Genomic DNA, 71,534 nt, shown 5'->3' with positions numbered 1-71,534 from the left:
GGAATGTGGAGGGGGCCGGTATTTATAATGAATGAGCAAAGGCTTGGAAGTCACTAAATAACTACTAGCAAGAACTCACTATGCAAATTATTGTGATCGGCGGCATCTTGGTTATTTAGGTGGTCCATTCTACTTTTCAAATACGTAGTTGTTTGAAGAGCATCCAATGGGGGTAAACATGAAAAATCATGGATGTAAATGAATTTAATTTTGCTTCAGGGCCGGCAGCCTCCTTAGCCTTCCAGCCGCAAATCAAATCAAATTTGATATGTGATTTCCTTCGTCCGACACATCCTACCAATGGTCCACTACTAATAAATCGGAAAGGCCAACGCTCTATACGTACAGACGGCTGTCACAGCTCCTGCGTCTGACATGACTTGCGCGTTGTCCTCTCATAAATCCTTGTACTTTCTTTCGCAATAATGTCGCGCTACAGCCTACATGACAAAGATCTGAAAATAACATGGGAAGATGGAAACCATAATACTCAACTTGTTTATCAATTTTTTGGCCCATGGATTTATCATTTTTGGGCCTAATGGAGATTCAAAGGCTATGGATTTATCATGAGTTGCACATGGTGCTGTCATAAATGGATTTATCAAGAACCTCGTCGTCACTTCATACACTGTTTCTACCGGTTATGTGCCGGACAATCTTGGAGACTACGACTTGGGATTTTATGTGCCGGACAATCTTCAATATTGAAGTCAAGCAGCTAGACTAACAATGACGAGCAACTTTCAAATCCTCGTAATATTAATGTGGCTTCCCAAAAAAATCCGTCAAATATGCCTATGTGTAAGTCGTGTATTAAAGTATGCTAGTCACGCCATATAGGCGCGATAGGCAATGGAGATTTTTTTTTTTTTTTCCTTTTTAAAGGCAAAGGGCCATCGCGCCTACTCGATACTATTGTTCCCCACGACACTTTGTGAGAAGGCTAAGGACGAGGATAAAAGTAAGAAACCCCTGAGGTGTTGATATTATCCTATCTTCTACTCAAATTTAAATCTCATCCGTTCAATGCATTGCACATCATCTTGACATTTAATCGTTTTAAAGTTTAATAACGTTTTTCAAAATACAAAAGTACAAATTATTTGATGAAATCCTACAATTTGATAAAAGGATCCATTAATTTATTAAATATAGAGGTATAAGTAAATCTACAACCACTTTAATTGATTTAATCGTTTAGTATAAATATCAAGTATCATCGTATACCAAATAACGACCTATAAGAGTTCTTTTACTGTGTGCATTCTATAAACAACTATTAATTTTTTTATATATTATTAATTTTTTTACATTATTGCATTTTATATAAATTCTAAAATACAAAAACCGTGATTCATGTACTAATTTTTTTTCTTTAATACAATTACGTTTAATTTAATTTTTAAGTAAGTTATCAACTATATTAACAAACTTAATAAATTCTTTATTAACTACAATGGCTATATCCAAACCCTTTTATCAACAAACTTAACAAATCCTAAACCCTAAACCCTTTAATAATAAACTGTAAATCGTAAACATGCTAAACTTAATAAACCAAAACCCCCTTAACAAGAAAAAAAAAAAAAACTTACCGGAACCTACATATTTTTTTACAAAAAATTAAAAAAAAAGGCTGGAGCGCAGCTGCCAGGTTCGTTGCGCCACGTTGGTGCGACAGTGTGGTCAAAAAACAACCAGGGCACGACGGCCCTTTGCCACATTTTTTAAAAAAAATTTGGACCTCCTGTCGCGCCTACATGGCCGACAGAGCCATATTTGACAGATTTTTTTGGAAACAATAATATTATGAGGATTTGGCCCAGCTAAAGTCGCAAAAACATTTCCTTGCAAAAACGAAAGGCAACACAAAATAGCTCGTGGAATACTAGAATACATCTGGCTCCGTTTGGATTAGCTGTTTTTGGAGATATTTTTTAAAAACTTTACTGTAGCTGTGTATATGAAAAACATTTACTGTAGATGTTTTTAGGATTGTTTTTAGAGGTACTTTTAAAATATATTTTTGAGTATTTTTATAATTTATAATTTTTTTAAATATATACTGGCTCTGTTTCTATATATTAATATTTATTTATTTATATATTTTTTATTTTTTATTTCAATTTTGTTTTATAATATGTATATTAATATATATTAATAGGTATATTTCAATTATGTATATTATATTATATATAAATTATATTAATATTAACATATTCAGACCGTTTAATAATCAAAAATTAAATATAATATATTTGAGTGCATATCACATTCAATGATAAGTGAATAACTTATCACTTAATTTTGGAAGCAAGTTTTGCTTAGAAAATTCAGTGCCACTTAATTAATTCGGATGTTTAATTTTGATTATCAAATGGTCTGAATATATTAAGATTTGAATCCATTAAATTTAAGTGCTGAACTAAATTATCAAACAGGAGTCTTTATATTTATCCTAGTTCTTGGTCCCTTTCTTCAATCTAATCGACGTTTGTCAATTTTCCCGTTACTTAAAGCATAATAGAGAGATGAAGAGATAAGATCAAATAATGCTAAAACATAATAGAGAGACGAAGAGGATTGATCAAGTAATGCTAATTGATCGTGCTTTACAGTACTTAGTAATTGATCGCGCTTTAGAGTATTTACTAATTGATCGCATTGGGATGATCGTCACGAAATGGACTAACTAATGAGTGCTTAATGTCACCACCGTCAAGTATTTGGGATTGATCACAATGGGATGATCGTCATAGAATGGAGTAACTAGTGAGTGCTTGATGTCACTATTGTCAGGTATTTTGGATAGATTAAATAATGAGTACTCGATGTACTAAATTTATTTCCTACCATTTGTAAATCTAAACCAAAATCCTGCTCTCTCTCTCTCTGTCTAAGTATCTAACAACAAACACTTTCACAATCTTTTTTTTTTTTTAACAAGCGAACCCACAACTGCTACCCGATAGTGCGCACTGGATGAACAAGCCTTGCACTCAAACATAGGAGCAAGCATTTTGAGCTATTGAGTGCTTTGGAGTGCTCCCCACTTGTATTTCATCCTTTGGTGCACTCTGTGATATTTGTGCGAGCTGGACAGTTGAAGAGCAATTCTCCGTTTCTTTGCTTTGCTCTTTAATCTTGCCCCATAGTACACAGTGCAACCCCATAACCAGCAATACTGCTCCCACAACACTGGAAAATACAGGAAAATTTCAGCATGAATAAATACAAATCTTTTGTGATACTCAATTTTTTGTCATGTAAATTGATTTTGAGAATTGGATGTTTCTTAGACTTGATCAATTTTTTCTTTCATTTGTATCTGAGAAGCCTTTTCCTTTACGATGTTAATGCTCAACACTGGATTCTATCAAAAGAGAACTAGCATATGGTGAGAAATTAAAGTCGAAAATGCAAAAGAAAAATAAATCAAGTAAATTACCTTCCTAAGCTAATTATCTCCCCAAGAAAGACAGCTGAAAAACAAGTTGTGAATAGCAGCACAAGTGGAACCCAGATGGCTTGAAATAAGGGCCCTTTCTTCCTAAGAACCCAAGCTATCAAGTTAAATCCAACACCATTGACCATGATTCCCTGTCCATTTCTGTTTGTAAGTTGCTAATCATGTAGATAATTGTTTGGGGACTTGACAAATGTTTCTGGACAAATATATAGACTTACACAGTAAGCAGCAGATAGAAGTTTAACGTTCCATCCAAGCTTCCATTCATCAAAATCTCTTTCCAAATAGATGGCAATAATAAACGAGAAAATTCCGCCGAAGAAGTTTTGAAGATTTATGCTAATAAGTGTTGAAGGATAGCTTTTCGATAGGCAGCCCTGTGGTCATTCAAATGTCAGTACTTAGCCATTTACTTTCTTTATTTAGAAGGTCAAGGAATTAGGGGCACTTTGCATAATTTATTTCTGTTTAGTTTGAGCACGTGCTTCAATCGTCTGCACTTAGTGTATTTGAATAGGAGATTATTTGGATTAGTATTTTATAAAGTAAAAATGACTTGTTTTATCCCTTACATGTCAAAATAATATTATTTTCATCCCTCACTTTTAAAATGAAGCAAATTCATCCCCGATATTTAAATTTTGAAGCTATTACATACCCGTGAACCCAACTTTTAATATGAATCAAACCATCCAATAACCTAATAACAAATTTCAAAAATAAAGTTGATGGATCACTCGGTCAATTCCATCACATTCATATGACATTTGTTGAACAAAAAAAAGAAAAATATAAAAAATTATAACATAAAAAGGCCGTTTCTTTGTCTTGGAATAGTAGATTTCTTTTATGGATAAATTTTTTCATGCATCATGAGTTTATACACTCATAAGTCTAGATGTATACCATTTATACAAGTTTGGTATTTAAATTTAAATTGAAATTATGTGGTAGATATCTAGACCCGTCAACATATACAATAATAATATAGAAAAGATTAATCCCTTTTTATGTTATAATATTTTATTTTTCCTTTGTGGGTTCATTAACTTTCATGTGAATATCAAGTTTAGTTGATCAAGTGATCAACCAATTATACTTCTGAAATTTGTAATTGGGTTGCTAGGTGGTTGGATTCAAATTGAAAGTTGAATTCAGGAATGTAATAATTTCAATTTTTAAATGTCAAGGACGAATTCGCTTCGTTTTAAAGTGAGGGATAAAAAGAATATTTTTGTGAAATGTGAGAAATGAACTAGTCATTTTCCCTTTAAAAAAATTATTGCCTTTTTTTTCTTTTAATATGATTAATATAAGATAAAAAGGTGATTCGAAAGATAAAAGAGTTGTCAAAAAATATATTTGTAACGTAAGTAAGTAAAGTTTGGCCAATAAACCACTATCGAAACACACTCACTCTTTTCTTTCATAAACATCACATGCATCAAAAAGGTAAATCTGCCACTATATGTACGACAAACTGGAATTGGGCTAGGACAATACGACTGGTAGGAACCACTGAGTTTGGCTCAGTGGCTATCAAAGAGAGACTTAAATCCCTCCTTGGATTGTAAATGAGGATTTAAATCCCACTTGCAGCAAAAGAAAATTCAAGGGTGACACCAAACAATTCAAGGGTGTTATCGTTGTCGGGAAAAAAAAAAATGACGGATAGGGTAGGGTCTGGCATATGAAAGGGTATGATATGGCTCTCAACTCAAAACTCCAATTTTTAACACATTTTTCTGGGAAGAGCAAAAGACCTAAATGGTCCTTCAAATATTTGACTAATGTTAAAACAGTTTTTCAACTTTATTTATAGCCAATTTAGTCTTTGTACCTTTTTTTGTTTTTTTGGTAGCCGATTAGGTCCTTATTTCTTATTTGACTGAGCTATCCAAATAGGAAGATTTTTCCCGTAATAACTAGTCAAATGGGCGACAAGATAAGAAATCCACCTACAGCCCTTCTTAAATTTTTTTTTTAAAAAAAAACAAGTTTAGTTAGGAAAATTACAAAGGAATTGGACCTGATGGAGAGTAAAATTTGTGGCATTTTTTTTTTTTTTTTGGCAAACTCCAATACTATTATCAAACAATAGCTGAAAAAAGACCCAACTATTTGCTCTTGATGGAATCAATTTCTTTGCAATTGCCTGATTTGATCGAATCCACCAACAGCTCTTCTTAAAATTGAAAAAACAGATTTAGTCGAGAAAATTCCAAACAAATTAGACCAGATTGAGAGTAAAAAATTGTAGCTTTTTTCATCATTCCTCGATTGTATTATCAAAAAAATTGCCAAAAAAAAAGCCCGACCTTTTTGCTCTTGATCAAATCCAATTTCTTTGCAATTGCCTGACTTAATCTGGTTTTCTCAATTTAATGAAAGTTTGCGGGTGGTTTTCTAATTTTTAACTTGATTTAATTAGTTATTATTGGTGGAGAACTCTTACAATTTGGGTGGCTCAGACCTGATTAGCTGCAATAAAAGAAATGGTTGAAGAATGAAATCAGCTAAAAATAATAAAGTTGATGGACTATTTTACTGTAAAGTAATTGACAGACTGTTTATGCCATTTGCTCTTTTTTAGAATTTGGTTTACTAATTTTTTTTTACTCAATCTGTTGTAAAATTTTCTGCCATAACATATTGGTTACGTAGAGTAAGGCATGGATACGATGGGATTCAAAACAAGCTATAAATATGTATCACAATGTGGCATGTCCTAAATTGAATAATTGACTGATGGCAGCGAAATCAAAGAGCATAATTTTTTAGTGCTTAACCAAAGCAATGGATTATACATATATATATATATATATATATATATATATATATATATGAAAATATAAGAGTTTGATAATCAAGGAGAAAAATAACTTTTCATCCTTAATTTTGGGGTATGGACCAACTTTATTTCTAAAATTTCACCAAAAATACATTTCATCCTCATAATTTCATAATTTCAACTAATTAAGAAAAATCGAAGGATTGCAAACCAATTTAGATAGAATATAATCAAATGACCAGTCTGTTAGTAAATGCATTATTAGCACTTTATTCAGCCATTGATTGAGTTACAGAAACAATACTATAATTTGGAGTAACCTATTGTTAAACTCTTTTTTCATATTGGCATTTTTCTTCAATTGGCTATAACGGAATCATTTCTTTTCCATGGCTTCAGTCCTTCTGGAGCTTCTTATTAAGTTCTGGACTGAGGAGAGAGTTATGGTGGCTAAAGTTTGTTAAGACTGTTTAGAGCTGAAAAAGGGAAAGTAAACTAAGATGGGGCTTTCAATATTTTTGTCAACCCAATGCAATATTTTACCAACAAGACGTGTTCGTTATGTTAAGATATAACATCAAAATTGATTGGCAATCCGTAAATTATCCTCACTCTATTGAAATTATGAAACTATCAACGCAAAATGTGTTTTGACTGGAAATTTGAGGGTGAAATTGATCCACACCCAAAACATTGAGATGAAAAGTGCATTTTTCCCATCAATAGATGATTTCTTACTCTTTGGTTTTCTTTTGCATTGGCCAGAAAAACCCACCCAAAAAAAAAAAGCTTTATCAAGAGTCATTAATTTTACCTGCAATGCAAGCCAGGAACTCCATAATATGTAGGCAAGAAACATTAGAAGTACACCCTTGACCCATGTGGTGCTAGAAGGAGCATGACCCGGATTTTGTGGGCTGTGAATTTTCAACAGGTGATGATGAACCAATAGTTTCAGATAAGGGGCACCATGATAGAAGGCAATAGTTGCAGATCCTCCTAAGCATAGTGCTATTCCGGCAAATTTTGAAATCCCAGGGACAGTCTTCAAATTGAAATTTTCCATTCTGTAAGCAGTCAAAGCATGTTGGCTAATTTCTTTTTTTTTTTTTTAAATTTTTATTGAGCACCCAAGTTAAAATTTGAAGAATTTATTCATACAATTGAAGCCATAATTTAGAGTACTAGAAAATAGTTGAAAGAGTTTGCAGGTACAGAAATCTTAGATTTGTAACATGTATGTCTTACCTGAATAGAACTGCGAGGAAGAAAGTACTGACTGGAATTGTATTATTGATTGCTGCAGCTAACGGGGCAGATGTGTACCTAAGAGCCATATTATTGAGATTCCAGGTCAATGTGAACCTGAAATAGACAAGTGGATATGAACTTCAACTGTGAGGAAAACAATAATTCAATTAACACCTTCAAGAAAAAAGAAACATACACGATCAGTTCATTAGAAAAAATTCAAGACAACTGAAATACAACAATGATTTTCACTAGAAAATTTTTTGCTAACATCTTACCCAAGGAGAGAAAGTATACACATCTTGACAAATGTCATTACCGTCAGAGGTGGTGCACTTTTCCTGTAAATTCGATAAAAGTATACTATGTGTTAGATCGAGCAAGCAAGAGCAGAAAAATAAAGATTAATATGCTAAATTTGAGCTGAACGATACCACTCAAGAAAGATAGTTATGGGAGCTAAGAAGACTGTTGCAATGGCTTGTCTGTAGAAGACGAGTATATATGTCTTGAAACCATCATCAATTGCAGCCTTGGAAACTATGTGCATGATAGAATGGAATACTTGTACCGATACAGCAGCTAAATAAAGTTTGTAGCCCTCCATTTTTTCAATTGGGTATGACTTCTATTGAGCTTCACTCGTTTCTTTTTGTCGATTTGAGCTCAACGTTAATAGCTTTGGTCTTTGTTGTTGTTTTACAATCCAATTCTGTAGAAATGAGATGTTTATGTAGAAGTTGGAGGAAGTAAGACTACATGTGTGATTTCACACGTCCGTAATACCAGAAACGTCTATAAAATTAGGGTAGGTCCCGGATGGAATGGTTGAGTAGCTTTCTTAAATAATACATTAGTTTGCATGGAAATGAGGCAACTATGATTAACTTTGGTCCGCTTCTGTCCAGTTGTTATACTTGTTATGACGTTTAATGTATACTTGCATTACATTGTTATACCCAATATACGTGAAATATTTGTTTTAGTAAACTTTTTTTTTTGGCAACTAACAACAATTTTATATCTTTAATGTAACAAATACAACAACAGCTTGAAAACAACACGAAAATACAATAATCCAGTGACAAGTAGCGCTGGCCACAATAGCTCTCATTTTATGAGTACATGAAATAAGATGCTGACTGATCAAGAATGCCCAAACCCCTGTTTGCATTGAAAACATATATAGAGTTGCATGGTCAATACGACACTGCCACTGTAGATTGTGTCCAGATTATCAAGAGTATTAACGGATCATGTGACTTAAGAATTGGGAAAGCTGCAACAGGATCGCTAACTTATGACAATGAAGGCTCAGGTTTTCATCAAACTCCCGCATCTTGGCCACACAAATGTAGGCTTTAGTGAAGTCTGGCTTCTTAGTTTTCATCAGAATCCAGACCTGTAGAAATATAAACCAAGCTAGATTATTGCTGAGTCTTGGGTTAATGGCCATATGTCTTTGTGTGAGTGGTCAACATCATTGTTTAGCTTGTGGCGCGGTTGCATGGGATTATTCCCATTGATTAGTAGTAGTAGTAGAGTCAAAATAGGAGCCGTATAAAGGGAATTTGTAGCCTCGGGTGTCAAGCAGGGTAACAAGAGCAAAAAGCCATTGCGGTTTTAGTTTTTTTGTTCTTTTGTAGCCGCAACCTCCTTTGAGTAATGGAAGAGAATTTCTTTTCCTTTGCCTCAGATATTAAATTCTTGAGATTGTTTCTATGGGTTTATGTATGTTTATTTGTTTGAGTCCTACAAAGTGGTACCAAAGCTATGGTAGATTGAAATATAGCAAATCCTAACTCCAATATTATTTATTATGTCCAAAGACTCAAAGCAAAAACGGAGTTTAATTTTTAGCATAAACAAATGATAGCCCATCTCAAGGCATCTAAATTGCATCGATATATTGAATCTGCACTTGCTTAAGATGCTAGTGTGAATGATAAGGCGAAAGATAGCTTGACTTTGTCATAAATTTATCAGGCAATTGACATGTTAGTTTTTGAAAAAATTGCTATGCTATGGCTGATGCGACAAAGAATGTTTGGGATATATTGGAGAAAACATACAAAGGGATTAACATGATCCAGCAAAATAATTTGATGATGTTGAAGAGAAAATTTGAACTTATGACGATGAATAAGTCAGAATCTATTGAGTCATATTTTTCTTGTTTATTAGATATTAAAAACGAGATGAAATTCAATCAATATAACCTTCCTGACAGAACATTTGTTAAGAAAATTCTCAATACCCTACCCATGAAATTTGATCATGTGCTAGCTGTAATCCAAAAAATGAAAGATTTGGAGGATTTGAGTATTGAAAATTTGTATAGATCATTAATTCTACATGAACAAAGAATTAATGGAAAATTGGTGGATACCCCAGAGAAGGATACAATAGAGAAGGCGTTATTTGAGAGGCACTAATGATGTCAGGGAGCAAGACAACTCCAGTCAGAAGAGCAGAGGTGATTACAATAACAGAAGTGGTCATGACAAGAATAATAGAGGCCGAGGAGGTACATCAAATCCTGGACACAATAGAGGTAATAATTTCAATTTTAGAGGTGCTCTTGATAGAGGCAGAGATGGTAATTTTGACAGAGGAAATAATTTTAATCAGAATAATTTTGGACAAAGAGTTCAATGTTATAATTGTGGAAAATTGAGCCATAGACAATTTAAATGTAGATATGGAGAAAATGTAGACAGAAATTTTCAGGCTAATGTTCCTGACAATCAGGTGCAAGATAATAATAAAAAATCTGAAACTTTATTATGAGCCTGTAATACTGTTGATGTGGTTGATAAAAATAAATGGTACTTGAATACGGATTGTAGTAACCATATGTTTGTCAAAAAGAATTATTTGTTGAATTTGATGAATCTCTCCATGGTGAAATTAAATTTGAGAATAACATTGTTTTACTAGTGATTGGCAAGAAAAAAATTTTCTATTAGCCTGAAAAATGGGTCTACAGATTTTATTTCTGATATTTTCTATGTTCTTGGATTACATCAAAATTTGTTGAGTATGGGCCAGTTGTCTAAGAAAAAATAGGATATTCGTATTACGAACGGTACTTGTACTATTTTGATAAAAATATTGGAATGATTGCTAGTGTACCAATGACTTCAAATCGCTTATTTCTACTGAATTTGAGTTCTGCCAATTTTTTTCTATTTGAGTACGGGGATAGATGACAGTAATTGATTATGTTATATGAGTTTGGTTATTTGAATTTTGACAGTTTGAAATTTTTGCCCAAAAGAAGAATGGTTGGTGGGTTGTCTAGTATTAGAAATTCTGATAGAATCTATGATATGTGCATTTTGGGAAAGCAACATAGGGATGCTTTTCAGACTGGCAAATCATAGAGGGCCAGAAGACAATTAGAAATTATCCATTCAGATTTATGCACTGCGGAAATTCTTTCTAATGGTGGTTGCAGGTATTTTGTTACCTATATTGATGATTTTAGTAGAAAAACTTCAATGTATTTTTTGAAACAAAAATCTGATGCCTGTAACACTTTTAAAATTTTTAAGACTTTTGTTGAGAAACAAAGTGGGTGATAGATTAAAATTTTGAGAATAGATAGGGGTCAGGAATATTTGGTGTGTAATGATTTTCTTGAGAAACATGGAATGCAATATCAGTTGACTATCAGGTACACTTTCCAACAAAATAGAGTGACAGAGAGGAAAAATATGAAATTATGGATATGGTGAGATGTATATTAAAAGTGAAAAATATGCCAAATGTTATGAAACAATTAAAAATGTGGATGTCCCTTTGTATTCCCAAGAGAATTAATTCATGATTTATGGCTACATTATGTATAGCAGTTACAATCCATAAATCTATTCATGTAGTGGAGAAACCGTTTCATAAGTTTGTTCATATTCTTGTAGTAGTGGGTGTTTAATAAGATTGATGTACCTTTAATCTTGTAGTACTTATATATAGAGGTACATTGACACCTTTTGAGATGACTTTTGGATTAGTTGGAATAATAAGAAAATCATTCTCTATTTCTCTACTTCTTCAATTCCTATTGCAGTATTTCATTTTATTAGTTTTATAGCACGTTATCAGTACGAGTCTTTACTTTTGAGCAAAAGGTGAAAACGGAGGCTCTACCTTGAACAAAAGTGAAGCATAAGATTTTGCCGAAATTCTGCCCATATTTCTTCAAGTGACTTCTGAGGTAAATTTCTAACCCAAAATTTATTTTAATTTCTTATGGCTAATCTTACAAAACAAAAGTTCGTGTCTTTTGATATTTCTAGAAAAAATTATTTATCATGGGTGTTGGATGTTGAAATTCATCTTGAGGTAATGGGTCTTGGTAACACTATTGTTGAAAAAAATGAATCTTCAAACCAAGACCGTGCCAAAGTTATGATTTTCCTTTGTCATCATTTAGATGAAGGATTAAAAATAGAGTATTTTACTGTTAAAAATCCTCTTGTTCTTTGGCAAGGTTTGAAAGAAAGATTCGACCATCTGAAGTTGGTCGTTCTTCCAAAAACCCGATATGATTGGTTTCACTTACGGCTGCAAGATTGTAAATCTGTCAACGAATATAATTCAGTCATGTTCAGAATCACTTCTCAATTATCATTAAGTGGCGAAAAAGTCACTGATGAAGATATGTTAGAGAAGACATTTTCTACTTTTCACATGTCTAACATGCTCTTGCAGCAGCAATATCGAGAGAAGGGATTTAAAAAATATTCTGAACTTATCGCATATCTTTTTTTAGCTGAACAAAATAATGAATTATTACTGAAAAATCATGAGTTCCGACCAACTGGTGCAAGTCCATTCCCTGAAGCGAATGCGACTTAATTTCAAAATTCTAGTCGAGGTCATGGACGTGGCCGTAGAGGTGGCCGTGGCCGTGGACGCGATCGTAGTAAATTTGTGCCCTGTGAAAATTATAACCGTGGCAAACAACAAAATATTTTTCAAAAGAGGGAAAATAACTATGATCAGAAAAATGAAGAAAAGAAAGTTTATGAAGAAAAATGCTACTGGTGTGATATAGAAGGTCATTGGTCCCGTACCTGTCGTACGGCTGAGCATCTTGTTGATCTCTATCAAATATCATTGAAAAAGAAAAATAAAGGTGTTGAGACAAATTTCGTTGATCAAAAGAATGAGTATGATGATGCTGATGATACTGATATGACACACATCGATGTTGCTGATTTTTTTGAGCATCCTGAAGATGTCAACAAGTACCCCATGATTATTTAGATATTTCATGATGTTTTATATCTTTCATGTAATTTTCTTTCTATTTAATTTTATTTTAGCATCTTTATTAATATTTATTTTTTGTTTGAAATTTTCTTCCTGAAGAAAAAATGGATGTCGAATATTTGGGATTAAATAATGTTGATGTGATATTTGTCTCATTGAAAGTGCTACGCATACCATATTAAAAAATAAAAAAATATTTTTCTTGTTTAAAAATAGGAGAGACAAATGTTTAAACCATCAGTGATAGTACAAAATTGATTGAAAGCTCCGGAAGAGCTACTCTATTTCTCCCTGAAGGGACTAAAATTGTCGTAAATAATGCACTATTCTCTTCTAAGTTTCGGAGAAACTTATTGAGTTTTAAAGATATCCGCAAAAATAGATATCATATCGAGACAATGACTAAGACAAATAGTGAATTTTTATTAATCACAAGTATTATTTCTAGGTCAAAAATGCGTAGTAGAAAAATTATGTTCTTCTTCTTCTGGCTTATATTATGTACAAATTAGTGCAATTGAAATTCATCACCTAATAGACCAGAAGTCTACTCATCCCAATGATTTTATGGTTTGGCATGATCGTTTCGAACATCTCGGATCTATAATGATGAGACGAATAATTGAGAATTCACATGGCCACTCATTGAAAAATCAAAAAGTATTAAAAGCCAATGAATTCTCTTGTGTTGCTTGTTTTCAAGGGAAATTAATTATTAGACCATCACAAGCTAAAGTTGGGACTAAATCCCCTACATTTCTAGAATGAATTCATGGTGATATATGTTGGCCTGTAAATTCACCATGTGGACCATTTTGATATTTTATGGTGCTAATTGATGCATCAACTAGATGGTCACATGTATGTTTATTATCTACTCGCAACCTAGCGTTTGCGAGATTGCTTTCTCAAATAATTAAATTGCGAGCACAATTTTCAGACTATCCAATAAAGAAAATTCGTCTAGATAATGTTGATGAATATTCGTCACATGCTTTTGACGATTATTGTGTGTCCATTAAAATAACTATTGAACATCTTGTAACTTATGTTCACACACAAAATGGTTTAGTCGAATCATTCATTAAATGGTTACAATTAATTGCTAGACCATTGTTGATGAGGTCTAAACTTTCTTCATCTGTTTTGGGGACATGCTGTGACACCCCCACTTCTCCCAAGGACGAACCCAAGGGTATCAGTGGGATGCCTGCCCAACTCTCGTCAGGACTCAATACAATCCATAATTCAAAACTAGAAATACTTCAAATACATAATTAAAGTACTCCAAAACACTTCACACTTACAATTAGATAGCCTTCAAGCTTAATACAATTCAAAAGAATATGTACTACAACCATCCGTTATAATACAATTTAAGATCTTCAAAAAAAAATAATCTAGTACTATTCTCGAGTACTCTTGGTCTCGAACCCTGTAAAAGAAATTCACAACGTGGTATGAGCTACACAACCCAGTGAGGTTCCAAGACACTCTAGCAGTTCTAATAAATCAAGAAAAGGGAACATACCACATGTATGGTTCGGGGTTGCACAATGGTGCATGAATATGAGACAAATATTATTATACAAGTACTTTGAGCATATTACAGGTATGACTCAAGATTTGCACGTTGGTACATTTGCATGAAATAATTATCTCTATACAAAATAAACACACATTGAAGGATACGGTGTTCCAGTGGTACCAAGTCGGTCATCTGCACCTTATAACTTCCGGATCCCCTCGATTTGTCTGGCCATCACCTTATCCCTCCAGTGGTAATACTCGAGTATACCGAAACGGTGGCCCAGGGTTCCAACCTATCCGACCGAACCCAATCCTAACTCGAGTAGGTCAGTAACCAAGGGCAGGACCCAGTTCAGTTTAGAGCTTACAACATGCACAAGTAATCAAATAAATTGGTGAACGGTAAAATTTTATCATTTTAATAGGTCGAGTGAGATAAAGTACACACTCGCCTTAAAAATGGTGGACAAGTTCAAAGAGCAATTATAGGTAACACTTAACATCTAAACACGTAAAGAATATGTCATAATTTCATATGAATATGAAATTCATGGTAGTCAAGTAAACAAGTATTCAAGTAATCAAGTAAATTGGTAGCCAAGTAGGGTGGTAAACGGTAAGTAATTACGGTTAACGGTTGACGGTTAAGTAATCACGGTTAATTGGTAGACATTTATTATTTTAGTAAGCCGCCATTGGCCGTTTCCCACATTTATTGCTTAAGAGTCGAGGAGATTCGTTCCAACCGACTTATGCAACCATAGCATAATTGATCATTTAAATACGTCACGTAAATATGCAATTCACGTATTTCATGTCGAGTAATGCAAGTATATCTTACTTAAATATGCATGAGTGTGGTAAATACTCAACATGTAGTACTCAATACTTAATGATCATGGAATAAGTATATCATAAACTTATTCAAATTACGTACTCCTATATGGAACACTCACCTATTGAAACAAGAGAGTAAGTACGTAATCAAGTCTTTAGGTGTTCCCCTCGAGATCCTATTGAAGGTCTCCTTAAGCATTTGAGCAAATAATAGTTGTCTATTACACACTATCACTTAAAATCCCTTACTTATCGAGAAGGTTGTGCTAGTGTTCACTCTAAGGAGAATTCATGAATTGAGCCTTAATTATTCATAATCGAGACTCGAAAGTGGTGTTCAAAAATGAAAGAAAAAGGTTGAGTTTCATCCTTAAAATCATTGGATGGAAGCTAGTAGGTACGAAATCATGTAAATGAATTTTCAGACGAACGATCAAAGTCGGACGTGGAAGTGCCATGTCACAAACCGGCCAAGAACTGGCCGGATTCAAGGCAGTGAAGAAACCCAATTTTTTTCAAAACTCACCAACAATCTGGCTAACAATCCGGCCAAGAACTGGCCGGATTCTGTGGAATGTTTTTCCCGCGCGGATTCTTTTAAAAAGGTCAAAATTTGTCAAGTTTAGGGTATTCTTTGAAAAATCATAACTCACTCTCTGAAAGTCCAAAATTGGAAAACTTGGTACCGTTGGAAACTTCTTCCAAAGTACTAAAAGTTCCTAGAAGAAAATTTTCCATGAATACAAGGGGAAGACATTCAAAAATTGGCTCAAAGTTAATGACTTGAGTTATCAAGACAGATTTGGGTTGGTTTTCGACAAAGTTTGGAAATTCGGCAAAATTCACACATTGTGAACTAACTGCTGAAATTTGAAACTCTATTAGAGTTCCAATCCAAGTTTAAAACAAAATAAGCGAAAAAAGAATCGGAGTTTTGAGCACCAAGATATGGTGGCTCAAAGTTGCTAAAAATGTGAACCTATTTACCATTTTCCAGATTTAAACCAAACACTTTAGGACTTTGATTGAGTATCGAAATGGACTTGGAATGGCACCAAATTTGGTATGAATATACTACCATATAAGGCTATTCCTCTACCAAATTTCATAGAAAAATACGTACGGGAAATTGGTTAACTAAACCACGAAAACTCCAAGAACCTCCAAGGCAAAACTACCTTGGAGTTCCGTTTTCCTTTTTCTAAACATTTGACCAATGAAAACATCTCAAATATGGTTCATTTGTGTAGAAAATGTCCAAGAAACATCCAAAATATATTTGGTAGGTGATTAACACCAAGAATTTCAAAACAACAAGCCCCAATAAAGATTAAAGCTTTGAACTAGCCAAAAGAGGGTTTTAGTTCACCGAGTCAGTTTGGGATTTTGGCCACAACTCTCTCAATTCAACTCGAAATTGAGCTTGGCTAGTGGTGTTGAAAATTAGATTCATAAAGCTATAATTTCTCATAAGAAATCGTTTTCAAAATCTGTCCACAACTAGTTCACATTTGAGCATTAAGTTGCTGCCCAAAACAAAGCCTCCAGCTCAAATGAGAAACAGAACAGGGAACTTTAAAAGGTTGGTACGGATTGTTCAGGTGGAATCAGGACATATATTTTATACCGTTGGAAAGTTGAGAATGTTTAGTTTCTAGTGCTGCAAACAGAACTCGATTTCGAAATCGAAGTAAAAAGTTATGGCTGAAACAAAAAGACAGCCTGGGCAATCCAGGAATAAAATTCCAGTTTTGCTGAACTTCGGAAATCATTCCATTTGGCCAATCAAATCACGTTATTTTTCAGTGAAACTTTCTACACCATCCATATAACATGTATACATCATAAACAAGTCATTAGAACCTCAAAAATTCACACAAAAGTGCTCGAACATGGCAGGGGTAAAATCGGAAGATTTTTGCTCATCACCTCCTTTGAGTTTCCTTTCACCAATACAACTTATTTCCACTAATTTAAGCACTAAACCAATATTAATAACATCAATACTCATGAAATCAGTCCTCAAGTAATTGTGGAAGTTCATAGAGCCCACACACCAAAATTCAACATAAATAAAGCTACCCACATGCATGCATGAACTTATATGTGCAATAGAACTTCCATAAATCAAGATTTTCAAGGTTGATCGTTAATTACCTCCTTAGATGATAAATGTCAATTTTTGGCCACAAGAAAGCTCCAAAAAAGGTGAAAATGCAGCTCTTTTGATAGCTTAAGATGATCTCCAAATAGTTTTGAACTTGTGGTAGAAATTTCAAGTGATTTGGTGCAAGTTTGAGAGGTGAAATGATGAAGAAATTGGTCTTCTTCTTTCTTGTTAATGGCCGGCTGTTTGAGAGGGAAAAGAAAGAGTGTTCAGCCGGCACTTGAGGTGAAAAGAGAAGAGTTTTGATCTGGTGTGATGCACCCTTGAAAAGGTTGGTAATTGAATTCAAATTTTGGCGCCAAAAATCAACTCTCACTAGTGCTCTTACGCACGCGTCTCGTGCTCGATTCCTCTCGAGTTTGTTTCAGTAGTGCACTAAATTTTCAATATACTTATATCAATATTATTATTATTTACTCTTAGTTGTCCCAAATAAGGGTCTAAAGTTTCTCATTTAAATCGCGCGCGTAAAAACGCGTACTTCCAATTTATGCGCGATATGGCGAAATTTCTAAGAAATTCTTATAACGATAGTATAACTAACTATCACTTGAGCACTTAATCATAAAAATACCTATTTTAAGACTAAGGCACATATCTCCAATTTTCCGAGTACAGTGTATCTTCAAATCGGTTATCGTTCCAAACGCACGTGCACTATTTTCACTTAACGGGTTTTCAAAAATTAATTTTTGAAACGAGACACTTTAAAAATATAACAAAGCTATAGATCCATGTAATTAGGTCTAAAGATATTAGAAAATAATACTCGAAGAAAACAGGTGAGCAAATAATTAATTAAGCCATAAAAATAGAATTATAAGTGAGAAGAATTCGGGTCCTCACACATGCTATATTACATGTAGCAATACTTGTGAGAATTAAGCCGACAAGTTATCATACTTATTCTCCCATATAATTAACTTTTGGTTATGAGTCCAATATTTCTCATTTACGAATATTTGATTGTGCGGTGTATGTCCCAATTGCACCGTTCCAACGTCGTAAATTGAGCCCCCAAAAAAGATTGAGGATATATGTCAGATATGAATCACCTTCAATTATTAAATATATGGAACCAATGACAGGTGATTTATTTACTGCGAGATTTGTAAATTGTCATTTTGATGAATCGCATTTTTCGACATTAGGGGGAGATAAAAATCAACCAAAAAAGGAAATTACTTGAAAAATATCATTGAATTTTCTTGATTCTCGTACTAAAGAATGTGAACTAAAAGTTCAAAGGATTATACATTTGTAAAAAATTGCAAATCAATTATCCATGCATTTAATGACTCCAGAAGAGTTACTAAATCACATATTCCTACTGAAAATACTTCGATTAAAATCGATATCCCTGAACAACAAATTACAAGTGCTAATGAGTCTAAAGTACGCCTGAAGTGTGGGAGACCTCTTGGTTCCAAAGATAAAAATTTTCGAAAGAAAAGAGGAGTAGATGAATCAACAATTAATGACAAAATTCAACCCCCTGAAGAGGTCGCGCTCTTAAAGAGCCAATTCTTAAAGAGAATGAAATTATAGAAAATTCAATAAATTTTGTCACTTCAAGAAAAAGTTCGAACAGAAAAGAAATAATTATTGATAGTATTTTTGCATATAATCTAGCACTTGATATTATGGCAGAGGACGAGGATTATGAGCCTAGATCGGTTGATGAATGTCAACGTAGAAATGATTGGGCAAAGTGAAAAGATGCGATCCAATCTGAATTGAATCCACTGGTTAAAAAAAAAGTTTTTAGACCTGTAGTCCAAACACTTGAAAGTGTAAAGCTAGTAAGATATAAATGGGTATTTGTGAGAAAATGAAATTAGAAAAATGAAATTGTGAGGTATAAAGTAAGACTTGTAACTCAAGAATTTTCACAAAGGCTTGGATTTGATTATGACAAAACGTATTCACCTGTAGTGGATGCTATCACATTTAGATATCTTGTGAGTTTTTCAGTACATGAAAAACTAGATATGCGTCTAATAGTCGTTGTTACTGCATATTTATATGAAAATTTTGAAAATGATATTTATATGAGAATTTTCGAAGGATTCAATATGCCTGAAGCGGCAAATCAAATTCTAAAGATATTTATTCTATTAAATTACAAAGGTCTTTGTATGGGTTCAAACAATCTGGACGTATGTGGTATAGCCGTCTCAGTGAATGTTTAATTAAAAAAGGTTATACCAATGATCCAATATGTTCATGTGTTTTTATCAAGACAAATGGATCAAATTTTGTGATAATTGCTGTATATGTTGATGATCTAAATTTGATTGGAACTTTTGAAGAGATTCAAAATAGTGTTGAATATTTGAAGAAAGAATTTGAAATCAAAAATTTTGGAAAGACAAAATTCTGTCTTGGTTTACAAATTGAGCATTTGAAAGATGGAATTTTTGTCCACTAAACTGCTTATACTCGGAAGGTATTAAAGCGATTTTATATGGATAAAACATATACATTAAGTACCCCAATGATCGTCAGATCATTAGATTCTAATAAGGATTCTTTTAGACCACGAGAAGAAGATGAAGAGACATTTGATCCTGAAGTACCATATCTCAGTGCAATTGGTGCACTAATGTATCTTACTAATTGTACAAGACCTGATATATCATTTGCAGTAAATTTATTAGCAAGATTTAGTTCCTCGCCTTCAAGACGACATTGGAATGGTATTAAACATATTTTTCGTTATCTCCAAGGAACAATGGATCTTGGCTTATTTTATTCAAATAAATCTAAATCTGAATTGGTTGGTTATGCTGATGCTGGATATTTATCTGACCCGCATAAAACAAGATCTCAGACTAGTTATCTATTTACATATGCAGGTACAATCATTTCTTGGCGGTCTACAAAGCAATCACTAGCCACCACTTCATTGAATCATGCTGAAATAATAGTAATTCATGAAGCCAGTCGGGAATGTGTTTAGGTAAAATCAATGACCCACTATATCCGGAAGAGTTGTGGGTTATCCTTCGAAAAAGAAAATCCCTCAACTATATTATATAAAGATAATGCAGCTTGTATAGCTCAATTGAAAGAAAGATATATTAAAGGAGATAGGACGAAACACATTTCACCAAAATTCTTTTTTACTCATGATTTGCAAAAGAATGGTGAAATTGATGTGCAACAAATTCGATCAGATAATAATTTGGTGGATTTATTTACCAAGGCATTACTAACTGCAACATTTGAGAAATTGGTGAAGAGTATTGGAATGCGACGATTAAAAGATCTCAAATGATATTTGCATCAGGGGGAGAAATTAATACACAGGAATAGTGTACTCTTTTTCCTTCACTAGGGTTTTTGTCCGGATGAATTTTTTCCTATTAAGGTTTTAACGAGGCATATTTTTTGTATAATGGACATCTAAAGGGGAGTGTTATGAAACAACTAAAAATGTGGATGTCCCTTTATATTTTCAAGAGGATTAATTCAGGATTTATGTCTACATTATGTATAGAAGTTACAATCCATAAATCTATTCATGTAGTGGAGAAACCGTTTCATAAGTTTCTCCATATTCTTGTAGTAGCGGGTGTTTAATAGGATTGATGTATCTTTAATCTTGTAGTACATATATATAGAGGTACATTGACACCCTTTGGGATGATTTTTGGATTAGTTGGAATAATAAAAAAATCATTTTTCATTTCTCTACTTCTTCAATTCCTATTGTAGTATTTTATTTTATTAGTTTTATAACACCAAAATCATTTTGGCCAGACACAGTTTCTTGTGTAATTTATCTATTAAACAGGTGTTCTACCAGAAGTGTTTCCGAAAAAATTTCTAAAGAAGTGTGGAGTGGTAGAAGACCATTTGTTGGTCATCTTAGAATTTTTGGGTGTATTACCTTTTCCCATGTTTCTGATCAATTAAGAAAGAAACTTGATGATAAGGGGAAGATGTATGTATTTATTGGTTATAGTGAAGTCCTCGAGCTTATAGGTTGTATAATCTTATGACAGAAAATGTGATAGTAAGTAGAAATGTGACTTTTGACGAAAAAGACGTTTAGGATTGGTCTACTGAAGATCTTGACATAGCAGAGGTGACTCTAAATTATCAGCAAGAGGAGGATAATTATAATATTCAGCCATCATCGATTGCTCAGGGTCCACAAATTAAGTTAACTGAACATCCCCAATGTTAGCGACAAATGCTAGCTCGTCTGCAGGATTATGTTATTACACTAGATGATATTCCTTCTAACGAAGATATTGTTAATTTTGCTTTATTTATAGATTATGATCCAGTTGTGTATGAGAAAGCAGCCAATGATGATCGTTGGATGAAAGTAATGGAGAAAGAAATTCATGCAATAAAAGAAATGAGACTTAGGAACTTACTTCTCTTCCAATTGATAAAAAAGTCATTGGAGTGAAATGAGTATACAAAACAAAATTTAAACCCAGCAAAAAAGTTGATAGATATAAGACGAGATTAGTGATGAAGGGATACATGCAGAAACCCAGAATTGACTATTTTGAAATATTTGCACCTGTTGCCAGACTTGACACAATCAATATGATAATTTATCTAACTGCTCAAAATAACTGGAGAATTTTTTAGATGGATGTCAAGTCAATCTTTTTGAATGGAGTTCTTAATGAAGAAATGTATGTGGAGCTGCCAGCAAGATTGTCAGAAGAGGCCATGATTATGTTATTACACCAGATGATATTCCTTCTGACGAAGATATTTTTAATTTTGCTTTGTTTATAGATTATGATCCAGTTGTGTATGAGGAAGCAGCCAGTGATGATTGTTGGATGAAACCAATGGAGAAAGAAATTCATGCAATAAAGAAAAATGACACTTAGGAACTTACTTCTCTTTTCATTGATAAAAAAATCATTGGAGTGAAGTGAATATACAAGACAAAATTTAAACCTAGCAGAGAAGTTGATAGATATAAGACGAGATTAGTGGTGAAGGGATACAAGCAGAAACCCGGAATTGACTATTTTGAAGTATTTGCACCTGTTGACAGACTTGCCACAGTCCGTATGATAATTTCTCCACCTACTCAAAATAACTGGAGAATTTTTCAAATGGATGTCAAGTCAGCCTTTTTGAATGGAGTTCTTAATGAAGAAGTGTATATGGAGCAGCCAGCAAGATTTGTCAGAAGAGATCGGAAAAATAAGGTATGTAGATTAAAGAGAGTCTTATATGGATTGAAACAAACCCCAAGAGCGTGATGTACAAGAATTGATTCATATTTTGTGACTCGTGGTCTTCTACTTGTGGTGATGTTCTTATTGTATGCTTGTACGTAGATGATTTAATTTCCGCAGGAAATAATCCAGAGATGGTTGCAAAGTTCAGGAAGATTATGACTAAGCAGTTTGAGATGACTAATATGGAACTCATGTCATATTTTTTGGGAATTGAAGTCTTTCAGTTTGACAGTGGAATTTTTATATCTCAAAAGAAATATGCAAGTGACATTTTAAAGAAGTTCAAAATGGATACAACAAAGCCAATTATGACACCAGTTGAAGAAAAATTGAGGTTGACCAAGGAAGGCGTTGGTAGATATGTGAATCCCACCTATTTTAAAGGTTTGGTAGGGAGTTTCAGATATTTGACATCTACAAGGCTAGATATCAATTTTGTTGTTGGTCTGATTAGCGGGTTCATGAAAAATTCATGTCAGTCATACTTCCAGGCAACTAAGACAATTTTGAAGTATACTGGAGGCATTCGTAGTGATAGCATTTTTTATTCTGGAAGTGATCCAGTTGAATTGTTTGGCTACACAGATATTAATTGGACAGATGATACAGTAGAGAGGAAGAGTACTTCAGGTTATGCATTTTTTATTGGTTCTAACTTGTTTTCCTGGAGTTCGAAGAAGCAACAGGTGATTGCATTGTTTACAGTAGAGGCAGAATATATTGCAACAACTAATAGTGCTATTCAAGTTTTGTGGTTACGTCGCATACTTGGTGTTCTATAACACAAGTAAGTTGATTCTACGAATATTTATTGTGATAGTAAATCAATAATTGAGTTGTCCAAGAATCCAGTACTCTATGGGCATAGCAAGCATATTGACATCTGATAGGTTGCAATTTTATCATTTATTTTATTATTAATTTCCCCTATTACCTGACTCGATGTGGATTAATTGCTGGATTCTACTCACTTTTAGTATTTTGGCATTTATTTCAGGGAGTAAAATAAAAATATGATAACATGTGCTAATTTGACAGAAAAGAAATGCAAGTAGCAGTGCTTATCCGAGGGGCAATTTTGGAAAAGCAAGAAAAACTTTGGGCCCTTTCTTTTGGAACGGCTGAACCGAAGATGTAGGTGTTCTTTTCCCCTGGGAGCCGCCGCACAAGAGGGGATCTTAGTTAGCAATTAGACTTTTAGATAGAAAATGGTGGAGAGAACAGGCACTATCTTCTTGTTCTTATTTGAGTCTTTCGTCTTTTAGCGTAGCTGGGGACTTGACTTCCCTTTTAGCTTTTAGTAGTATCTTTTCCTCTGTATGCCAGAGGAAGCAAAAACAATGAATTGCCTCCTGTAGCTTTCTTTCCTTATTGAATAGAGCGAATTGAATTAGGCCAATTTTCCAATTGATGGCCGCAACTCTTGTTTCAATTTCTTGTGGATTTTGTTCATCAATTATGAACTAATTTCCCTACTCTAGTCAAGGAACAACGGAGGCCTTGGTTCGCCTAAAATTGTGAGATCGATTTAATTTTATCTTTTCCTTTTATTTATTGGTATTCGCATATTTCTCGATTGCAGTACTTATGATTATTTAATTAATTGATTGTCTTGGATCCGGATAATTAGTTAACTTGATAATCTATTGTCAATTAGGGCATTGAATCCGTAATTGTTTAATTGCCTTGATTTAGTGACAAGTGGCATGATTGGGTTTGTGTCAGGGGAATACGCGGGCTAATCTGAAATAACCTTGATAGTGCGTTATTTGGTTAGAATATGACTTCTCTAATACATAAGGCAATTGGGGAATTAAATCTTACGGGCGTACCTAAGATTATTTCTCAATTAGAGCAGTGGTTAACGGGCGTACCTTAATCACCGACACAGTAAGGAGGGGTTGATTGTCATCGCTTGTTTGGCAGTTATAACCTATTTATTAGTAAATAATTGAAACTGTCTTTGTTTCGATGATTAATTAGGTACACCATTGCTGAAGTTATTTCTTGGCTAGATCCTTAATTATCACCCATTTGATTTTAGTAATTTGTTATTTAATTTTTAGTAACTTCTTACATTTTATTTGAATTTCTTTGATTGTCACCTTCTGCACAAAAACACCGCTTTTGTTACTGTGAATTTGAAAAGAAACAGTTACACCCAATCCCTATGGATTCGACCCTGCTTACCACTATTTACAGAAATTAACTTTAGTTGAGTAGGTTTTTATTATTGCACAGGCTGACAACCTGTCAACATCAAATATCACTTCATACGTGAGGTGGTTTCAGAGATGGAAATTGAAATTGATTATTGCAGAACTGAAAAGCAAGTGACTGACATTTTCACCAAGGCATTGAAGACGGAGACTTTTGTGAAGTTGAAGAAGATGTTGGGCATGACCAGATTAGAGGAGCTTGGTTTAAGGGAAGCAGTATAGAAATACAAACCAAGCTAGGTTATTGGTGAGCCTTGGGTTAATGGCCACTTGTCTTTGTGTGAGTGGCTAACATCATTGTTTAGCTTGTCGTGCGATTGCATGGGATTATTCCCATTGATTAGTAGTTGTAGAGTCAAAATAGTAGCTGTAAAAAGGGAAATTGTAGCCTCGGGTGTCAAGGAAGGTAACAAGAGCAAAAAGCCTTTGCGGTTTTTAGTTTTTTTGTTCTTCTGTAGCCATAACCTCCTTTGAGTAATAGAAGAGAATTTCTTTCCCTTTGTCTCATATATCAAATTCTTGAGATTGTTTCTATGGGTTTATGTGTGTTTCTTTCCCTTTGATTGTTTGCGGGCCTTTCCTTTTGTTAGTGAGTACCAGTTCAAGTTGACATCCTCACAACTTCGTCCATCTTATCTCAATAGATGGTGTAGCTCACATTAATCTTGAATTTCATCTCCCACTTTTAATCTCTCTCTTCACACATGATTGTGCACCTCAACTAACCTAGCATAGAATTATGTAAAACATGTTTAGTTTGAATTTTCATAACTGCATCCCAACACAATCCTCAAGCTTAGCCAATTGGTAATGTCCTGCTTTAGCTGGTAATGTCATGCTTCCTTCTTGTCTGATCTCAAACTGTAATGGATTTTCTATCTCATTGCCTATTTCAATCTCTGCTTTACTTTTTGTAATATTTCTATTTCTCCTTCATAAATATTATATTTTAATTCTTTTTTTTATTTTCTTAAAATCCAATAACTATTAACTGAGTAATAAACACAATTGAACAAAATGAAATAATCAAAATACACCCAAAAAAAATAAGATTCTTTGTGAATTTTCTATTGTATTTTTTATTTTCTCTTATATATTATTTTTTGAGATTTTTGTATTTATTTTTATTGTATTAGTAGTTTTTTATACATGTAAATATGTTAATAATTATTTTTAAGTGTAGTTATTTAATAGTAAAAAATAAAAAATAATTAAAATATAATATTTATAAAGGAAAAATAGCAATATAATAAAAAATACGACAAAAAAGTGGAACAGTAAGTGTGATAGAAGATTTGTTGTAATCTCAAACTTGTGCCACTATAACATTTCTAAGAAAGAGAAAAAAAATTTTCTAATTTTCAAGATATTTATAAATTAATGATTGTAGCATGGAAACTACTATCTCTTAGCAGAATCTTGATGGGTGGGGAGTTTGAACTTTGATTGTTTTCAAGTTTTAAATATTAATTAAACTTCTACTAATGCAAGTACACAGGTCGCACGTGTGTATAGGGAAGATTTCAAGTACTAGTGTGATTTAAACTATCACAATTAAAGCAAGCAAATCTTCTCTACAAAGTAAAAATGACAACGAAAATGTGTCTAGGGTTATGAAATTTCTAACTACCCTTGCGAGTGAAAATTACTGGTTAAATGAAGTTGATTATCTCGGTAAATTATAGTTTAATTTCCTAATATACGTGATGCTCGCTTTTGCCGATATACCAACTTTATCTATAACTATTTTTCACCTACGTTTCATGAAGAAACTATGTATAAGTTCATTGTAATCTATGAAATTACTTATTAAAGTCACAAAGGTGTTTTATTACTTTCATGAGATACTCCTTAAGTAGTTGTGTCAGGTCTGCCAAAATTTTTCTTATTTGTACTTGATTACACTTCATTATTTGAATATTTTGCACTTCATGGTCACTTTAAATTACTTTAAATCATCAATAATCATCCAAATATCTTCTCATTTCATTTTAATTGATGATTGAATCATTAAAACTTGCAAAAAAAATATATGAAGTTTTTACCATTTAAATCCATAGAAATGTAATTTTCTCACTTTAACTACAAAATGCAAAATTCACTAGAAACCCTAGTTATTTAACTCTTAAAATAACTAAAACATACCAAAATCATGCGAAATAGACACTTATCAAATATCATGCTGTTTTGTTTTTCTAGATCATAATCTCATTTCTGACCAAGTAAATAGTATAAGCCCTTTTCTAACAAGCCTTGCAATCGAATGGAAGAGCTAAATTTCTGGACAACAAATTGCTTTGCAGTGCTTCCCTGCAGATCAATTTCATCCTTTGCCATTGTGTACTTTTCTTGTGTGTATGGAGTTGAGCCACATTTCTCTTTCTCCTTGGTTTGCTCTTTAGTCCTTTCCCGTAAGTGTTTCATGCTAAAATAGACTATAAATGCAATTAGTTTTACAATGTTAGGGGAGCGATACAAAGAAAGAAAGGAAATTTGAAAATCTCAGGAGGTGCAAATGCAAGATAAAATTAAAAGTTATAAAACTTTTCCTGCATACACAATTACAATTTTTCAAAGTTGAACAATTGCCCACCCTTACACATACCTGCCTGTAGGTTATGATCAAGCTACACCTTTTATCCGCGAGAGTAAGGTTTATGAATAAAGTTTGATACATTGGGACTACAAATACGGGACCTTACATTAAGTATATATTAACTTCACAAAGTCACAGAAAAATCTTCTTCAAAGACAGAGGGAATATATCACATTTACAAAAAACATCCAGAAGTAGTAATTGTTCATGCTTCATGATTGAATAGAATCACACAAATTTCCATAATTAGTAGCTCGAAAGCAAACTTGACAATGGCCAACACTTACCAATTGCCATGGCCCCATCGGATGGATTTCTTTTCTTTTTCCTTTTATTTATGAAAATTTAACATCTTATGTAAACATGCTTGTATTGTATAAAAAAGATGTTTATATTGTCTACATGAGATTGTATCGATGGATTTTTCATAAGCAACCTTTAAATTCAAAATATTCACTTGATAAGTCAATAATATTCAGAAAAGTTATGTTTTTAAATAACAAAATTAAAAACTAACTAATACTTTTTGATGCCTTCAGAACTATGACTTTAATTTTTGAATATCGAAAGAGTGAGAGCATGATATTCCCAGTGAGATTGAAGGAGTGTACATGTTTCAACACAAGAGTTAATCAAGTTTAAATTTACTTGAAGGCTCTTCTTCAACTTCAAGTGATGATTGTGCTGAATTGTTCCACAATTTAGTTGTGCTACCAATGAACGTTGTTCCATGCGGATGATGGGAACACCAGATTTGAGTTCTATTGTGACAAAGTTTAATAAGTCACAAACCAAATTACCCGTGAGATGTACAAAAAAAAAAAAAAAAAGCATCCTATCCCAAAATTAATTTTTAGTAAAGCACTAATAACGCAGAGTACTTCTAAGATGTATGTTCATGCAAGAGTTTTTCTAGCTTTATCCATTTTCAAAGTCCAATTTGTAAAATTCATTTTGGGAAAATGAAATGCAAAAAGGACTTGTCTCTTAGAGGAGCAAATTTTAATCCTTTTCTTTCTGAAAGAAGTTTGGTTGAACTCGATTCCGATCATCGCTATGGGTAGAGCATGTCCCCAAACCATATATCGTTGTTAAGAATATAACCCACTAATATAGCTCCCAAATCGATAATGAAATTTTAACAGACAATATTCTATAACAAAGTAATTGGTCCTCACCAATTGAGCATAAATTTTCGTCTGAATTCATAGTTCAAATGAATTTGTTCCATGTTGCATGTTGGGAGGACAAACAGTAAAACGTCTGAGTTTTTGGATACTGGACGCGCCCAAATATAACACTAGCTATCTTGCTGTGCAGTTCAGATGGTGTGGGCTGTGATTTATAAATGCAGACCAACTTTGTACTCAATAGATGGACAAGGAAAACAGAAATTTTTTCCTTGACAAGCCCAACATGATCAGTCTTATACAATTTACAACCTCATTTCTTGAAGATGAGCTTGAATTTGTAATTAAGGATCATTTTATTTTTGGTCATATGGTAGTGTTATTAGGTCAACGTCTGTTAGACATAATTATTAAGCCCAAAAAAAAAAAAGTTGAAGAAATTTTGATCCAGTAACTAAAGTTAAAACACTTTAACTTTGGAAAAAAAAAAAACTAAAGTTAAAACACTTTAAAAATTAGAAGTTTTAGATTAATTCTCTCCCTTCATCCTCTCGATTTGTTAACTTTTATCTACCATACTAAAAACTAGATGCAGAAAAAATAGTTGCTAAAAGAAAGAGTCAAATTATGTTTTACATGAAATCTAATGCAAGTTATATGACTTTGTGTGAGGAGATTTGAGTGTGTTGGATAGCCTTGATTGAAGGGAGTTCAAAAGCATCTTACAATTCTTTGTTCAGCATTTTGGTCTTTTTCACTAACCTACCAAACTAATCGAGGTGTAGAAGAAGAAAACAACGTATATTTTATGCATTATCAAAGTATACACTATTATCAACGAGATATGATGCTTTTGAATTTGATCCAAATTGTGTATAAATGTCATATATTCAACCATGATATTATATACATTAATAGTGTATATAGGATTAACTTTTTTGATTTTTTATTGCCATTAGAGAAAGTCTCAAACAATTCTTTTGCTAACATTTTCCATCAAATTAGGGATACAAATATGGGCCACAGCAAAACTATTAGAAATTATAGTGCTTTATAAATGATGCACTAAATTTCCTTAGACTTTAGTAATTGTAGGCATGAGATAGAATGAGCAACAAAATTTCCTCATACCAAAATCAAAAGCAAAACCAAAAATAAAAATAAAAACAAAAATCACGTGACAAGTACGTGTTCTGTGATTAAGATTTAAGGGTTTTAGCCTTTTAGGCTTTTAGCCCTTTCTTTTTTAAGTTTTCCCCCATCTCTCTTCTCCCCTCCTAAAACCCTCTCCTTCTCCCCAAAACCCTCTGCTTCTCCTCTATTGAACTGAAGGATTTCTGATTTCCATCGTCATCCTGTCAAACTCTCCCAAAAATCATCAAGAGCGATGATCAAATCGAAATTCCGAGCAAAACCCATTTCAAATTTCATATTTTTGGCCACATCCACCAATGAAAATTCAGCCAAAACCCCAAAATTCCTTGTCCAAATCTCCCATTTCTCAACATATTCGCCAAATATTAGTTCCAACACGCCGTCCTACCAGTCCCGGCGGCAAGAAGACGAGAGCCGTAACGTGAGGGTATCAGTGTGGTGGGATTTTGAGAACTGTAACGTCCCTGCCGGGACTAATGTTTTTAAAGTTGCTCCGGCCATCACTGCTGCCATCAGGGCTAATGGGATCAAGGGTCCTATTCAGATCACTGCTTTTGGGGACGTAATGCAGCTTTCGAGGGTTAATCAGGAGGCCTTTTCGTCTACTGGGATGAATCTTACTCATATTCCTCGTGGTGAACCTTTTAATCCTCTGTTATCTCATGATTCTTTTATGTATTTGGTTTTGAAGAATGTGAATGACGAAGAACTTACAAGGAAAAAAGTGGAAGTATACTTTTTAGGAGGAAATAGAAAGGGGAAGAATTTTTTATTTTTTATTTAGATTTGCTAATATCCTTACAATACTGTGGTTTTTTGGTTGTTGTGGGCTTTTCTTTTGTTAGTTGTGGATGTTCTGATGATAGTCGGTGTGTAAAGGAAATTCTACTTGTAGGCGATCACTTTCAGGGGTTGTTGCTTTCTTTTTGTTTTATGTTTCGTTATTGATATTACTGCTGCATTGGGCCTTGTCTTGATTGAAACGATGCCTTTTTGTCCTTTTTTTTGGATTTTGGGATGTTTGAAAAGGGTGGCCTTAACAAAATTTCATATTAATTAGTAACAATCAGCTATAAAATTAGTAAAAGTCTTTGGTTTATTCTATCTTTAAGTAATAATTGATGATTATGACTTTTCACTAAGTGGTGTGTGGCAATAAAATGCAATTTTAGTGTGAAATGTCATAGTTTCTCAATGAACTAGAATGCTTGTACGAATATGCTGGGACTTTTAGGATTATGCAGAATCCTACTAATTTGTGAAAATATCTTGTTAAGAGTTCGACATTCCTTAGATAGCTTAGCAGGAGGGAGGACAGTGTTGTAACATTTTACTGCATTTAGTTCCATTTTTTGAACTTCTGTTAATGGATGGTTCCATGAGAATGTGAGTATACTTTGTAAAATGTCACACCTGGGAATATTGCATGATGAATAGTTGTGGTCTAAAAAGCTACTTGGAACTTATTGTGGAATTAAGCTGTTTTATCCATCAATGAAATTTTTGAGGGTGAATAATGGGGTAATCAGATATGGTTGCTTCATTTGGCGCTTACAGTGCTTGAGCTGCTTATCTTGGTCTTTTACCTTTCTAGTCTTATCAATGCCTTTCAGAGTGTATATAGTGATTGATCTGGTAATGCAACAATAATTGTCTCCTTTGCTGCTTTTCACACTTATTATTAGGCTAAACATGTCATATGTGCTTTAACCAGTCTGCTTGACACTTTTATGTTCTGCTCTTATTTGTACTGTTGCTCGCGTTATACTTATTTAGAGAACTGGTTTGATTTCTGATATTCACATCTTATGGTTCAATGAATAATTTATAAATCTCTTACGGTCTGCAATCTTCTCTATTGCTATAATCTGTTTTACCAGTTAATTTTCTGTTGTCATTGTAGGTGGGAAGAACAGTGCAGATAGGTCTCTTCTTGTTGACCTCATGTACTGGGTTTCCCAAAACCCTCCACCAGCACATCTTTTTCTAATATCTGGTGATAGAGATTTTGCTGGCATTTTGCACCGTCTAAGAATGAACAATTACAACATATTACTTGCTAGTAGTCATGGTGCTTCTAGCGTACTCTGCAGTGCTGCAAGCATCATGTGGCATTGGAATTCTTTGCTTAAAGGAGAAGACGTTTCTGGAAAGCATTTTAATCAGCCTCCAGATGGTCCATATGGTTCTTGGTACGGCCACTATAAGGCACCTCTTGAAGACCCCTTTGCAGTTACAGAGCAGACAGCTTTCCCCCAGCCTCCAGAGCAATCAGCTTGTCCCCCAGCTGAGGTCTTACCTGATTCCAATTCCGAAAATAGAACTCAACCAATACCAAAGGCAGTTATAAAGCAAATACGAAGCATTTTACATCAAAATCCAAAAGGAATTTCCATTACAGAACTTCGTGCTGAATTGTCAAAAAGTAGTATAACTGTAGACAAAGACTTTTATGGGTACAGGAAGTTCTCCCGTTTTCTTTTGGCGCTGCCACATATTTTGAGGCTTCAACCAAGAAATGACGGCCAGTTTTTTGTATTTGGTATTGCACCTAAAGTTTCTGAGCAAGCTGACCTCAGTCCGAGTCCAAGCATAACCACAAGGCCTATACATAAAGGAGAAGTCGATTCCGTTGCTGCTGGCAAACTAAGTGCTGGAAAAGGACCTTGTAATGACCAGTTGGTTGGGAAGCAATCAATACCTGCATCTTCTGAAGCTCCGATGAAAAATGGTGGACAACAGCAAGAACCTTTGACTGAATTTCAGAAGCCAATAAGAACCCTTCCTGTGCCTCCATTGAATGAGCCAGAATTGAAGAGTGCCTCAGTAACACCGGAAGATGCAACAACTGAAGTGCAGGAGCAGCCGAGAGAAGTACAAGAATCATCAGCACTTGTTCAGGCTGCGGATAATACTAAAGCAACTGAGAGTCAGTTGCACCTAGTAGTACATAGGCCCGAATCTGAACTGAAGAACAAACTGGGGTTCTTCAGAAGGATATGCAGGATATGGTATGGGCCTAGTTATGACAGTCCAGATGAAAAGCTTTCAAGTACTAGTGACGGGATTTTGGATGAGAAGAAGAAAGCCAAGGGAGAGCATGTGCAATCAAGAGTTGAGTCTGTTGAATCTGTCTGTCCAGATTCGTTGGCAACTACCAGAATTGAAACGATTCCTGATGGCAATATCTCTAGTAGTTCTTCCCCCACTAATGACAGATCCAGGAAAAGCTCTGGCTTTTTCGGCCAACTTCTGAGCATGCTTAGAATCTGGGAGAATTCAGAGCAGCCTGATGATTCAGGTGGAGAATCAAGTGAAAAGATGAACGATACCAAGCTTGCTTGTAATAAGAATGGAATATTTGTGAAGGAAAGTTTTTGGGATGACTTGAAAACATTTTTAGGCACTGGCAATGCTTCAGCTATCGTCCTGCAGTCAAAGACCAGGTAAACCTTCTGTCATGCTATCTGTCATAACTTTTCTCATTTGTGCTTACTGAACTATTTTGGTTTTCTACCAGCAACTGTACCTATAATTCTATTTACTGGTTCGAGCAAGTTACAGCTTATTTAAAAATAATATCTGGAATAAACAAGTTGTAAAAAGAAACTCTTCCTTGAGATTTCATGCATAATCAAGTTATCTACTGCCTCAATTGTCAAATTTGAATTAGTTTCATGTTTATTGATGGGGATTTTTAATAATCACTTTCATGACTATTGTTTCTTTCAAACAAATTGAAAGTACCTTTTCTGACCTTGGTTGGTCTGATTCCTTTTACTTTGTCTGATAATCGTAACTGCATATTTACAACATAGGCTTTGTGATCAGCTGTACTTGCTCTTAATGCCATTTTTTCGTTCATCAGTACATTTCTGGTGCTTTCTACTGCCTTCTTTTCCCCTCCCAACCCTAAGTAACCATAGAGCATCTCAACATGATGAAGTTTGAATTACTAGACAGTTTTGTGAGACCCTATAGGTTTCTTTTTAACGTGAAAGTTGGTGAGCACGCACATACCTCACAACCATAAAGAGAGAGAAGAAGTATTTTTAGTTGGACTTTTTATGTTTTGAGCCCTGTTTGGTTCTGTCATCATTGATTTGGAAAGTCTGACATTTATACTGTCATTCAGGTGGCCGAAAAGGTACCAATTTTTTAAGTATATTGTGTTATTTCAGAAATACCTGTGTATGTTAAGGTAGTGTTCTCAATTACATCAGAAGAAAATTGCCAAATCTGTGGAAAGTATGTTTTCTGCATGCTGAAGGTTGTTATTTATGAGACCAACAATTGGAACATATAACTGTGGTCAAGGGTTTCCTGCTAATCTTTCTTCACACAATTGAAGTTATTGGTAAAAGTACTTTTTTTAAAAATTTTTCTAGGAACTTGTCACATGCAGCAACGAAGTTCAGCAAATGAATTGAGCAATTTTTTTTTGTTTTTGTGCACATTTAGTTGTCATATATCTTTTCACTGTTTGAATGTCTTTGGTACATGAACCTTAAACCTTGTTACATGATATATGATGCTTCATATTTTCTATTATAAATTAACAACACCTTTGAGGTATAATCTTATTCAAATTATAACTTGTCCTTGTCACTTGCTTTTTTGAAGTCTCGTATTAATGTAGTTTGACATACAGTAAACAAAGCACATAGTAGGAAATTAGAATGCAAAAATTATAGAAATCTTGGTGAACAAGATTCAAACCCTGGAAAATTCAGAAAAATGATGATTGCATCTTTGCCTTTTCAAATACTGCTCGTTTATTTGACAGGTTCAACTTGAACTGTAGTTGTGTGTGGATCTCTTCCTTCTTATGGTTTTATGATAAAAAGGTTACAAAGTTACAAGGATTTAATTGGCTACTATCATTTTGTATCAGGGTGCAGATGGGGCAAAACCTGCAAAGAGAAGGACCTTCACTTCTTAAATCCCTTAATGAATCTGATCTTCTTCACCTTGTGGACCTATTGATTTCAGATAAGAAGTGGATAGAAGAATCTCCCTGCCAAAATTATCCTTTCAAACTCATCAACTCTGATGAGAAAGATTTATCAAGTCAATCTACTAATGTTTCTCGTCAGTCCAATGGGTTGAGTTCTATCTTTTCAGACACACAGCCATCTTCCTTGTCACAGAGACCGCGAGAAATTGATAGACAGAAAAGACACCAAAATCCTCCACACACTGGAGTGTCTCAGCCTGACATTGAGGGAATGCTTTCTGGAAAGTCCAGGACTGAGATACTTGCAGACTGTGAGAAGCTTCTTGATGAAATTGTAAAGAAATACCCAGAGGGATTTAACATTGGATCCTTTAGGAAAGTGTTTTTTGAGAGATACAGCTATCCTCTGGATGTACAGAAGCTAGGTTACCAAAAATTAGCAACTCTTCTTCAAATAATGCCTGGGGTGAGGATAGAGTCCACTTATATTCTTCCCACTACTGAAGTCCTAAAGAGTCTTAGCCCAGACAACATGGATCCATTTGTTCAGAGAAGCAATTTTGGCAGTAGAGAAGGTCATTCTGAGACCGAATTATCTGATTCGTCAGGGAAGGAGGATGATACTGATTCTTCATGGGATGAACTTGGTCCAGTTGCTAACTTGGGCTCCAAGAGGAATGAAAGTGGGCCAGCATTGAGTAGGAAAGTAAAAGATGAAACTGTTGAAAAGATTCGTCATGATTATGAAAGCTTGTCTGATGATGACTTCTCTGATTCTGAAGAAGAGCCTTTGTCGTCCACGAAATCAGAAAGCCAAAAGAAGCAAACAGGCAACGAGGAAGATAGTTCGTTACTGCAGATTCTGGATTCATGGTACAGTAGTAAGGAGGAGAACACTAAGAGGGGTACATTAGAGTATCCTGAGGCTGGGGCTGATTCTTCCGGAAATAGTTCTTGGGTTTCAACTAAAGCTGCATCCACTGCCAAGAATGAACCTTCTGTGGTGAAAAATGCTAAGAAGCAGAGATCACTGAAGGCTTACTCGTTCGTTCAAGACCAAGCCGTGGAAAATAAAGACAAGTTGGTTGATGGTATTTTAGGGAGCTTGAAGAAGTCAGATGAGAAGTCCGCAGAGACAAGGATATAGAGAGAGATTAAAGGTTCTTGAGGTAATAGCTTAGGAAAATATTTTGTGGGGAAATCTGAGTCCTGGTTTCTCTGGCTAACATCATGTTGATGGCTTCTAGTTCTGCTCAGAGTAGCAATGAAGTAATTAGGTCACGAGAGAAACTAATATCATCATTATTTTCAGCCTTCAATTCATGGAGGATATTTATGATTTACTTCTAGTACTAGTATAAGATTACAATCATTATTATGCTCTAATCAGCTCATGCTTGTTAATGTTGATTCTTCTGTGTGGTAACTCAGATCAAACTCATGGTCAACTTGACTCATAATTGAACAGCACACGGGAACTCTTCTCAGGTATGTTATTTAATGAGTAGGTTCAAGGAAAATGGAGCCTCTCATCATCAGACTGTTTTCGTGCTAAAACACGACAAAACTTTGAAGGTTGGTTAAGAGAGTCAATAAAATAAGAAGCTAAATGACAACAAATCTGGCTTTCTTTGTAAAGATACATGCCATAATGATTAATGAGGATTGCATGCCATTGTCAAGAACGCGCTTATGTAACCGACCCTATTCTCTATGGATTTGGAGCTAGAAAAATCATCAGTACAATTGCTCTAAAGAATGTACAATATTGTTAATGTATTATAACTCATCCCGAACAGTTTGTAATACTTTGCAATAGGAATGTGTAAACCATATACTACTTACATTGAACGGTGCGTGCAGTTGTACGAATTTACGCCATGGAGTTCAAAATGGACACATCCCCCTTGACTGCATGCACGCCCCGCTACTGGGTTGAGAAAACCCCCAAAAAAAAAAGGTACCGAAGGACCATAATTAGGGTGTAGACTTAGGTTTGTTTGATAATTCAATTTGATATTTAAACTTAATAAATTCAGATCTTAATGTATTCAGACGCGTTTGATAATCCAAAATTAAATATTTGAATTAATTTAAGTGACACTAAATTTTCTAGATAAAACTTGCTTACAAAATTAAGTGATAAGCTATTCACTTATCACTGAATGTGATATGCACTCAAATGTATTAGATTTGATACTTAACAATTCGATAACTTAATGAATTCAGAATTTAATTTTATCAAACGCACTCTTAATCTAGTTTTAAATCGTGGCGAATCTTCATAACTTCCCTAAAAAAAATCTTCATGTCACTTAAAAAAATGGTAATTATCTAACTCTTGGAGTTTAAGACCTTTCAAATCTTGGTTTAGAGGTTGAAATTTCAAAAATTAGATGTTCGGATTTTAGCCTCTCTATCCTCTCCTCGCTTTTTAAATTTCACCTCTTCCTTATTAGGAAAATAACGAAAAAAAGAGACCTTCCAAATTTTAGAGCATGTAGTTTCAACATTCAAAGGCAAGTATGGCATACTCTAATTATTCCAATCTTATGAAATGCATGAAAGATACAAAAATGAAATTCAACTTTTCAAATTAAAGTAGAGAAAGATATATCGATAAAAAATATATATACGGATTGTGTAAGATTTTCAATCAAAGATCTTGATATTCCAAACTTTTCAGAAAAGTTGTGCAAAGCATAGTTTAGTTCTTGAACAATATCCAATTGGAAATAGTGAGTGCATGTGGACTTATATGAAACCAAAATATATGGAATTGGAGTATAATTATAACATTAAGCTCCAAGATTTGTAATCTAAATGAAAAACCAAAGCAATAACAAAAAGGACTACAAATAGGGTTAACGAACAAAAAGAAAAACCAAATTACACTTTGGATTCATACTTCTTCATAACTAGTTGTATGCATTGAATATGAAAGCAATACCACTGATTCTGTTGATCCTTGACACATATTGCTGTATCAATAGGATGCTTCTGTCCAGGAGGTCAGCATTCAACTCACGATTTTGGCATATTTTCAGCCTAAAAAGACAATAAACCGAAAGCATGACCATCAGAAGAAGACAATACTATTGAGGATAAGTTTTTCTGCTTTTGAAAACTGATAGAAAAAGAGAGAAAGTTGAAGAGAGTAGACAACAGCAAATAACAAATCCATGCAATACAATCTGTAAAGATACTTGTAACATGCCTTCCACTAGTGCCATGATATTTATAATTGATTTATTACTAATACAGGCTTTATAGCGCGTCGGCACAAATTATTTTTTTAGTTAATAAGAACGGATTACTACTTTATAAAATGTCGGTGTATTGAAACCCTAACACCACTGATATTGTGTAGTGCTTTTGTGGCTTAACCTTGCATTATTCAATCCCCAAATTAACCCTTCATTCTTCCCGACAAGAAAAGAAAATGAAATGACATTAGGACTATAAAATAAGAAAATTTTTCGAGTCAACTACAAAATTTAGTGGTTTTGAGAAAGAAAATGAAAAAAAAAGGCATTAGAGTATATATGCCAAAAAAAAAAAAAAAAGCCTAAAGACTAAGCAGAGATCCACAAGTAAAAATAAAGATCATTTAATACATGGGATTGGGTTATTTTGCGAGTCTGATTCTCAACAAAATAATCGAGTTCATGAAATTTTTTTTAATCTCAAAAACAAAAATACATACATTTTCTCATCAAAAATGTAACATCTTTTCCATTAAAAGGACATAGAATCGAATAATCCTAATGGCATGAGTTGAATTCCCTTGAAAATCCATATACTAATAGAAAGAAATTTGAATAGAATTATTCCATTTTCATATTCTTTTTCTCATAAAAAATATTCATTTGGTGAATAATAGCCAGAAACAACTAGTGCAACTAACTTCAACCAAAATCATACCCAAAAAGAATAAACTAAAATTACAAAATTTAATACTAATCCACTTCTGAAGGGGCCAAAGGAACTTTTCCCCTCATCCTTTCTTTCCTTCCTTCCTTCTTTGTTTCTTATCACAGCTTTTTCGGGTCTATCAGAAAACCAACGACACCAGATCTGCTCCTTCCTTTTTCCTTTCCCTAAAAATGCCCTCAGATCAGATCGTACTACTACTGTTTCCGTGTCTCTGCTTCCATACGTCGCCGTTTTGAGGAATCTAAAAACAGGACAGACTCAGATCTGCTAACGTAATTATAATTTTTCACGTCAGGGAAAAAAATTAGCAAATTCCGAATATTTTCTGTAAAGGGAAGGAAAAAAAAGAGAAATTTGAATTTAATTAAAAAAAAAAGTCAAACGATGGATTTGGATGAATTTCGGGTGGTATTATCGAAATCGAAAGTCGATGTATGGTCGTTGATTGAGGCGGCGATTACGGTGGCGGGGATAGACTACAGCGAGGAGTTGAAGGATCGGCGGGATAAAATCGTCGAGAAGCTTTACTTTCCGAGCCCCTCCGGTCAAGTTTGCCGGAACTGCCACTCGAACGACGTCGGGGACGATTATCTTCAGCCACCGAGCCAGAAGCAGCACCAGCAGCAGCAGGAAAAGGAAAAGGACAAAGAGCAAAATCGGAATCAAAGTCATCGGAGTAGTAGTAGTAATAGTAAGAGTCCGTTGACTCCGGAATCGAGTCATGGAAACGATGAAAATGAAGATGAAGATAATGAGATCGATCCTTACGGAGGATTATTCGACGATGAGCAGACGAAAATTGTCAAAGTTCGAGAACTGCTCGAAGATCCAGACCAGGTTAGCAAATTTTTACTAAATTTTTCCTTATTTTGTTTAGCAATTTTTTGCGCTGTTTTCGCTAACTTTTTGATGAATTTTATGTAGAGTGAAGAAAGTGTGGTTGAGTTATTGCAAACTTTAGTGGATATGGATATTACTTTCACAGCTCTTCAGGTGAATTTCAATTTTTTTCCCCATGTTTTAGTTGAATTTCTGTAGATGGTGAAAGTATTATTGTTGCTAATTTTGCGTGAATTTTGGAAATTTGGAATTGTTTTCTTTTATTCAGGAAACTGACATAGGGAGAGTTGTGAGTGGATTCCGGAAACAACATCCTTCTAATGAAGTTCGAAAATTAGCAAAGTTACTCGTCAGGTTTAATCTGCATCATTTTTCTGCAACTTAGAAATTCATTGTATACTTATTATAGTGATATTGAAAATCTGATTTTCTTTTACTTTTAGCAGAAATTGGAAGGAAACTGTAGATGAATGGGTGAGGTTGAATCAGCCTGATCAAGGATCAGTAGCCCTCATTGGTATTATTCTTTTTGAGTATTTTAAAATTTTTGTAGAAATCAGTGATTGGTAAGATTACTGTGGGAAGTGAGTTGGATTAGAATTTTAGTAAGTAAAGAGATGTGAATTCTCATTAAAGGTAATTGTGGTCTTGGCAGCTGATGGTGATTCACCTCAACAAAATATTCAACCAAAAACTCAGCAAAATGGTCATCATCAGGTGAAAATGAAGTGTAATTTGATCATAAATCAGTAATGAGGACTTGGAGAATTGAGATGGAGGTTCTAAAGTTGTCATATCTTTTGCAGGGGTCTGAATTTGGGTATTCTCCAAACCCGCGAAGTAAGAATAGAATTAGATTCTTGCTACTTTATATTAGACTTGATGAACAGTAGTAATGCTGATTTCTATTATATTTGTCATATTTTGAATAGTAGTAATACCGATTTCCTTTTTGTTTTGTTTTCTTTGCTGATTTTATTAGATGGGGGTTCTAGTTCAGAAAAGAATTACTCCGAACCACAGACAAAGCCAAAACCGGCTCCTCCAAGAGAAGCTTCATCAAGACCACCACAATCAGTTCACAAATCTGCTTCTGCCCCTCCTCCAAGTGTACTTAGCTCAAACTTTTATATAAATGTCTATACAAGTGAAATGGTATATGTACATTGCATTTGCTTGGGTTACAGTATTCAAAATTAGGTGATTCTGGTACAGCTTATGCATAGAGATTCTGTTTACACGGTTAGATTAGGTTGTAAATAACTAATGTCTAATGGTTGACATGGGTAAACTCAAGTGAATACCTGGATAGGTTTAAGTTAGTTTTCAGTAGGACTGTAGATCTAAGAGACTAGGTGAATGAACATATTTGTATTTTGGCATTACTGTGCTTGATATTGAAGATAGGTGCTGATTTTGATGGATGGCATTTTGCATCTCAGTAAAAGTGGTGTTGACTTGTAGTTACAGATGTGGCTTTTTAGTCAAAGTTCTGTTTTGTCCCAAAAAAGAAGTGAGAACTGGAAAAGATGTGTGTAATGCTTGAAAGATGAGATGATGTTAATTACTGTAATGGGATTGTGCAGAGATCAAAGGAACCAACCATAGATCTTGAAAAGCTAAATTCAGCAAGAAGGCGGCTGCATGAGAATTACCAAGAAGCTGAAAATGGTCTGGTTTTTGCACTTTGAATCTGATACACTAGTAGTAATATACTGGTGCTGATAGTGTTGAATACTTTTCTCTGGGTTTTGGTTGCTTTCGTACTGATTGGTTTTCGCCTTTTGTGTTGTATTTTTGCTTTTGTGAAGCCAAAAAGCAAAGGACAATACAAGTGATGGATATCCATGAGTTGCCAAAACCAAAGAATGCCTTCTTTGGCAAGAACAAAGGCGGCTTTCAGGGGAGGCATCATCGCTGATTTGTCAGTTAATGTTGGAACAAGAAATTGCGAGACCTCCCGCTTTCCTCCTGTTGTTGTGAAATCTAATGGGGTTTTGCCAAAAAGTGGCTAAATCCGTTCTGCATTTTTATCACCACTAAACCAAGACAATATTTTTGATTACCACTACTAGTCTTATTTACTATCTTGGTATATAACTAAAGAGTAATAGCAACTCATAGGGTGCTGCTTGCTCTCCTAAATCTGTGCATAAATTTTTATTCACAAAAAACAAAGGAAAAGCTATGACTATTTTTCTAACTATTCTCTTGATTTTTCATGGTTTTGAAAACATTTTTTTGAAGTTTGGCAAATGAAATTAACTCCTTTTGATATTTTTTTTCCTCAAAAAAGTTATTTTTATTTGCTATTCCACTACTATACGGTCTCTCTGTTCCAAATTATTCATGACATTTTAGGATTTTTAACTTTATTTTGAAGAATAGAGGTTTGACGGTGATATTAGTGAATTTGTTTTTAAATTTACACTCAAAAATTCAAATTTCAAAATTGAATTCAGCTTGAAATATAGATAAAGGTGGAGATAACATTGAAAGAAGAAATTGAAAGCGGTAAGATAAACATTTTGGAACATCTCAAAATGAAAAATATGACACATTTGAATGGTTTATTAGTTGAAATCTTACCCGTTATGGTATTCAAATGGATGGTTAGGAAATTTTAAAGTTAGTTTATTTTAGGTACATTTTGGAAGGAACAGCGAAAGACAATAATGTTTATATTGCATCTAGTGAATCAATTACCAAAATATGTTTCCTCTTTGTACAAAAAAAATTATAAAGTTGTAATACATTTACTGCCTAACTGGTCGGAAATTGTTCGAGTTGTTATATTGTTAATGTACATTGGCAGATTGGGAGTTCAATCTCATCCTTGAAGGCAATTCCTCAACCTACTCATGCTTTGTCCAATTTCTTCCTTTTTCTTCTCCAGCTTCTGTTGCTGAAGATTCGGCAAGTGTTTGAAAAAAAAAAAAATTATACTTCACTTTCTCTTACCAAACTAAACATAATTTTACATTTTTTTCATTTTTTTTGGTTCAAAAGGGAATCCAAATCTAGTACAACAAGAACTAGTTGGGTCTCATATTTTTAAAACTATTTTTTGCAGCATCATAAAAATCAACTTAATATAGCCTTTTAATATGCTTACCAATTTTTCGCTAGCTCGAAAGTTTTTTTTATCACTAAGAATCTGAATAAAAAAAAATTCGGATAATCACTTCAAAAAAAAAATTATTGGCTACAATTTATATAACTCCTTTTTTTTTGACATTTTAAAGATTTGTTAAGAGAAACAAGTTAGATACATGACACATAGAAATAGAAAAAGAGAATTTCAATTTCAATAAGGATTATATCATACATCTAGTGTAAAGCTTTAGATGCTCATCAAAGGGTGCTAACAAAATTAGCTTTGAGACAAATTACAAACCCAAAAGTATTTCTATTCTATGTCATGCAGGCAATAAAAACTTAGAAAAGAATTTTTTTTAAGAAAAAATTTCATCCAAAAAAAATGATATTCTGATGATGCATAAATAAACTATGGTTAAAAAATCGTTATCATAAGCATCACTGACTATTTTTTGTTTTGAAGTTGACTATAAAATGTTGAAAATAATTTGGAACAAGAAATATAAAAGGTTGTTTAATCTTACTATTTATTTGTACCAATAAATCCAAGTCCATGAGAAAATATTTGGTATCATTACGCTTCAAATAAACTTTCCCTAAAAAAAAATAATAATAAACTTTCCCAAACATGTCTAAAAAAATAGATTAAAAAAAAAAGAAATACTTGGATTCATTTACATGTTAGAGTGATTTTTCAAAAAGATTTAGAACTAGTACATAGTAGTTGTCAAAGTTGAATGCCTAAGAATGAATTTTTTTTTCTTTTAACTAATAAATAATAAAAAGTGTATAAAACCACTGTAATGAAATACCTAATTTCACATTTCATGTTGTTTTCATCAACAGGATTTAAATGAAAAATAGAGCCTCTGAAATATAAATTACTAAAATTTCACCCCGTTTTATAATTTCGGAATGGAATAATTGCCATTTGCACTGCTAAAATATCAAAATTTTGCAAATTAGTGCTTCTACTATCAAGTTATAGCAGAGTACTCTGAGCGGTTGAAAATCTATCAATTTTGATAGCTGCGTCCGAATGAAATGACTCTAATACCTTTAAATGAATAATAAGAGTATTTTAGTTAACCGGTGTAAACTAACAGTACTGCAGTTCTTTCACTGAAAATCATTTTAAAATATCATCAATTTTCAAGCAACAGCAATGTGTGGTTTTAGCATGATTTGAAGTATATGATTCTTAAATATGACAATCAAATAATTTAGGGGGCAAAGTACAAAAAAAATGTTGTTAGTTTATGGATGCATAATACTGTTGGAATACAATAATATTATTTGAAATAATTACAGTAATATTTTTCATGACATAATATATGTGAAATCAAAATGTTGTTGAGAGTATAAAAAAATGATAAAAAAAATATGTTTATGACACGAGTACAATTAATATCAAACAAATCTATACCACAAATAAAATTCTAAATGGGCTCTTTGTCACAATACAACTTGATCCAGGAGGGCTAAAGTTCGAGCCAAGTACATGCATCGAATCTCCAAAAGGAATCCATGTGCTGTGAACAATATGTGGATAGACAGTGAGTATTATGGCTACTAAATTTCTTGGGTTAATTCTACTTTACACCCTTCAATTATAACTAAATTTTCACTTTGATCCTCAAATTTTAAAGTGAGATACTTAAATCCCTAAACTGTAGCACCTATCCCACTTTAGTCACTAAAGATTAAACCTATTCCACCTTAACCTCTGAACTCTGAAGTATACAATAGTCACACTTTTGTCTATAAAGTAGGGGTGGCAATCGAGTCCGGTGGCAGGTCGGGTTAAGATTCATTTATTTAACTTTCTTTTTATTTTTTTAACCTTCTCATTTTGGTAGTATGGTGGTTTTCTTTTTTTATAATGGAGTTTCCATAAGCATATAGAAAATTGCAACCCAATCTTGTAGTAATTTTTTATTTTTCTTTTTGTAAAAAAAAATCATGAACAAAAAAAACTATGCCACTTTCACAAATAAAATATCTTATTTTCATATAATATTCATGATTCCGTTCTCGTAATACTAATTTATAGCCTTAGTTATTTTTTTTTTATTTATTTTTTGCCTCTAATTTATTAATTAAATTATAAAATTACATATAAAATGGGCCAATCTGCGTTGACTTGAATTAGACCTGTTTGCTTAACAAGTCATTTGGGTCTGATCCGAATTTGATTCGAACCTGTGAAGAGTAAACTCACTCCCGCTAATTTCGTATCAGGTTCGAGTCGTGTCGAAAATTATCACTTCGACAATAAAGTGTACCCACATAAGTATAAAATCAGACCCATTTCCTCAACGATCTTACTTAAGTAAAACAAATTTTATAGTTTAGTAACTAAAATATCCTATTTTGAAGTTTAGAAACTAAGGCAAAAATTTAGGTATAGTTGATGGGTACAAACTGAAATTAAGCCAAATTTTGTCGACATGCAATTGATGGCGGCGTCAAAATGTGGTGGAATTGATGTGGATTGGGTCGGATGGCGTGCCATCCAACCAACTTCTTTTATGCGTATAAGCTAAAAATTCTTGTCCATAAAGGGCCACTGAAATTCCACTCTTTCCTCCGTCAATGTCACTATTCTTAGAGGCAAATTTTTTGGGCTTAGAAATAAATGACCGATCTTGCTGCAATTAGTACATTACATGAAGCCATTTATGATTTATATTGAGCATTAATAATTCATTTTTACATTGATTGTGAATGCATTAGCGAAACAGATGCATATTACGTATACAAAATATAAAATCTAAATTCGAATTAAAATTAATTATCACGTACTTAGATATGCTAGTGCAAAAAAATAAATGGTTAAAGTAAACAATAAAACTAGTAATTTTTTTTTAAATGGAACCAAAGTTGAAATTCGAAGTCCAACTTGTATAACAAAAAAAAAAAGAAAAAAGTTAAAGACTGCAAATGTATAGAAAAATCTCGATCCATAGTGTACTCGTTCATGATTATAGAAACATTAAAATTGGAGGGTTAGAGTTCTTTTAGGACACGAGATGAGAGGCACATTCCTGTTCAACAAAGGCCAGGAAAGTGGTAGGTCCACTTTACTAGTCCTTGAATTATCGTCCATTCTAGGCTCTCCCACAATTATGGGACAAAATTACTCCCCTGTATTCCAACCTTTTTAAAATAGTAATTTGATGGTGGTGTCAGTGAAATTTTTCTTAAAGTTAATGTGAAATATTCAAATTTGAAATTTAAATTTAGTATGAAATATAGATAAAAATAATGATAACATTGAAAAAGGAGATCAAAAGTAATTTTGGTTTTGATAAAATGATAAATATTTTGAGATATTCAAAAATAAAAAGTATGATACTTTTTAACGGGGGATGGAAGGATTACTATTTAAAAAAAAAATAAAATTGATTAAGCCAATTCTAATATATATTTAGGCTCTTCTCTATTACTTTTATCTCCAATTATGTATTAATTTATTTTTTTAACATTCTAATCTCTCTCTACATCCTTTCCACCCCAACTAATGAGTATAGGATTCAATATATTCATTTACTTACAATTATTTTATTTTAATTAAAATTATTTGGATTCATTTGTTTGTATCTTTTTATTTTTATTTTGATGAATGGATAAACATACTCAAAAATTCAATCAATTATGCTTGCCTTGTCATTCAATTTATAGCAAACATTTGTATGATACAAATTCGGTAAAAAAAAAAAAAACCTGAGAAAAATCATTACAATTAATCAAACAACTAAATTTGGTCAATAGTGTGATACAAAGTAGGTAAAAAATCATGAGAAAATTTGTTACAATTAATCAAACAATTAAATTTTGTCAATATCATTTCAATCTATCTGTCAATTTAGCCAATATCATTCCAATCTATCTGTCTATATCCCTATTCACCAGTTGAGTTATTGGAGTTTCTAAAAGGTTTCTAATACTCTGACAATATGACACTTATCACTTCTTAATAATTTTGCTTTATTTTATTCGCTAACAAATTTTATTAGTGTTATATAATGGTTATATGTTCGTTTAATTTAAATAACTAAATCCCAAGATTTTATGCAGAGTTTTTTAAATCCCTATATTTAAGGCAGGATTAAACTAACTTATCAAAAAGCACTAGGTGATTTGAACCTAGGAATGATCTCTAAGTACTGGGGTTTCAACCTAGGACCTCCAAGTGGGGCTTCAACATTTTTATTTTTTTGGTCCAACAATGAACTAAATTATTTGATACTTGAAATGAGTTTGATAAAATTTGAAGTTCAGATTGAATTTGGCGTTATTAGCATAAAATTGAAACTGACAAGTAAAAAGTTGAACCTGCTCAATTCAAGCTTTGTTTAATAAAAAAAAAAAATCGTTTAAATTCTGTTTGATAGAAAAAACAGGTAAGTTTGAACACAATTTCAAGTTTGCTAAAATAATCAAACAAACTTAAATAACAAACTTAAATATGTCTGTTTAGTACGATTAGACACGTTCACAACTTCAATTCTCGTGCAAGTATTGTCCCTAGCAAAAAGACATAAATGAAATAAAATAGTAGTATGGTTAGATTATTCCATATTAATATTAAAAGGATGTATATTACAGCTAATAGATAAACTTTCTCTAGGTTCAAAATTCAATTAGAGGAGCCTCTTCTTAAAAAGGGCAAAAAAAAAAAAAATGGCCTAGTTCATCTTAACATACCAAAAAAAAAAAAAAATCCATCCTAAGTGCTGACAGAGATGCAGTGGTTGAGGTCCTTTAAAGATATTAAAGTCTGTTTCCAACAACCGTCCGTGTGGCCGCATTTCGCTCTGAATGGACTCCTGCTCTGTTATATAGTGCGTTACAGTATTTTGTTTTCTTACAACGCAGACACACAGAGCAGAAACAGAATACAGTGCTACATCAGAGACATTAGAAAACAAGACAATGGCGAAAACACCAGAAACTGAGCACCCTCAAAAGGCTTTTGGCTGGGCTGCAAGAGATGCTTCTGGAAGTCTCTCTCCCTTCAATTTTTCTCGCAGGTTCATGCAAAGCAATTTTTACATGCGTTTGCAATGATGTTTAATGCATTTATTTAATCATATATAGGCTAATCAGAATATTATTTATACACATTTTCTCTCAGCAAGATCAGTTCCCTTTTGTTTCTTTTCTTTGTTACTTTGGTGATGGGGTGATTCTTAAGACTGAACTTTACGAAATGAACTCCAGAAGGGCTTCCTCTGTTTTGCATGTCAGGTTTTGTGCCGAAGTTTTTTTAATTTTTTTCTTTTGTTAATTGTATTTTTTTATTGACACTCTTATTTTTGATATGATAGGATGATGAGATATGAAATTGATTTATATTTGTACAGATGCGAAGGTGTCATTTCTGGGGGTGGTTCAAGTGTTTTGACCTTTTTTTTTTTTTTTTTCTTGTTTTTGTCCTTTTCTGTTGATTTTCTTGAACAGAATTTGTGGGGTTTGATTAGAAGGTTGTCAATAAGTAGTTCTGAAAAATCAATTTGTTATTTTTGTGGTTTCTGACCAGTAAGCAGTGTCTATGTCACTTCTCTTAGTTCCTCCTCCCAGTAAAACGAATATAGTAGTTGAAGCCTAAACTTGATGTTCTGTCATTGACTCCGGCAGTGCTGGATGTTGACGGAAACTATGCATTTAAGTGTGCTATGTTGTGGGGCTAGGTAGCTTCAAATATTGGTTTCTATGGACCTTTTCTTGATGTAACAGTGCAAATGCTTCATAGATATTAGGTTATGGTGTCATTCTCATGTCAGTTTGAATATCTTGTTTGGTATTGTAAGTTGACAATCCTGTCTCCCTGATTGGCAGAGAACTTGGTTCTGAAGACGTGTTGATCAAAATTCTTTACTGTGGAGTATGCCACTCTGACTTGCATGCTGCAAAAAATGAATGGGGGTTCACAAATTACCCAATTGTACCAGGGTATGATAGTTATCTCCAATCTGGTGTCTAACAATGCTTGCACATTGCTTATTATCAAAGAGGTTCTTGCATTTGTCCTGCTATATTAGTAGTAATGTAGGGGGTGTTATAATTGTGGCTCCTTTTCCTGTCATCTTTTATGATACACCGTCATAATATGCCAAGCTTTGATGGTTTTTATTTTATTCTTTTTGCCTTCGGGGACACCATAAATAGAAGATTCCTGCTGAGGAGTGTCTTACAGTTCAGCCTAATTACTACTGTGTTTAATTGTTCAAGTCATTTGAGTTGTTTCATTTTCTACAAAGTGGATAATTCATTTCTTGCTGGAACTTCATCAATTTAAATAAGTTATATGAAGGCACTCATATGCCTGCCCCGTGAGGACTCATTTCAGTCACTGCTGTATTTGAATGGTGAAGGCAGCACAGAGCTAAGGAGTATAATTTCAAGCTGTTTTTCATGCTATACATGTTTCTTCAATTGTGGCTTCAAGACCTGTATTCCATCCAATATGCTCTTGAGTTGTATCCTTGGTTACCTTCATTTGTTGCTTGTCAGTAACTTATGGAGGTTCAATCTCGTTTTGCATTCATTTATGCTAAATGCATCAAAGCTACTGTGATCTATGTATGAAATGCAGCGTTGTTCTACAACTACCTGGACTTTGACAAATGCATTAGGTCCAAATGGGATTGCCATTGTTTGGAAGCAACCGTTGGTGGTTAGAATTCCCATGCATTTGTCAGTTGTCATCTATGTTCTCCAAGCTTCATAACCTATGCTTTTCCTTTTTGTAGCTGGATTTTCTTTCAGCTGCTTACATAAAACGGTAAAACATAACCACACATCTCTCCACGCCCGGGGGTTTACTTCTCTAATGTACTTGTGCATTCATGAAAATCCACTTAGCCATTAGATTACTGACTTGATTCTCGGTGAATTTGTGGCATAGTCGAATGTGCTAAGGTAACTTGATCTATTGGGAAAAAATATTGAAAAAAAAAAGAAAAAAGAAGAAGAAAAACACTGTCTGACAGTGTACTTCTTCCCTTTCTTTCTGGGGTGAGCAAACATGAAGGATGTGGAAATGCAGCCTTTTAACTGCTTGAAGAGAACAAAGCATCTTGTCTTGGTGTCAAGATCTCCATAATAGTCTTACATTGGAAATTTTATTAATCATAAATGATTGTGATTTAAAAAAAATCTCACCAGTGTGTCTTCATGATAACAATATTTCAACTGAAATTCAATATATATATTTATGCAGACATGAAATTGTTGGTCTTGTCACCAAGACTGGGAGCAGTGTCCAGAAATTCCAAGTTGGTGATCGAGTTGGAGTTGGGGTGATTGTAGGTTCCTGCAAGACATGTGACATCTGCCAACAAGACTTGGAGAATTACTGTCCTAAAGTGATATTAACCTACAACTCAAAAGATCAAGATGGCACAAAGACATATGGAGGTTATTCAGATATTGTGGTGGTTGACCAACGCTTTGTGCTTCGATTTCCTGATAACTTACCTGCTGATGCTGGGGCACCTCTTCTGTGTGCTGGGATCACTGTCTACAGCCCAATGAAATACTATGGAATGACTGAGCCTGGCAAGCATTTGGGTGTTGCTGGGCTTGGTGGTCTTGGACATGTCGCTGTGAAACTTGGAAAAGCTTTTGGGCTTAAGGTTACTGTCATAAGTACCTCCCCAAAGAAGGAGGTAGAGGCCATTGACAGGCTTGGTGCTGATTCTTTCCTCCTCAGCTCTGATCCAGAAAAGGTTAAGGTAAGACTAAAAGTAACAATGGGGAGAGTGGCAATCTTCACACCTGACCATTGAATTTGTAGAGTTACTTGTCATGCAGAACTTCACTAGCTGCAATAGATATAAAACCTGCTAAGTAATTCATTTAAATGCATTTCCTTTGGCTAATTCGTTAATGATGGATGGAATTGTTACAATAAGCCTCCATGTTGGGCAACACAGTCATACTCATGCAAACTACTCCCATGTGGCAATAAACTTATTATACTTTTGGCTGCCAAAATACATGGTTCTAGGTCCCTTGTTTTATAAAGTGAACTTCCTTTTAGACTATGTTGGCTATTGACTAGTAGCTTTTTGTACAGGCTAGGTTATATTTTTTGTACATGCTAGGTCGATTGGCCATGGCTTATTATATTTTTGGCTGCCAATGTTTGAGTCATAGTTTTAAGTTCTTTGTTTTTGAAGGTGAACTTCCGTTTATACTATATTGACTATGTCGATGTGCAGTGGTCTTTGCTGCGCTGGATATGTTTTTGTATCATGTACTTGATATTTGTAATACATGTGGATGGTTTTGAATTGGCCAATTAGCTGCTCTATATTGGGGGCAAAAGGTTTAGTAACTTTAGTTTATGTCTGTGGCTCTAAATTTCCAATTTCTACTTCCTGCAGGCTGCTATAGGTTCAATGGATTACATCATTGACACCATTGCTGCTGTTCACCCTTTGGCTCCATTGGTTAGCTTGCTGAAGATGAATGGGAAGCTTATTACTGTTGGCCTGCCTGATAAGCCCCTAGAGCTGCCTATCTTCCCTTTAGTTCTGGGTAAGTCGGATAATCATTTAAGTCACATTACATTGTAAAGAACATGACATAGATATACCTGTCATTGACAGTTCTAGCACTGGATTTGCTTTCCCTATAGTTTTTGAAAGACTTGAGTATGTTTTTAATGCATTCAAATTTGGTTCCCAGCCAAATGACGGTGAAGATAGCATGGCAATTCCAAGTATTAACTTGATCAGAAACTTTCTTTGTCACATTTTTAGGTTGTGAAGTCTGTTGGCTTCCCTTTGTCGTGCCTTCCAATAAATTTTAGGCTTGTTGAGTGTTCTGTTCAGTTAACACTGGATGCTGATTTAAGGACGAAACTTTAAGTCAATGTAGTTGCACTTGTAATGTGCATGAACACATTTTCCTGAAATCCTAATTCTGTTATGTATGACATGACATTCGTTATAACTATCAAAAATCTCATGAAGCTTAGTTGCAATTTCCCATACAATATAGTGATAGATGCCTTTCACACTGAGTACTTTTTTGCGATTTCCCAGAAATCTCTGATGTGATTTTTAATGTCTTATTGAAGTGGCGGGCACACAGTTTCTGTTAGATGGTTCATAAACACAACTGTAGAAATAAAATATTAATAGAACAGTCTGCCTCAGTTTATATGATATATGACTTGTTCAACTGCAATCTTTTAAGACTGATACGGTCATAGCCTCATCTTATGTATTATCAACTTCAATGCCTTTACAGGAAGGAAACTTGTCGGGGGAAGTGATATTGGAGGCATGAAAGAGACACAGGAGATGCTGGAATTTTGTGCAAAGCACAACATTGCTGCTGACATTGAACTTATCCGCATGGATCAAATTAACTCAGCAATGGAACGGCTCGCCAAGTCTGACGTCAGGTATCGATTCGTGGTTGACGTGGCGAATTCTCTGGCCAGTCCCTAAGTGACTGATAAATTGCTATAAGGCCTCTGTTGTTGCTGTGTATTGGAACTCTCTTGGTTTGAAGTAGTAGTTCGAACTTGATGTCAAAGGGAAACAAATGAATTCCCTCCAATGGAAATGCTCCCATTTGCTCTTGAATCTGATGTCAATAACAGTTGTTGCATAAAAAAAATAATGGAAAGACCGCCTGGCTTGGCTCTCCCTGTTGTTTCTTCATTCTTTATTTGGCAACTTTAAATTGAATTGGTAGAGTGATGGTAGATTTTGTTGGTTTATATGATTAAGACAACCAGGTTAACTCAAGCAACATCAAGCTTTAACAGGATCAGAATCCAGTTGCTGGGATCAAATACAGCAGCATTCCTCTTTTGTTTCTTTTTAACTTTCCAAAAGGAAACAGATAGATGTGGCTCATAAGCATTAGTACAGAGTCATTGCCAGCCTTCATAAAATATGAAGGAACTCTATACGCAATTTCTGTGAATGCTACTGGAAAGTTCAATCCTGAAGCAAATTCTTTATGTACTTCACAAGTGCCAAAGAAAAATTTATTGCAAATTACATATAGTTATAAGAGTTAGAACACTTGCAAAATAGTGAGCTATAAGAAATATTAGCAAATTTGGGACGGCAGAGGATTACGCCTAGTAGAGTTTTTCTCTATTCCTCTCGTTCATCGTTACAAGTATAACTAAGGGTGCCCTAAAATGGGGCCTGGGGAGGGGGGGTAACATACACCCGCGCGGCCGCGCCATCTTTTGTCCCGTCCCCCACATACAAAAAAAAAGGAGATATATATATATAAATTTAAATTTATATATATATGTATATAAATATATATATTTAAATTTATAGATGTATATATAATACATATATATATATACAATATAATAACTTAGTTATAATTCAATTCTTTATATTTAATAATATAATTGTGACTTGATTCTATTACATCTTAATCGGATGTTTTAAATTTCATTTTTATGGTATTGATGGTTGCTAATTTTTTTTTTAGTTATTAGTATTTGCAATTCGTTAAGTGGTCTAAAATTGAGTACTTGAGTATGTCTTTATTGAATATTTTGACATAGAATGAACGGTAAAATTGTGCTGTACATGAACAGATTGTTAAATATGATACATTGATTTCTTCCCTCGTAGGGCCACAGGAGAAACGGGGTGAGGGCAAGGTGGGAGGTAGGAGGCGGGGGATCGGAGAAGTTATTTGGAAAGTTATTTGACAATCACCTGCATCTATCCCGTCTCAACCCCGCTACATTGCCACCCTTAATTATAACGCCCTTAATGCTAGTTTTTAAAGAGACTTTTCCTGTCATTCCCATCACGTTTGATTTGGATCCCTCGTTGTTTCCATTGCCTCGAAATAAAAAAGAAAATAGTAAAAGAATGTTTTATGATTAAGATGCTTATGGTAGAAAAGAGTCAAAAGACTGACATCGGTTTGCTTAATTTAATAAACTTGACTTGACCGGCTGACGTACATGGTCCTAGAGATGGTTAATGGGTGGGCTGGGTGGAATTTGCGCCCAACTTTCTACAAAGGTCATGCAATCAATATGGGTGGGACTAAAACAAGTTATGGCTATTTTGATACGGTCCAAATACCTAATAAATTTCATTTTACGTTTTCTTTAATTTTGTATTTTTGCTTTCTTTTTGTAAACCTCATTTCTTTTTTATTTTATAAAAAGTCTGTACTTCTCTTCATTTTTCATGCAATAATTTTTCAAAATAATTTTTTTTTGGTGAATTCCACTTATTCTTTTCCTTGACCTATTGGACCCAAAAAATTAGCACATATATTAATTTGATGGGCTATTGTATGGAAAATCTAAATGAGGTGCGTCTAATCACTAACTCAAAATTTTTTTGTATAAATCTATCAAAAAAGGGCGAATAAAACTTGGCGGCCATTAAACTATTGATCACGTCGACTTTTGATCATCAAACGATTTTTCGTCATAAATTAGCCACTAAACTAAGTAATCAACACAATCGTGACCATTTTGTGGTAATTCTTTTTTTTTCTTTTTTGAGTCTTTTTTCTCAGTTATTACTACTAGTCTACTATTGATAGTACCGTTACTATTGCTACTAATAGTTACGTGCAACTTCAGTAGGTCAATTGACACCTTTTCGCGGTGGAGAAATGAAATAGAACTTGAAGAAGAGAGATTAGGTTTGTTTCTTAAGTAATTGAGTTGTCAAAAATTAGCTTTAAGAACAATGATTATAGCCCCCAAATTAGTAGCATATAAAATAATATAAAAAATTAATTAATTGCAATTATAGATAGCTAATTAAGAGTTATATTCTAATTAAAACTAATTTATATATACATAGTGATGTTGGGGACGGGGCAGGGGGTAACCTCTCCTGCCCCACCCCATTTAAAGTAGGGGAAGAAAATCCCTCTGCCCCACCCCTAGCCTCATTACTCCCCCGCAGGGCACTTGCCTCTATTGTCGTTCCTAGGCAGGTTAGGGTTTTTTTGTTGGAGAGGGGAGGGGATAGAAATGATAATGGGGCGGAGGAAGGACGTTGCCCAAACATACCCTCTGCTCCACTTCCCTCACGAGCACCTGTGGGGGAAAAAGCTTACAATTAATAAAAATAAATAATTAGTAAATAAATTTAATTAGTAATTTAGCTTAAATGTATAGTTAATAAAAAGTGTAACTAATAATTTAGTATAAATATATTAGTATAATTAATCAATAATTTATATTAATATAAATACATAATTATTAGTATAATTAATAATATAATTATTATAACGGGCAGTGTCCGTCCGCCTCAATTGCTATCCCTTGGGAGGTGGGGGGAGAAAACTCGATGTCAAGGTGGGTTTAGTTATTGGAACATACGAATTCCCTTCAATTCGCTCTTGAATTTAATGTCAATAACATTTGAATAAAAGTATTAGGAAAAAGCATCTGGCTTATCCCAATTGTTTCTTCTTAGCCTATCCTCAAATTGTTTTTGGTATGTATCTGTCCTTTCTTGCATGAACCATCCGGTGAATGATCATGGTGGGTTTCATTGGCTTACATGTCGAGATAACGAGGTTAAGTCATGCAAATACAAGCTTTAACAGGTTCGAAATTCCAGTTACCAGGATAACAAACAGTAGCATTCCTCCTTACGTTATTTTCCCACAAAAAGAAAAGATAGATGTGGCTCATAAGCATTAGCACACAATCATCACCAGCCTTCATAAAATGTGAAGGAACTCTAAACGCGATTTTATGTGAATGCTACTGGAAAGTTCAATCCTGACTCAAATTCTTTATGAAGTTTTAACAGCCAAACGAAAATTTATTGCAAATTACATCATCAGAGTTAGAACACTTGCAAATTGTTAAGCCAAAAGAAATATGGGAGAATTGTAATTTTGGTCCCCAATCCATAGTGTATGCGCGGAATTAGTCCCTAATCTATTTCGAAAATCAATTTTGGTCCCTAATCTATTCAATTTTGCGCTAAAAGTGGACAATTGACGGAATTTCTTCAATTTCAACTGGAACCATGTCACGTGAGATCACGTGCCGGCACTAAAGCCCCTTTTTCAATTTTTTTTAATTTCTGAAACACGTTTTTTTATTATTTTCAGCTTTGTCTTACCTTTGGACATATTAAACAAAGACATTAATTGCAAAAATTCACTAATCAAGGAGTGGAGCCTACCAAAAAGGTTGAATATCAGACAAAGAAACATTTGCTGTCGTATACTTCCTTCTTTCCTCATCTTCTTTCTTCCAGCTCAAGAAGAAACCCTAGGAGCCTCAATCCCATTCTAATCAGACAAAAAAATTTGTCATTCGGGCAAAAAGTTGCAAGATCTGGGCAAAAACTCACTATCGAGTTTCTTCTATTTTCAATTTAGCTCCTCATGGAACCAGTGAAAAATTGCGACTGCAAGCAGCGAGCAATAATGGTTACTTCTTGGACAGACAACAATCCCGGGAGAAGATATTTCGCTTGTGCAATGAAGAATGTATGGTTGTCTCTGTTTCTGATTTACTCTTTTCTGTCTCTATTTCTGAGTTTTGTGCTAAAGCTCTATGATGTTGGCTGTGAAGGGTGACAGAGGAAAAGGATGTGATTATTTTGAATGGCATGATCTGAAAATGTGTAGAAGGTCAACAGCCCTGATTTCTGGATTACTACGGAGCATGAACTCTAAGAATGCTACAATTGAGAGGCTAAGAGCAAGGGAAAGAGAATTATTGTTAGCAATTTTGTTGTTGGTACTTCTGCTGGTTATTGTGCTACTGGTGTAAAAGGTTGAAGGTTGGACAGTCTTGGCATCAACTAAGCAGCTCAAGGAAAATGTGTTAAGTATTAGGCTAAGCTAGGTACTGTCTAAACTTAGAGATGAAAGACATTCATCTGGATTGTAATTTTGGTATTTTTTGTTGGAATGGGTGAATGTGTATGTTGTAATCTACTGTCAGGCTAGTACATTCTGTTTTCTTGAATGAATAGAGACTCAAGACATTCATCTAGATTGTAATTTTGGTATTTTTTGTTGGAATGGGTGAATGTGTAAGTTGTAATCTACTATCAGGCTAGTACATTCTGTTTATTTTGAATGAATGAATATATTGGATGTTCCAATCTGCTTTTAATTAGTTGTGTTTTTAAAGTTCATTTACAAGTGAACTGGATATTGAGTTCTCCACGGAAAATGAATTCAATTTGAGAGGTTGAATGAAGAATCATTTGACAGCAAAATCATGAATCTTGATTTGAAAGAGCACATATGTAATTTCCAATTTATGCATGAACATGGGTTACATATCATTGGATTAAACAGTCCCAAAAATCAGAATAGGAAATTCACTGCAATCCTTGCATTGCAGATGTAAAGAAATATGAAAGCACCTATTTATGATAATTTCCACAATCCAGAACCATCAGAAAACAGAATGAAAACTGAACTTCAAAATATGGAAGTAAGCTACTATAAAACCTAAACATCATATGTAATGCTGGATAGTAAAACAAAACAAATGGTAACATACGAAAACATAAAAGAATACCAAAAGATAAAAGAAGAATTTATTGCTGGCTTCGAACCAATGTACAAAAGATACATTCATAATTCATTACAACCATCAAATAGACATTGTTTTGTCATTTGCCAGAAATGATTACAAAATGGCCAGAATGTCATGTTCACGCTGGCTTGTTCTCAAGATACATGAGTTCCAAATACCAATGTACAAAAGCTACTAATCTGACAAAAACTACTACTAATCAAATTTAGCAACACAACCATCCAAAAGGTGCCGATTGGCAACATTAAGCTAGGTACTTATTAGCAACATCCAAAAAGTGCTGATTAGTTACATATCATTTAGTTGATGTTGGCTTTCCCTTTATCATTGCAAGGTGGATTTGAACATCTTTGATCCTAAAAGTTATTCCTATTCCTCCTTGGCCAACTGGTTGACTGCTATGTACCACAAAATGCTCTGGGATCCCAAAAGCTTCATGCAGGTTTGGTTGAGCAGTAGGGGCAGAACTCACTATGTTGTCATCACTAGTTGCTGGGTTGTTCTATGATGAATCTATTTGCTTTGCACTTCGTTTGGTGCCATTTCCCTGCAATACATCAGCATTTAACCACTAAATATTGAACTCACAAGAAACAATAGCACTATGTATATTAAGTAATAAAATTACAACAGATTTTTTTGATGTTTTTGTTCTCCTCTTCTTTGCATTTGAAGTGTTGCCCCTGACCTGCAACAAAGTATAAAATGCATTAGCTGCTACAATGTTACAAACACAGGTATATCTATTTACACAAATTACATGCCTGACTTACAGAGTTATCTACTCTCATGCCATCTAGTTGTGAGAGACTCATATCCTCTCGATTTGCTTCTGTTTCCTGCCCCTGTTCACTCATTTGATTGGTTGCAACACCTGTTTCCTCTCTAAACTTACATGTTCGTGTGGTATGATCTTGCTCACCATAGAATGAGTATTTACAGATTTGACCAAATCTCCTCATCTTCTTGCCTTGCTCCTTTGTTTGCTGTATCTCATCAGCAGATTTTCTCCTCTGTTTCTTTGGTCTTTCTGGTGCTCTTCCATAAGTTGGTGGCAAAGGTGGCTGAACATCTACATCTTCCCACTCATGCTCTCTATTCACAGGTAAAATGCAAGGGTCATAACACTTAAGATACGTTTCAACACTGTAACAGTCATCAATGTACTGCATAGGGTCCTTCATAACAATCCATAAAGCTGAAATTGCATAAGCACATGGTATTGACCTTCATCCTTTTTCTAATTTTTGGACAAAAGGTCAATATTGACCTTCATCCTTTTTCTAATTTTTGGACAGTAACCAAATTTATTCCACTTTTCCTTAGCTGTATCTTTATTTTCTTGCGTTCTTTGCATGACAAAATGCCTCAATGCCTCCATTATGACAACAATGGACTCTTTCCTGGCATCTAATATTTTGCTGTTAAATGATTCACATATGTTATTCAACAACATATCACATTTAGGGAATATTCTGAAGTGTGATCTACTCCACTCTGCTGGATTCTTGTCCTCTAACCACTTAATTGCATCACCATCTAGTTCTGCTATAGCTTCCATTCTTCTTATGAATTGTGCATGAGTAGTTGCCTTATCTGTTTTCCATAAGGCTTGCCTCATGGCTGTCCCTTTGAATCCAGCAGCTACCATATTGCTATGCATATGTTTCACACAAAATCTATGATCAGCCCCTGGAAAAACTAAATCACATGCCTGAATTATGCCCTTCTGATTGTCACTTATTATGGTCCATTCATAGTCTTTTTCAAATTTTAGATCATCCTTAAGTAAAGTAAGAAACCAAATCCAGGAATCCTTAGTTTCTCCCTCAGTTGCTGCATAAGCAATTGGATACAAACCATTATTTGGATCAACTCCAACTACTGTCAGTAATACTCCACCAGCCGCACCTTTAAGAAAAGTCCCATCTAACCCAAACACAGGCCTACAAGCATCTAAAAATCCTTTTTTCACCCCAGCAACACACATGTACAATCTTTGAAATTTTCCTTGTTTGGTGACTGAATCAGAGGAGTTTTCTGCCACCTTCATTACTATAGTACTACTTGGGTTACTTCTCAAGATTTCATTGATATACTTTGGCAATTTATTGTACTGGTCCACATCACTACCTTGGGCTAACTCCCTGCCAATTTTTTATCTCTATAGCCTTGATGTCGACTCAAATAGCGCTTGTTCTCTTTCATTTCTAGGTTTTTGAAGCTAGCATAATCCAGCTTGGGATTCTTCCTAAATGTGTTAACATATTTTCTGCCAACCTACCCAGATTTCACACTTTTGTTATGATATGAAAACCCACACTTGTGCTTCTGCTAGAATGTTCTAACTTCCAATCTGCCATCACCTTTCATCTTCCCAGCATATATGCACCAGTCACATTCTTTTTTAGGACAAATTGCCCTGCATCTAATGGTGTCACTCTTGGTAAATTTAAATGGTTTACCCCATTTGATATTCCAGGTTCTAACTGCCTCTTTAAACTCCTTGAATGTGGTAAATACCTGTCTAATTTCAAGGTTGGGGTTATCTGCATCTTTGGGGTCATACATAGGGGGTCTTGAATGACCCTCTTCATCTGAACCTTGGAGACTATCAATATCTGAACCTGAATCTGGTGCAACATCTATGTCGGAGTTGTCATCATCAGTATCAGAATTACTCATTGTTTGTCCCCTAGTTTCCTCTACACATTCCTTTTTTTCATTCCTCTTAAGCTGCTCTTTCCTGTGATTTTCTACCCCTAACCATTCTAAATTATGATCAACATTTTCTTCATAGTCGTTGTCATCAGAATTTTGCTCATAATCTGAATCTTTTCCTGAGAATTCTCCAGAATCAGAACCTAAGGTGTATTCACTATCAGATTCATCATTTTCATCTTCTAATACAAAATCTTCATCATCAACATCAGACCCCCACTGTGATGCTAATAATTCACTAAAAGAAACCTCTATGTACAAATCAACTACCCTTCCATACTCAAATTGATCAACACAATAGGCATGCAATTCTCTATCATGCTTTAACAAACGGAAGCCATGTTTCTCTATCAAAATGTGGTACTTTTTGTCACCTATAGTCCCGACCTGACTTTCTAACATTCTATCCATTTCAAAAAGGCTTATGCCTGTGACTTCTACATGATCAAACACCCTTAATTCATCTCACTCATAATGAACATCAGGTTCAGTTTCACATTTTCCCCATAAGTGACACTTCATACTCACTTCCGTGCTATCACTGTCTACATTTTAAAAAAAAAAGAAACAAAAACATCAAACAAACAACACATGCCATAATTTAGATGACAGAAATAGGTGCTGCTAGCAAACCGACAATAAAAATGCATACTTTAGCAAACATTCAAAGACAAGGACCATCAATTGCAGTAAAATAAGTCCCACTTGTACAGTATGAACCAGCATTATAAGATCCCGTTTAGAGACACACATGGGACCACATCACAAATAACAAATTTTTTTAGGGCTTTTTTCAAGATTGGTCGTTAATAAAGCCTTAATTACAGATCCCCTCCCCCCCAAGTACAAAAAGCATATTTTCCACTATAGTCTAACATTATAGTTGGCGATTGTGCATATATATCACAAAAAGAAGGCAAAATCACATACCATAATTAGGTGCTGCCAGCTTGTTCATTTCCTTAGGTCTCACCGCCATTTCTGCTTTGCAATGCCACGAGCAGCTTTAGCTTGACTGAATTCGGCAAAATTTTTTCGTATTATTTCACGTTTTGATTCTTGATTTGGCTCTTAGGGTTCGTTGTTCTTTTGCTGAAGAGAAGAGACCGGGTTGAGAAATACAACAACAAATGTTTCTTTGTCTGATATTCAACCTTTTTGGTGGGCTCCACTCCTTGATTAGTGAATTTTAGCAATTAATGTCTTTGTTTAATATGTCCAAAGGCAAGACAAAGCTGAAAATAATAAAAGACGTGTTTCAGAAATTAAAAAAATATTAAAAAGGGGTTTTAGTGCCGGCACGTGATCTCACGTGACATGGTTCCGGTTAAAATTGAAGAAATTCCATCAATTGTCCACTTTTAGCGCAAAATTGAATAGATTAGGGACCAAAATTGATTTTTGAAATAGATTGGGGACTAATTCCGCGCATACACTATAGATTGGAGACCAAAATTACAATTCTCCCAAGAAATATTGGCAAATTTGGGTAGGCAGAGGATTTCTTTATTCCTCCCGGTTATCGTTATAAGTTATAACAGAGGATACCTCGGCTGTTTCTTTTTCTTTGAAATCAGAAAGAAGACGGTACACTTAATTTTTTTCGTCATAAAGAAGAAATGTTTATGATTAAGATGCTCATGGTATTGAAGACTGAAGAACCGTGTTTATTTGCCGTGTACTTGTTATGTTGAGTCTGCTTAATTTAATAAACTTGACTTGACCAGCCGACTGGTTTACTCTTACATGGTCCTACTGAAGAGTCTTCTTGTCACAAATAAAAAATTATGCACTATTTCTCTGATTTCACAATTCACAAATAAAGTAGGCCATTAAACGAACCAATGTCTGGTACATTCTTACTTTCAGCTCGAACACATTGAGGTTTAGAATTCTGAATTTTGGTCATGGGAATTGTATACTTGATTCTTAAGACTATTGTGGCTGTACTTTCTTGTGTTAAGTCAAGTGCATTGAGCTCAAGCCAAGGCAATCTAGTTGTTCGTTGCAATGAAAGTGAAAAAAGTGCTTTGGTCAAGTTCAGAGAAGATTTCAGTAATTCAATGGACCGTTTTTCCTCTTGGATTACTGAAGAAGATTGCTGCAACTGGAGAGGTGTGATGTGCAGTAATAAAACTGGTCAATGGCATGTTACAATGCTCGATCTTCATGGTCATGGTCCAGCTGAGAGCTCGCAAGGTAATCAAGTAAGTGATTCTTTACTTGACTTGCCATATTTAAGCTACCTGGACTTGAGTTCTAATAATTTTCTTCAGGGACAGGTTCCTGAATTTATTGGTTCTCTGAAAAATCTAGAGTATCTAAACCTGTCTAATGCCAATTTTCGAGGAATGATTCCTGATCATCTTGGGAACCTTTCCCAGTTGCAATACCTTGATCTGAGTGGTAATGAATATGCTCTTAGAGCAAACAAGCTTGACTGGCTTCATGGTCTCTCCTCCTTGAAAGTACTGGAATTAGGTGGTGTGGATCTCAGTTTGGTTGTTAATTGGCTTGATGCTGTTAACATGTTACCTTCTCTGGTGAAGTTAGGATTTTTTGCCTGTGAACTCAACACACTTCCCTTGAGACTATCTGCTATAAATTTCACACAGCTTCAGATTCTTGATCTCTCTTTTAACAAATTCAATTCACCCATGCCATATTGGCTCTTCAATATCAGCCAGAGTCTTAGCGTCATTAATTTTCGAAGAAGTCAGTTGCGAGGTTCCATCCCTGATGCTTTTGAAAGCATGAGTTACCTCACCATTTTTGATCTTTCAGACAACTATCTGACAGGAGAGTTTCCCAAAACGTTAGGCTTGATCGCAGATGACGACAATAGTACAAGGCCATCGTTGAGAGAATTGTATCTCTCCAATAATCAACTTAAGGGGTCTCTTCCACCAAGCATTGCACAGCTTTCAGAATTAGAAGTCCTGGATCTTGCTTCGAATTCCATGGATGGTGTAATTACTGAAGATTTTCTGAATTTTAGTCACTTGCAAGTATTAGTTTTGTCTTCTAATTCATTTATGGTCAATATCAGCTCAGATTGGACACCTCCTTTTGACCTTGATACCATAGGGTTGCAGTCTTGCCAAATAGGTCCGGATTTTCCCAGATGGCTACAAACACAGAAAGACTTCGTGTCAATTGATATTTCCAGCAATAACATTTCAGGCATTGTGCCTGATTGGTTTTGGAATATCTCAATGAAGGTTGAGTACATGAATCTGTCATCTAACAATCTAGGAGGAAAACTGCCAGATTTTTCATCAAAACTTAATCTTTCTGTACTAGACATGAGCAACAACAGTTTTTTTGGTCCCTTGCCTCATTTTTCTTTGAGCATGATGTCCCTAATTCTAGCTGAAAATATGATCACTGGAACCATATCCCCTATATGTGAATCTCTTGTTGTGAATAACTCTTTGAGTTATCTAGATTTATCATTGAATGCCTTGTCTGGAACCATTCCTGACTGCTGGACTCAAGGGAATAACTTGGTTGTTCTGAATTTGGCATACAATGAATTATCTGGCATGATACCAAACTCAACTGGACATTTAGTTCATCTCAAGGCACTGATCCTTGGTAAAAATGCTCTCTCTGGTGAACTTCCTGCATCATTGAAGTACTTGACAAATTTATATGTCCTGGATCTTGGACTCAATAATCTATCTGGCAAAATACCAGAATGGATTGGGGAAAATATGGGAAATCTGATGATTCTCCGGTTATCAGACAACGAATTTGATGGAAACATCCCATTGCAGCTATGCCAACTTAAAGACCTTAAATACTTTAACCTTGCTGGCAATTCTTTATCAGGAAAGATTCCAAGGTGTATTGACAATTTTCTTACCATGGCTATGGTGGAGGCAGACAAATCTTTTATCTATGACCCCTACACAGTATATAGGAAGACTCTGTTGAACGTATTGATCAGAATGAATCCTGTCAGTTCAAAGTTCATGGTTTTTGATCTTGCACTGAATCATTTATCAGGAGATATCCCTGGAGAAATCACCAGCCTTGTTGGCTTGACTTTCTTAAGTTTGTCAAACAACAATCTTACAGGAGAAATTCCACCTGATGTTGGTTCAATGAAATTGTTGGAGTATCTTTATCTCTCCAGGAATTCGCTGTCTTGCTCAATTCCCACCAGCATATCTCTTCTTCATTCTCTTGCTCATTTTAACTTGTCGTTTAACAACTTGTCAGGAAAGATTCCCTCTGGCTTCCAAATTGCTTCTCTTGATGCATCATCATTTATTGGCAATCAACACCTTTGTGGGCTTCCCCTCACTGAAGACTGCTCGAAACCTCTCTACAACGATTTTTCTTGCAGGATTGAGAACAAGGGCTTACAAGATGAAGTAAAAAATGATGGTTTTGAAGTAACATCTTTCTATTTTGGTCTGGCAGCGGGATTTGCTGTTAGCTTCTGGGCATTTTGGATCACTTTGCTGCTGTCAAGATCCTGTCGATATGCATACTTCCAATTTTTGGACAAATGGAGCGACAAGATTTATGTGATGATAGCTATTAAGGTTGCCAGATTGAGAAATAAGCAAGCTTGAAAGAGGTGAATCCTGAAAGCCAAATTAACTTTGCCCGTGTGTTTTTCTTGCAATCTATTCTCTTTGGCTCTTGCCAAAAACAAAAATGCTGCACATTGTGCTCTGTCAACGTCTTCTTATGGTAAAGAAGTGCACTGATGCAACACATCAGACATTAGCTAAGTATGCATTTAGACCATCTTTGAATGCATTAGTGCCAGGAAATTATCATGAAGATAGACTTCATCTTAAGTCTTTGAAATATAATGGTGAATTTCATGTCTTTGAAAATTCATTGGCTAGATTAAGAAAAAGATAAACGAAACTTGGCATATAAATGCAAGCGGGTCTACAACATCACGGTAGTGATTATCAGAGTTTATTTCCAGAGTAACCTCATTCTTGAAAACTATTCCCAAACTAATGCACCTTCAAAATATATTCCCTTATTAATCTACTTGTTGCCATGTGGACTTTCAGTATGGAAAGTATTCACATTTCCATCTTACATTAAGAGGTACAATCCACATCAATAGATTTTTAATACCTTTTCAATAGTTCAAATTTTGCTACTTATGTACAATCTTAAAGATAAATAAAAATATTTCTCTATCTGTTATTGAGTTAATTAGTATTTCTCACATTAGATTGGCTCATGTAGCGTGTTAATTTTTATACTAACACTAATCTAGTTATATTTTCTCTCTCCTATTTTTTTGGAATGTATTCTCTTTTGATAAGTCAAAAAATGCAAGAGAATTTTTTTCGAATTTTCTTTCCCCTTATAGTGGAATTTTTATAGTTCACGTAAACTATGATTATTATGTATCTTGAAATGTTTACTCGTACTTCAAACAATTTGAGTTTTTGCAAACTTCTTAAAATTTACAAAGTTAGGAGGCTACGATATATAAAATTGCAAGTAACAAGAAAAAAAGAAAGGAACTTGTGATATAATAATCAAGAATAAAGCTAGGAAGGAATAATGGCAGCAAAAAAGAAAAGGTTCTTCAGCAAAATCATTGCAATTTGGAGGGTGATCAACAATTTTAAAATACTAATTATGGATCCACTTTCCTTTTTTAATTTGTTTACAGAATGTCCTTAAAGTACTAAATAAAGAAAAACTGCATAATATATAAACAAAAGATTTACAAGTTATTTTTTTCCTTTCGTGGGGAGTCTACATGGCAATAACTAGATTAATAAGGGAATAAAAAGATGAAAGAGCATTACTTTGGGATTATTTTTTGAAAAGTAGATTATTTTAGCCAAAAACTCGTGATTATCAAAGAGTTACCAAGCAATTTCACATACCTAAAAATGATACATTTTTTGCGGTCTTTCCATCCTTATCTAATCAATGAATTTGAAGTATTGTTTAGCACATGCAAAAGGAATATAAATTTTATGCATTAGCAGTTTACATAAGTTTTTACTCAAGTGGGGTTGTAAGTTCAATGAAATGCTAGCGGAGCGTTTTCAAAATTCTCTTTACTGTCAAGTTCAGATTTCAAATTCCGTGTATGATAGTTGAGGGTGAAAAGAGAAATTTTAATTTTTAATCTTGACATAAATGTGATATTTTTTTAGGATATATAATTATAATATTGTGTGACGTGAGGGGAATATTTCTCTTTGGCATGTTTAAAGTAACTTACCCAACTTCTCATTTTGTGTGTAGAGAAAAGAAAATACTGTTTTGACGACAAAAAAAAAAAAACATTTACTAACAAGAGATTTGTTGCAGGATGATAGAATATTTTTAGGATTGGAGAGGAAAATGCCTATTGGAGTAATATTATAAATTTTCGTGCCAATACTGTGCTGTCGGCCCATTAGGAGTATTTTAATTGGATCAATGACTTAAGACGTATTTCTCACTGCTCATAGCCTGGATTGGGCCTTAAATACATCATAGATCAGATGCAGCTCTTTTGGGCTAGTGTTTGCTGCAGCTTCTTGGCTTTCTAGAACATGACCATGTCCTCATTTTCACATTTTTGGACTAGTGCGGTCACAAGATTTATATGATGACTACAAAAAGTTGGACTACAAAAAGTTGCTACAAAATTCACCACTAAAATATGTAGCATATGCAAATGTGACCACCACCAAAATTTAAAATATGATACGATTTTAGAAAACTCTATAAATCAATTAAATTATTTCTTACGTGATAGTTGAAGATTTATTTACACTAGTAAATTTAGATGCGAGGCATATATTCTCCATTCAAGTTTATAATCATCTTCTTTACATGTATAACCCATTTAAGCTATAGATTGTGTAAAGAAAACTTTTACACTAGTTTACTAGTAGTTAATGAAAAATTAATTCTATATTTATTGGCAGACATGGATTAGAATGTTACTCCGCTAATGGTTACCATATCAATTTCTCATGGAATAAAATTCTGACTTCAAAACATAGGTAATGTAGCATTCGGAAATTAAAACCCTCTGAAAAATAAAAATGACTTTAAAATTTTTTTTGGTTTTAATGGTCAATTAAAATAGGATAGAAATCAATTAAGATATTTTGGTCAAAGAGTAAACTTTTGTAGTGGGTGGATTAGGTAAATAAGGATACGAGAATCCAGAATAATTCTGTGATTAGACAACTTTTTCTCCTTGTCCTCAAATGATGAATTCTTGTTACATTTCCTTCTGAATCTTTTTTTTTTTTAGTGTAAGCAGAGGACTCGAACTCGAGACCTCTCACTTACACTCCCTCCCTCCCTTATTAATCTTAATTATACCCCTGAAATGACCTTGAATTTGATTAATCTCAAAAAAAAAAAAAGGCAATAGACTCTAGATTTGAAATTACAAATTATTTTTGCGTGTTCATATATATTCTATTCTGATTGGTTTCAAAGGTCAAACCAAAGCTAAAGCACGTCTTTAAAACTCCAGAAAAACACTTCTTATGATAATATTCTCCTCCCTTTAGAGATTTGGTGTTAAATTTTTTGGTTTTTGGGAGCATAAATTAGTATTTTGTTAGTTCAATATATGCTATTACACAACAAATTTACTCAATAATATGTTTATATTTGATAAGAGTTTATTTTACGTATTTTTAAGTGCATTTTATTAGTTAATTTTGAGTTGATTATTTAGTTTTATAAATAAAATAAAGAGGTTTTTGGTAAAATTATATATTTTTGGTAAAAGTGGATAATATTGCATTTCTATTGATTTTAATGGTAAAAACTTCATTTTTATGCAGGAATGATGATTCAATCACCAAAGGATGTCAAATGAGGTAAAAAATAGAGATTTGGTGATGAATTCAAGTGGCAACAAGAAGAATGAAGTGAAAAATGTTCAAGTGAGGAAATGCAATACAAGTCAGTTTTGACACTCTTCAGTATTTTGACCATATCTGGAGCTACACTTATCGGATTGAGGTGATCTTTATACCATTTTAAAGCTAAGAAAGAGACCTACAATTCGTATGAAGACATCGAAATCCATTTCTGCCATCTTCATGGGCAAAACGTTGGAATACAGAAGCTGCATTCTGTGGTCGGAAGTTAAAACAGAGGTTTGAACAGGTGACAGTATTTCGATCATATCTCAGGCTACAATGCTCAGATTTGGATGATTCTTGAAGCATTGGAAAGCTAACTCAAAGGGCTACAACTTTTGTGTTTTGCACAAAAGCTAGTTTGGCCTTTATCATGGAGAAAATCGCAGTTGAAATAAGGCCAGAGTGAAAACGCGAGTAGAAAAAACGCGAGTTTATACCGCGTTTTGTGTAGGCGCGTTTTATAGCCGAAATTCTGCAATTTGACTCAGTCAATTCTCTTGTGTGCATACCACTTTCCAGCTATAAGATGCAAGGGAATTCGGTGCACATGCTTCTGCAATAAAAGAGAAGACCAAATGAGTGTGGACAAAAGGAAACATCATATCTTTGACTTCTTTTTACAAAATCTGAGTGGAGGAAATTATGAAGTGAGAGGAATGGAATTTCTACCACCTTTTATGCAGAAATACAGGGGAGAAGCCTGGATGACCAGACGTAGCTAGTTTTCCTTCTTGCAACAAGTTTTCTCTCTAGTTAAGAGTTCTTAGAGAAGCATTTAGAGTTTTCACTTGTAATCATATTGTGCAAGAACATAGCAGGAATTGGAGAGCTTCACCTTCAATTGGCTAAGCTTTCTTTTATCTTTCTTATACTTGTACTTTATGATGTTTTGCAGTAATAAACTTGTGAATTTGATTGTTAAATCATTCATGAGTAGCTAAACTCCTTCATCTAGGGAGTAGATGAAACTTATGGCTAAATAATACTAATTGAATGTGATTTACACTTGTTATATCTTGAGTTAACTTGTCTACTTGTGTAGCTGTGATTTCTTGTTATTGATTGATCACCAATAGCATGTTTATAGTGTTATTATTCAATGAGAATTGGTAATAACAATTGAAACACATGAGTAGTGCTTGAGTTGTATGTTCATGAAAATAGAGATACACTTAGGTGGATTATTGAGCATTTCATGAAATAAAACGGAGTAGTAGTAGTATTTCACCATGAAAATAGGGAAATCTATATTGCTCTAAGCCATTTCATCATGAAAATGAGACTTGGTAATCTTGGAAATAAATCTCTGGTTAAGCAAGAATAATAGCAAGAAGTAAATCCATTCATTTGTGTAGTTTATGCCATAAGTGGAATCTACATCCCTAGAATCTTCATTAAGTGAAATTTCTCTATTTGCATTCAGCATTTGTTAAACTAGATTTGTATATCAGATTTGTAGATTACAGCATTAGACTTTCTCTGCTCAAAAATTAATTGTAAGTCTAAATAATAGAGAGAACAGGGGCTTAGTAATTGTTTAAATTGCTCCTCGTGGGATCGACCCGATACGCATCTTGTACTAAAATTGCGACCTGTATACTTGCAGTCCAACGGGTGTAAAATCGGAATTAAACTTGCACTTAAAGTGAAAACCCGTCAAGTTTTTGGCGCCGTTGCCGGGGAAGATTTGGCAATATCGGTGTGAAGAGCAACTTTATTAGTTTAGACATAATATTAGTTATATTGTGAATGTTATTTTCTGTTATTTTAGTATTTTATATGTGTATGTGTTTTATCACCTAGTCTTCTTACTAATTTTGCTCTTAAGTTGGTTAAAAGCAATTTTAGGTAATGAGAAGGGTAGGTCAATTTGGAGGACAATGCTTGAGAAGTGGAAGATTGGCAATGGATGGTTACCAAGTGCAAAGCTCCTTTAATAGAGGTAACCAAGAATTTACTGATTGTATGTCTTTTGAAGATGGTTTAAGGTGCTTAAAGGAAAAATTTGATGTAATTAAGTTACAAGTTCAAATGGACACAATTATGCATGAAATTGAGCAAGGGAGGAATGTTAATGCTTTCAATTCTTATCATGTGATTTGTGACTTGTGTGGAGGTTATCATGCTACTAATACATGTATGCAAGCACAAAATGTGGATTATTATGATGAATTAGAGCATTACAATCCTTGTTTTGATCAATATAGTGCTAATTGGAGCAATTCTCCTGCTTATGGTTGGGAAAATCAATGTGTATATAGTGACTCTCCAAATTTTTATGATTACCAACCTGAAAGTGTCCAATATGAATCAAAACCATCTTGGGAGTTGGCAATAGAGAAGTTAGCTAATGCACCTCTACCTTGGGAGTTAGAAAGTGAACCATTAGCTAATGATTCTAATGCATCTTGGGAGCTAGCTGTAGAAAATTTTTCTAATCAATTTGATTTAGCCATAGAAAAGCTAGCAAATGCAACTTCCGACCGTTTTGATAGGATTGAGGAAAGAATAGATGAATTAGCTTCTCACTTTGGTAGAATACATGAGCAATTGAATGCATTGTGTGAAGTTATTTCCTCTAATAATGTGCAAAATGATCCTAGCATGAATGATGGGAATCTTGTATGTGAAAATGGGTTGCATTTTGATGAAAATGATGAATCTCAAGAGTGTTTTAATGAGCAAATATCCATTTCACATGATAATATCTTTGGAACTAACTTTGAACCTCAAGAGGTGAGTTTTAATGGCTCAATTTTCACCCCTCTTGAGGAGTGTATAAAAAGTACAGGTTCTAAAGGTAGTCCTACCCAAGATACTCTCATGACAATTCCTTTGGTAAGTTCTCAAGTGGTGTATATTCAAGGTAATATCTATGAAACACTTGGGATAGGTAAGTCACTTTCATTTCTCACATCATTAGATCATGTGGCTTTGGCTATAAAGTCACCATTTAATGATCCACCACGGCCTAAAATGGTGGATTATTCTTTAACCAAGCCTCCTTGAAAAAGAAGGTGAAATAGTCAAGCTATTGACTTTAAAGAAGCGCTTATTGGGAGGCAACCCAATGTTTGTTTAAGTTTATATTATTTTGGGGTGATTTTATGTTTAAAGTATGTGTTTGAGTTATTTTGTTATTTTTCATTTGTAGGTATTGGAAATGGAAGCAAAAGTGACCACATGAGGTGAAAAAGGCGAAATTTGATCAAGGAACTCAACCCCTCGATTTGAGTAATTGTTGTTTTTGATCTGTTAAAAGGGGCTAAAATGCATGTTTTTAATGTTTTACATGTGTGCACATTGATAAATTTTACAAACAAATGATTTATGATGCATTTTGAGTGATTGGGGTATTATTTGTAAATTTTCAAAAGTTGAATTTCTGCTAAAATTCGCAGCAGAAAACGCGTTTCTCAAGAAAACGTGCCTCTGAGTCGCGTGTTCACAGAATCGCGTTTTCAATTCTGCACCTGCAGAACAGAAAACGCGCCATTAAAACGCGACTTTAAGTCGCGTTTTTAAGGAAGTCGCGTTTTGTTGCCTGGATCAAAGATGAAAACGCGCCATTGAAAACGCGACTTAAAGTCGCGTTTTTTCACAGAACCGCGTTTTCAGTACTGCAACTTTTGGGAAGAAACGCGCCTTCAAAACCGCGAGTTAAAGGCGCGTTTCTACTCGCGTTTTCTGAGCACTTTAGCTTCCTTGATTCTCTTTTTCTTCTTTTCCTCATATATTTTCTTGTACCTTCAGTTGCTTATTGTGTATTTTCTATAGGTACATCACCACCACAAAGGCTTAGGAATTACGGATTGCCGTTATATGTTTATTAAGCCTTTGTTATCACTTTTGTTTCTCATTTTCCATTTTTAGGTTTATATCACTAATGGT

The 71,534-nt window shown here is 34.2% G+C and overlaps 6 protein-coding genes and 1 long non-coding RNA gene across 8 annotated transcripts; 5 read left to right on the top strand and 2 right to left on the bottom strand.

Moving 5' to 3' along the window:
* Window positions 1-2,553: 2,553 nt before the first annotated feature.
* On the bottom strand, window positions 2,554-8,229 carry LOC140010978 (WAT1-related protein At5g64700-like). The gene is made up of 7 exons (XM_072058710.1): window positions 7,949-8,229; window positions 7,793-7,855; window positions 7,512-7,628; window positions 7,078-7,330; window positions 3,691-3,849; window positions 3,452-3,603; window positions 2,554-3,201 (listed from the first exon to the last, which is right to left on the bottom strand). Exons 1-7 carry the CDS (start codon window positions 8,119-8,121, stop codon window positions 3,003-3,005), a joined length of 1,116 nt encoding a protein of 371 aa, XP_071914811.1. The 5' UTR covers window positions 8,122-8,229; the 3' UTR covers window positions 2,554-3,002.
* Window positions 8,230-22,684: 14,455 nt separating this feature from the next.
* LOC140011246 (secreted RxLR effector protein 161-like) lies at window positions 22,685-23,335 on the top strand. The gene has a single exon (XM_072060018.1). It carries the CDS (start codon window positions 22,685-22,687, stop codon window positions 23,333-23,335), a length of 651 nt encoding a protein of 216 aa, XP_071916119.1.
* Window positions 23,336-29,722: 6,387 nt separating this feature from the next.
* Window positions 29,723-36,020, top strand: LOC113702394 (uncharacterized). Its single transcript, XM_027223586.2, has 3 exons — window positions 29,723-30,288; window positions 31,557-33,099; window positions 34,548-36,020. The coding sequence occupies exons 1-3, from the start codon at window positions 29,886-29,888 to the stop codon at window positions 35,755-35,757; spliced, it is 3,156 nt and encodes a 1,051-aa protein (XP_027079387.1). The 5' UTR covers window positions 29,723-29,885; the 3' UTR covers window positions 35,758-36,020.
* Window positions 32,019-37,803, bottom strand: LOC113702395 (uncharacterized). Its single transcript, XR_003451117.2, has 3 exons — window positions 37,561-37,803; window positions 36,456-36,540; window positions 32,019-33,082 (listed from the first exon to the last, which is right to left on the bottom strand). It is a non-coding gene; the product is annotated as an uncharacterized lncRNA (long non-coding RNA).
* Window positions 37,804-38,482: 679 nt separating this feature from the next.
* On the top strand, window positions 38,483-41,454 carry LOC113701854 (probable mediator of RNA polymerase II transcription subunit 26c). The gene is made up of 9 exons (XM_027222708.2): window positions 38,483-39,383; window positions 39,471-39,539; window positions 39,655-39,740; window positions 39,833-39,903; window positions 40,042-40,103; window positions 40,193-40,226; window positions 40,369-40,496; window positions 40,973-41,057; window positions 41,198-41,454. The coding sequence occupies exons 1-9, from the start codon at window positions 38,931-38,933 to the stop codon at window positions 41,305-41,307; spliced, it is 1,098 nt and encodes a 365-aa protein (XP_027078509.1). The 5' UTR covers window positions 38,483-38,930; the 3' UTR covers window positions 41,308-41,454.
* Window positions 41,455-47,286: 5,832 nt separating this feature from the next.
* On the top strand, window positions 47,287-52,154 carry LOC113702208 (probable mannitol dehydrogenase). Of its 2 annotated transcripts, none has more exons than XM_027223280.2 (5): window positions 47,287-47,521; window positions 48,330-48,443; window positions 49,714-50,227; window positions 50,882-51,035; window positions 51,753-52,154. In XM_027223280.2, the coding sequence occupies exons 1-5, from the start codon at window positions 47,424-47,426 to the stop codon at window positions 51,953-51,955; spliced, it is 1,083 nt and encodes a 360-aa protein (XP_027079081.1). In that variant the 5' UTR covers window positions 47,287-47,423; the 3' UTR covers window positions 51,956-52,154. The 2 variants fall into 2 exon arrangements, with proteins under 2 accessions (XP_027079081.1, XP_071915438.1); XM_072059337.1 differs by lacking the exon at window positions 47,287-47,521 and adding an exon at window positions 47,593-47,738.
* A 9,513-nt stretch (window positions 52,155-61,667) lies between these two features.
* Window positions 61,668-64,346, top strand: LOC113698284 (receptor-like protein EIX2). Its single transcript, XM_072060017.1, has one exon. It carries the CDS (start codon window positions 61,668-61,670, stop codon window positions 64,344-64,346), a length of 2,679 nt encoding a protein of 892 aa, XP_071916118.1.
* Window positions 64,347-71,534: the final 7,188 nt, after the last annotated feature.

Source organism: Coffea arabica, chromosome 7e (assembly GCF_036785885.1).
Source record: "Coffea arabica cultivar ET-39 chromosome 7e, Coffea Arabica ET-39 HiFi, whole genome shotgun sequence".
In the NCBI taxonomy this organism is placed as follows: domain Eukaryota; kingdom Viridiplantae; phylum Streptophyta; class Magnoliopsida; order Gentianales; family Rubiaceae; genus Coffea; species Coffea arabica.
Note: the sequence above shows the minus strand (reverse complement) of the source record. Positions and strands in the feature narration are given on the sequence as shown.

What these genes read in the sequence shown, in the direction of transcription:
- LOC113698284 (XM_072060017.1), top strand. Translation starts at nt 61,668, where the DNA reads ATGGGAATTGTATACTTGATTCTTAAGACTATTGTGGCTGTACTTTCT.
- LOC113702208 (XM_027223280.2), top strand. Translation starts at nt 47,424, where the DNA reads ATGGCGAAAACACCAGAAACTGAGCACCCTCAAAAGGCTTTTGGCTGG. An exon ending in CCCTTCAATTTTTCTCGCAG is followed by an intron (nt 47,522 to 48,329) that starts GTTCATGCAAAG and finishes CCTGATTGGCAG; the next exon opens with AGAACTTGGTTCTGAAGACG. An exon ending in AATTACCCAATTGTACCAGG is followed by an intron (nt 48,444 to 49,713) that starts GTATGATAGTTA and finishes ATATTTATGCAG; the next exon opens with ACATGAAATTGTTGGTCTTG.
- LOC113702394 (XM_027223586.2), top strand. Translation starts at nt 29,886, where the DNA reads ATGATCAAATCGAAATTCCGAGCAAAACCCATTTCAAATTTCATATTT. An exon ending in TCTTACTCATATTCCTCGTG is followed by an intron (nt 30,289 to 31,556) that starts GTGAACCTTTTA and finishes TTGTCATTGTAG; the next exon opens with GTGGGAAGAACAGTGCAGAT. An exon ending in GTCCTGCAGTCAAAGACCAG is followed by an intron (nt 33,100 to 34,547) that starts GTAAACCTTCTG and finishes ATTTTGTATCAG; the next exon opens with GGTGCAGATGGGGCAAAACC.
- LOC113701854 (XM_027222708.2), top strand. Translation starts at nt 38,931, where the DNA reads ATGGATTTGGATGAATTTCGGGTGGTATTATCGAAATCGAAAGTCGAT. An exon ending in CTTCTGCCCCTCCTCCAAGT is followed by an intron (nt 40,497 to 40,972) that starts GTACTTAGCTCA and finishes GGGATTGTGCAG; the next exon opens with AGATCAAAGGAACCAACCAT. An exon ending in TTACCAAGAAGCTGAAAATG is followed by an intron (nt 41,058 to 41,197) that starts GTCTGGTTTTTG and finishes GCTTTTGTGAAG; the next exon opens with CCAAAAAGCAAAGGACAATA.
- LOC140011246 (XM_072060018.1), top strand. Translation starts at nt 22,685, where the DNA reads ATGGTTGCAAAGTTCAGGAAGATTATGACTAAGCAGTTTGAGATGACT.
- LOC140010978 (XM_072058710.1), bottom strand. Translation starts at nt 8,121, where the DNA reads ATGGAGGGCTACAAACTTTATTTAGCTGCTGTATCGGTACAAGTATTC. An exon ending in ATAACTATCTTTCTTGAGTG is followed by an intron (nt 7,856 to 7,948) that starts GTATCGTTCAGC and finishes TCGAATTTACAG; the next exon opens with GAAAAGTGCACCACCTCTGA. An exon ending in TTCCTCGCAGTTCTATTCAG is followed by an intron (nt 7,331 to 7,511) that starts GTAAGACATACA and finishes GACTGCTTACAG; the next exon opens with AATGGAAAATTTCAATTTGA.